We start from the raw sequence: 72,089 nt of genomic DNA, 5'->3' as shown, positions 1-72,089 counted from the left end.
AGCAACTCTATAATCGTTACCTGAATGTCCGTACGTCTATTTAAAACATGTTTGATATAAAAATCCGATTAATCTGATTTTTGGAGTACTGATTCCTATTACAACAAGGTACAATATTATAAGCAAAGCTCTTTATAATCAAGTCCTAAAAGGTAAGTATGTCCTTTAACAGTATTCTGTATTTAAGAAGTTTTGCAATAAATTTATGTATAATTTGGCCAACACTTTTATAATTATATTTTGCATATTCAGTTCTGTCCTACCGTTTAAGAGCTTCGCTTTCATGGATGTTGACATCCTTATTTTTTCAAGAAAAACGTTTTTTTCAGTTTTTTTTATTTTTACTTGAAGTGAAGTTAGTACCTAGCAAATATTTTCACATTTTATTTAATATTCTCTTTTATTTCCGCTCATTATATTCAGGGTAACCGAACTTTTATTCTATTCAAAACGGGTTTAGTTGTGTTACAGGATAATAGATAATCAAGAATGCACATGATGATGAACAAAAATACCTGTAGATTATAATCATTAGTAAAATTTTGGAGTTTAATTTATGGGGTCATTTGTTGAAACTTTCCACCTCACCTCCTTGGTACAAGAAGAAAGTTATTTCTTGAGGGTATATACTGTAAGTTATGCGGATACCCAAAATTTTAAAATCTCTCATTCATTGGCTTAAAGGGTATACTTATCAACAGTGTCTAAACTTTTCCTCTCAAATACTTTTACATAGATGATGTAATTTTGTTTATCATAATGGGAGATGTGCATCAATTTATCGTCCATTGTCTTATACCTTAAGACTTTTGGTTGATTTTTTTCTCTATTATTTGGCGCCCCTGTTAAATGCGCTGCAGAGATAATAAATAAAAATGAGCAAAAATTCATGAAAGAAATAAAATTCTCCTGGGGAAAATTTAATTTGTAGGCACAGAGAATCTGAAATTTACATAATAAACAATTTTACCCGGTTTTAAATAGCGAATATACTCCATAGTTCTATATTTCTGTTTGTCTGTCATTCGGTCTATTGGTCTGAAACATTTTAGAGAAAATGTGATTTTCTCGGCTCCTATTAGAAATAGAAGGTTTAAATTGTTTATTGATAATTTTGACAACTATTAGCATCGATTGCATATACATATGTCTATTGTCACAAAAGACATTTAAAGCTTCTGTGATTTTGAAAATATTTATTTTTTTATGTACATTTAACATCTTCTCGTTAACTCACTTTGTCCGTTTGTCCAACTGTAATTTTTGTGCTAGCTGCTTATGGATGCTGTCATCTTTGTTATGTTTTATTCTAAATTAAATTTGATTATTTATTGAGGTCAAAAGAAAATATTCTCTATAACTCACTTTGTCAGTCTGTCAGTTTATTAAACTACTAGCGGCTTCGCTTGTATCAACCTAATTTATCGTATTTTAGATTAAAAGAAAAATTTAAATTTTTTTTTTGTGGGGGGGATATTTTTCATTTTTTGGGGGGGTTTGGGGTGTCCCACCAACCAAGAAAATAATTACAAACCTTCCCGGGACCTATGAGAAGCTATTTGTAGTTAGCGAGATCCTTCGGTACAAACAAACAAACAGAAAGACAGATAGACATCGTTCTACTTTGTTAGATGGTAGAAATGGCACTTCAGCGGTTTCTCTCACATACCTAACTGCTACAGGAATCATTATGCAAAGTTTGAAATCGATAGAACAATTCTAACATGCCTAAATTAACGAAAAGAGCTAACCGTTACGGACGGACTGGCGGACGGAAGACCCTAATTATGGAAAAGCTTCGTTTGAGACTTATTTTATTTTGGGTTATATTAATGAATTATCATTATTGTCGATTGTCTTATTGCTTAAGATTGCTTGATAATGTAAATGTAGATTACCTATATTTTTTCGCAAATATTAAGAAAATTCAAAATTCCGTTAATATGACAGAATAGTTATTTCTCGTATCGTATTATAAACGGCTTTCCGCGGATATAGAATGTACAATTATAAGATTAAAACTAGTTTTTTTTAGCCCCGTGGTGCCGAAGGCACCGGCTAAAAAAACTAATTTTAATCTTATGATTGTACATTTCTATATTCGTAGAAAACTGGATATAATACGATGCTAGACATAGTTTTTTCGTATTCATGAGAACCGGTTCCTATCCACCGGATTCAAATGAATACGAGAAAAATCGTTAATTTCTTCATTGGATTTAAAACAAGAAACAAATTATCCATAGGACAGCTTTAAATTTGAGAAAAATTAAACAAGATTTTAAATTGTTGGTTTCAACTTTTAAATCAAGATTTTTAAAAAGTACCCAAAGTTGTTAAACCCAGGAATCCTAAGGGATAAGACAAATGACTGATAAATTGATGTAAATCCTTAATGATGATATACAAAGTTACCCCTCTGTAGATTAATATCAGTGATTGAATTATTTGGACACTGAACTTAATGAACCAACAAATCAAAATTAAATAAAAGTCTTCAAAGTTGTTGAGCCAACGAATAAGAAAACGGTATTATAAAACGTTGAGGACTAGTGTAATAAACAGCCCAATGTCCCCTCCCTTCCTGATAATATATGTATACTCCAAAGTCCTCTCACTCCCTGGAAAATGAATCAAAAGGAGTGCCTCATATATTTTCAGGAATATAGTGATAGGACAATGTAAGATAAAATTGTATCTTCTCCCAAATATTATATATACAGAATTCTACCTGTACTGGATAATTATTGGCGGGGAAAATGGATGTAGATAAATTTTAGTCCTATTGTCCTCTCCCCCCCTCCCCGCTTCTTTTCAATTCAAATAATAATATATTCGGTTACATTTCTCAAAATTATATAAATCCTAAAAAATACGTTTTTACATTGAAGTCGATATTATAAAATTAGCAACTATGAAAATAATAAGACAGTTTTATTTGTCAACAAAAAATAATTGATCAAAAGGGATAAAACAATGACCGATAAATTGATGATATACAAAATTAACCTGTTAATAGATTACAATTAGTGGTTAAAACGTTTGGACACACAACTTAACGAACCAACCATTCAAAATTAACTAATATTCCCAAAGTTGTTAGGCCAACAAATAAAAAAACGTTATTATAAAACTTTGTTGACTAGTATAACAAATAGCCCAATGTCCCCTTCCTCCCTGACAAAAAAAAATAGCACATTATTATCATGTCAGCCACGAAAACTTTCCATGTTTTTGGACGTATTGGAGGAACACTTTTTAAAATTCGTTGAAATCTCTCTATTACCTTCTTACTATATGTCAAATGGATATAAGGAAAAGTTAAACAAGCGAAAAAAGTGTCATGTGTGATGTCATAAAAATACGTCTAAATCCATCTCTTTTTTAGGGGTTTCCTTTCCCACTTCTCCTCTCATCCTTTCACACGTATTCTTATGACGTCACACATGATACTTTCCGTATCTCCATTATTATTAACCCTTAACGGTCGGGGGGGGGGGGGGGGGGGCGTTGAACGCCCCCCCATCTGGTTTTTTCTATCTCATTTTCTGTGTGTGAAAGATAAAGAGCCCAAACTGCTTGACTTTTTAAGTATGGGTATGACACATAACTGAGAGTTGGATTTTTTTTAATATCTTCATCTTGGCGGGCACAGGATGCCAGCAAACCTGGCAGGGTCATCCAGGTAAAGAACAAAAAATTGTTTTTGACTTAAACAAAGCATTTCATCTTACCAAAATACTAAAATATCCTCTAGTAGTACATCCTCATATTAAATACAGGTGTTCAAGTCAATTTCAGGTTCCAGGTATGATCCTGCAGGTCCTGATCCTCCAGGTCTCCAGAAATCTTTAAAATGCTCCTGTGGCCGCAAATTTTGACTTAGATACTTCAAATTTTAAACTTAAGCTTTTCTTACATGTTTACATAATGTATTAAAATTTCATAAAGATCCGCCGACGTTTTCTCGCCGTCCGCCGACTGCGGCGGCTGGCAGCTGCCAAGTACAGCTGCGGCCGCTGAAACTTATGTTTTGATATTTCAATTATAAAATTTAAATAAAAATAAACATTTTCTGCAAAAAAAAATTTCTTCTAGCTTTAAAAATAAAAAAATTACAGCCGTTTGACATTTTTAAGTAAAAAAGGACCTAAAAACAAAGGTTGTTAAATAAAAGGGTGAAGGAAGCGGAAATTGACCTTGACTTACTTAAAGTCGGAAATTCACCATAACACAGGGGACACGCCCCCCCCCCCCCCCCCCGACTGATTAAGGTGCGGCAAGGGGCCCGACTGTTAAGGGTTAACAGAGCTACATAAAACAAATAAGAACTCTTAAAAATAGCCTTAAATCAGCAAGGTATCAATACGAACCCTCCTCAAAAATCATTAAATCCGTTTATTTCATTGGTCACACAATCTTTATTAACACATAACACACACATGGGACGAATGCACTGAAAACATTTACATTTTCAACTTAATTGGTTTAACAATTCTTAAGAAGACCTAAATGGATAAGACAATCTACGAAAAATTTATATACAACACCAATGGTGCAAAACAAAATTACCCCATCTGTAGATCAAGATTATTGGTTGAAAAGTTTGGACTCTCTAGTTTGGAACCAACCAAACAAGATTTAATAAAAGTACCCAAAGTTTTTGAGTCATCCTATGAGAGAGCATGTTAAAAAAATTTAAGGTACCAGTGAAAGAAGGTGTATCAACTATTTTTTTTATAGCTAGCCGGTTCTTTTAGTAAGTAGTAGATGTAAAATTTTTCATAGAATTCAGATATGCAATCGGTTTTTTTGTAGACCTCTTATTTTTTAAGTAATTTAAGTTTAAAAAAAAAAAAATTAGGTCGATTTTAAGGTACTAAAATGCAACAAAAAAAAGAAAGAAAATGGTCATTATGAACAAAAATAGTAAGATCTTTAATTTGACACCTTACTTTTTCAATTCTGTCAGGTAATTATTGAAAAAATCGATTTTTTTTAACCCACGAGAATAAAAACTTTGAACTTAATTTTATTATTTCACAAATAAAAAAATATGGGTTCATATATACCTTCAGAATCAGAAAAATATTACGAATCCATTGTAAGCAAAATTGAAAAAAGAAGTTTACAATATAGTATATAAACTACAATAAAAGGAATTATATGAAAATATCATATTATATTGTACAGGCAACGTCTTAATTCTTCAATTGAGTATAAAAATGGGAAGGGGGTAAAGAGGGGGTAAAGAGGGGGTAAAAAAGGGAAGACAATAGTGTTGTCTGAACAAAAAAAATAATTGGCCATTTCTTTAATTTTTTAATTTTTTAATTTTTTTCAATTTTGCTTACAATGGATTCGTAATATTTTTCTGATTCTGAAGGTATATATGAACCCATGTTTTTTATGTCTGTTTGAGAAAATATTTAGGTCTAAAGTTTTTATTATACCGAGGTTAAAAAAATAGATTTTTTCAATAATTACTCAACAGAATTTTAAAAGTAAGGTGTCAAATTAAAGATCTTACTATTTTTGTTCTTACTGGCCATTTTCTTCTTTTATTTTGTTGCGTTTTAGTACCTTAAAACCGACTTAATTATTTTTTTAAAAAACTTAAATTACTTAAAAAATAAGAGGTCTACAAAAAAACCGATTGCATATCTGAATTCTATGAAAAATTTTACATCTACTACTTACTAAAAGAACCGGCTAGCTATAAAAAAAAAAGTTGATACAACTTCTTTACAGTCAAATGTCCCCTCACTCTGTTCTAAATGTCATGTCGGGTGTGAATTCACTTCCCCATATGTAGCACAATATTAAATCATCAGAGCTGCATAATATTACAACAAGAGCTTATACTGACCTTTTCTTTTGTTTAATTTTTATTTAGCATATGGCTATCTATAATACAAAGTAGAATGATGTCTGCCCGTCCGTCTGTCTGTCTATCCGTCCCTTAAGATCTCGGTAATCACTAAACCGATTGGATTATACTCTTCAGGGAATATACCTACTGGTCCTGTGGTGGTTTTAGGCTATTTTCTTGGGGGTGGGACACCCACAACCCCCCAAAATAAAAAGAAATCCCCCAACCATTTTTTGGATGTAATAAAAAACAGGTTATAAAACTTTTGGGAACTTTAAATTTAAAATTGAACCCCCCTACCCAATCAAGATTTAATAAAAGTACCCAAAGTTTTAAAACTAACCAATGAAAGAATATGTTTGTAAAAATGTTTGTACCAAAAATGTTTTATATGTCAACTAGCGGTTTCGCCCTTAGCCTCTAGGAGCTTTGCCCCAAACAAATTTTTTGTATTTTAAATTAAAAAGAAAAGAAAAAATTAGGGGGGGGGGGAATTCTTTTTGTGGGGGGGGCTGTTAGTCGACCCAACTATTTTACTTTTAGTTTTGAAAAGATATTTTTCATTTTTTGGGGGGTTGGGGGTGTCCCAACCCCCTAGAAAATAGTTATAAACCTTCCCGGGACCTATGAGAAGCTATCCTGTAAAGGAGAACCCAATTTAGGTTTAGTGGTCAGCGAGATCCTTCGCTACAAACAAACAGACATTCAGATAGACATCGTTCTACTTTGTTTTATAGATTCTACTTCGTATTATAGATAACCCCTCCATCCTTGCTTTTTTGCGAACATAAAACACTTTGCGGATGTAAGGACACACCCTTATGTCTTTCTTAAAATTTAAGCAGTTTTTGCAGATGGGTGGACGTCAGGAAGGAAAGGGAGGGTGCATTGAACTGTAAATTATAATGGTTTCCACATTTAATCAAACACGTTTCTCATTCGTTGGCTCCAAAACTTAAATGAAATCATAATTAGGTGGTACAAACTATCTGTATCCAACCATTTCAACCAATAATTTCATCTAATGAAGGTTAATTTTGATGTGTATATTAATTTATCGTCCATTGTCTTATCCCTCCAGATTCCTGGTGAAATTTAAAATGGGAAAATTGGATGAGGGGGGGGTGTTAGAAAGGTTTAAAAGGTCAATATTGAAAAAAGCGGGAATAGTTATTTATCGCAACGTATTATAGACTGTTTTCCGCGGATATTTGAATAAGAAAGTGGCTAATAACCGGTTTTAATCCAACGGATATTTATCGGTTTATTTTGTACGGGAAACTTTTATATTCTTAAGTACATTGGTCTGTTTAACAGGAATTGTAATTTTTTGAAAATCAAGACTCTACCAGAAATCTTAATGGATAAGACAATGGACGATAAAATGAAATACAATCCCACTGATGATAAACAAACCCTATCTGTAGATTAAGATTATTGGTTGTAAAGTATATGATAATCTGGTAATCATTTGAAACCGATTGATATCCGGCGGATTAGAACCGGTTCTAATCCATACGAAAAAATTATGTCTAGCAGCGAATTCTACGAATATAAAAATGAACAATCATAAGATTAAAACCAGTTTTTTTAGCCCGTGCCTTGGGCATCTAAGGGCTAAAAAACTGATTGTAATCTTATAGTTGTACATTTATATCCGCGGAAAGCTGTTTATAATACTGAGAGAATACTAATATAATAATGAGAGAAATAACTATTACATATTATCTATAATTGCAGCTAGACAGAAGTAGAAAATAAACAAGGAACAAACAAAACTTTATTTTATTTATATTTACTCAGCTAGACAATTTACATAAAGTACAAATATCCTTTTTATAAACTTATTCCACCTTCTTTTTGTAGTAGCGTACCTTCTCTATAATCTAGAAATTTATTTCTCGTATTCATTCGAATCCGGTGGATAGGAACCGGTTCTCATCCATACGAAAAAACAATGTCTAACACCGAATTATATCTAAATTTCTACGAATATAAAATTGTACAATCATAAGATTATAACCAGTTTTTTGGATCTACTGCAGTTCATGGTAAAATATTGCTGGCAACGAATATTGCTAAAGATCTATGAATTTTAAAGGCTGCTAGCTTCCAAACGGCTGAACGTACAAATCATGCCCGCACACTGTTTTAAGCAGCATAAGAAGGCCTATTTTACGTGTTTTTTCTTCAGCGAAGCTTTCCTTGTGCATCATTGGATCTTAGCTATTCCAGATTATTTGTAGGCCTTCTTATACCGCTTAAAATGGTGTGCGGGTATGATCTGTACGTTCAGCCGTTTGGCAGCTAGCAGCCTTTAAAATTCATAGATTTTTGGCAATATTTGTTACCAGCAATATTTTACCGCGAACTGCAGTAGATCCAGTTTTAGTCTTATAATTATACATTCTATATCCGCGGAAAGCTGTTTATAATACGATGCGAGAAATAACTATTCTTGGATACTAAATATTTAAACTAAACGGAGCTTTTGGTTAACCAAATTTTTACTGTATAATATTTATAGATTTTTAGGGATAAAAAATTGATAATGAATTTTAATTAAATCCCAAATGATTAGGGGTTAGGGGGCTTTAACCCTGCAGGGCCTGTCACTGCAAGGTACTAACAACACGGGGCTCTTTAGTCTTTACTAACCTTTAAATAACCTGATCTAAAATATGATTTTAAAAATCGAAGGAATCCGCCAATCAACATTAATAATTGTATATAAGTCAACTAGCGGCTACGCCTCTAGTGGAATTTAAATGTTTTTTTTTTATTTTAAATATCTAATTTGAGAAATAATTTGTCCATGTTACGATCAGCTGTTAAATTCATGTCTCTACGCAGCGCCACTGCGCTAGCGACACTATGCGGCGGGAATATTTCAATTTTTTCGATTTTATTGCGTTTCTCTTGGGAGGGTTGTGGTACCCTCCCCCTAAATAGTTATAAACCTTTCCAGTTCCTATGAGAAGCTACCCTGTTAAGGAGAACCCGATCGGTTCAGCGGTTAGCAAGATCCTTTGGTACAAACACACAGACAAACAGACATCCTGTTACTTTAGTATAAGGATAATATATATTGTAACATAATTAATTATTCAGTTTTCAGCAAGGACACTCCCCATACTAACGCCCCCTTAAAGAGAGAAAGAGAGAGAGAGCGAGAGAGAGAGAGAGAGAGAGAGAGAGAGAGAGAGAGAGAGAGAGAGAGAGCGAGAGAGTTGTATATATGGTATTTTTAAGGTTTCCTTTCAAAAGATTATATTTCTCTATCTTTCTTTATTTTTCTTTATATTGAACATATCTTATTGAAAATTGGAACAATGTTACAAAAAAATATATATTCAATAGCAGTTATGCCCCTACAGTGCTCTAGGGGCCCTTGAATGAGCCCACTTTCAAGAAAAATTTTAGAAATGATTTTATTTAGGGGGGGGGGGGGGGCGGGGGCAGTAATTTTTTAGGGACATTTCTCTCTTCGGTAAATTTTTTTTTACAAAGAAGGTGTATTAACTTTTTAGCTTTTTATTTAAGATAGCTAGCCGGTGCTTTTAGTAAGTAGTAGATGTAAAATTTTTCATAGAATTAAGATATGTAATCGTTTTTTTTGTAGACCTCTTATTTTTTAAGTAATTTAAGTTTTTAAAAAAAATAATTAAGTCGGATTTAAGGTACTAAAACGCACCAAAATAAAAGCAGAAAATGGCCAGTATAAACAAAAATAGTAAGATCTTTAATTTGACACCTTACTTTTAAAATTCTGTTGAGTAATTATTGAAAAAAAACTATCTCTTTAACCTCGGTTTAATAAAACCTTTAAACCTAAATATTTTCTCAAACAGACATAAAAAATATGGGTTCATATATACCTTTAGAATCAGAAAAATATTACGAATCTATTCTAAGCAAAATTGAAAAAGTTTTATAAAACTATAATAAAAAAAATAAGTTTATTTTAAGAATCATAATTTTCGGCTTTAAAGGGTTGACTTGAACAAAACCTGAACAAAACCTAAACAAATATACATACACTGTAACAGATATTTTTTAAACACAAGAAACAATAATGCATTTTTAACTGCATTGTTTTGAAGTTTATAAACAGACTGAAGCATACTTGTTCATAATTTTTCATTCTTTACATGTTATGTAAGTATCACTATTTTTATTGTAGTATCTATTGTATATATTGTTTGAACATTATCCTTTTTTTTGTCAATTCTATTGGTTAAGTTTTGAGGTGAAGCTTCTTGATTCGTCAATTTTAGAGATTTTTGATTGGCTAGTTTAATAGTTACAATTAAGTGTTGCCTGTAAAAATATAATATTTTAGGCCATTTTTATTTTTTTAAGTTTTTACTTTTTTTCAATTTTGCTTAGAATGGATTCGTAATATTTTTCTGATTCTAAAGGTATATATGAACCCATGTTTTTATGTCTGTTTGAGAAAATATTTAGGTTTAAAGTTTTTATTAAACCGAGGTTAAAAAAATAGATTTTTTCAATAATTACTCAACAGAATTTTAAAAGTAAGGTGTCAAATTAAAGATCTTACTATTTTTATTCATACTGGCCATTTTCTTCTATTATTTTGTTGCGTTTTAGTACCTTAAAACCGACTTAATTATTTTTTAAAAAACTTAAATTACTTAAAAAATAAGAGGTCTACAAAAAAACCGATTGCATATCTGAATTCTATGAAAAATTTTACATCTACTACTTACTAAAGGCACCGGCTAGCTATCTTAGATAAAAAGCAAAAAAGTTAATACACCTTCTTTTAATTTTTGTTTATACGGCAAACACATGGAGTTTAATTTTTACGTATTTAAATTTTTGTGTATACAGCGAACAACCTGGGTTTAATTTTTAGGAATTGAAAATTTTTGTGTATACGGCGAACAACCTGGGTTTAAATTTTACAAATTGAAATTTTTGTGCATACGGCGCACAACCTGGGTTTAATTTTATCACAGAGGCTAGGGGCGAAGCAGGTAAAATTCTATAATGTTTTAACGAGTGTATGGAAACACCTTGTACGTTTATTTTTGTGTTATATAAAGTTTTAGTAAGTGTATTGGAACGCCTCGTAAGTTTATTTTTGTATTATATAATGTTGTAGTGAGTGGGTGGGAACATCATTTACCTCATACGGGCGGAGATGCTGCCCATGAACCTCAAACGGCAGGTTCAACAACCCAGGATAACTAAGGGTAGCCATATGTCTCCTTTTCTGTCCAAACACCCGGGCTATTAGGTTAAGTAACACCCATCAGACAACCAACCCTTTGCACGACCTTTGTCTGAGAAGTCCTAACTGTGAATGGTAATGAGTTGCGCCTGTTTTTTGCCCAAGGTATCCCTCCTACTCTAACTGTCAATGTCGCACACCTGACACAGTAGCAGAAGGAACCATTTTTAACGTCTTTAGGGGAACACTTTATAAGTTTGTTTTTGTATTCTATAAAGTTTTTCTTGTGCAAAGATTAAGAAATACATCCACATACCATCATAAACAACAATGCAAGTAATTTAAGTAGCGCAGCTACTAACTAACTTGGATGTGTCCTTACATATTAGTTATATAATAGATAAGGCATATAGCACCTATATGGAGTAAGGGGACATTTGACTATTAAAGTGTGTTACCTTTTTATATGTTTCATTATTATTTGGCCACAACCTGGTCAAAAATGCTCACAAATCAGACCATTTTCGACCAAAGATACTCAAATGGTTCCTTTACAAGCCCAATAAACATATAAAAAGGTAACACACTTTAATTCTGCTATGATTTTTATAATCTTGATCTCTCATTCGTTGGCCTGTAAACTTTCATGAAATATTAATTGCAGTGTCCAAACTTTGCCACCAATACTTTCAATTATTTTAATTATGTCATTAAGATGGCGTTATGTCTATAATATGTCAGCCATTACCACTTTTCTTTATAGCCATACTAGCGGCTTCGCCCCTAGCCTCTAGGGGCTTTGCCCCAAGAGGTTTGGTCAAACCAATTTTTCGTATTTTAGATTTAAAAGAAAAATTAAAAAACTATTTTTTTTGGGGGGGGGGGATTTTTTTTTTTGGGGGGGGTAGTTGACCCCACTATTTTAATTTTAGTTTTAAAAAGAATTTTTTTTTTTTTTTTGGGGGGGGGGGTATTTTTCATTTTTTTGGGGGGTTGGGGGTGTCCCACCCCCCAAGAAAATAGCTTAAAACCACCACAGGACCAGTAGGTATAATCACTGAAGAGTAGAGCCCAATCGGTTCAGTGGTTACTGAGATCTTAAGCTTCAGACGGACAGACAGACAGACAGACGGACAGACAGACGGACAGACAGACGGACAGACATCAAGCTACTTTGTATTATAGATGGTCGACATAATTAATAAAGTTATTTAAAAATTAACAGTTTGTCGGTAATATGTCAGCCTGTCAACATTTATTCTATCACAAAAGTATGAAGTATTTATTTTATTAGATCATAATTGATATTATGTCAGCTATTACTTCTTTTTATAGCACTAGCGGCTTCACCCCTAGCCTCTAGGGGCTTTGCCCCATGAGGTAGTTTTAAAAAATTAAAAAAAAAATTCTGGTGCTGCGCAATATAGTCTCCCCAGAATTTTTTTTTGGGGTGGGGGAATTTTCATTTTTTTGGGGGGGGGGTTGGGGGTGTCCCACCCCCTAAGAAAATAGCTTAAAACCACCACAGGACCAGTAGGTACAAAAGAAGCCTTTAAGACAAATTTGACGTATATATACAGCAAAATGTAATCGGTCGGCCTTACGAACATACGTTAACTATAGAATAGCCCTAATAAAATAACAAATACTTTACAAAACATTTTATTCATTTTTTTATTCAATTAAGCATTTTTTTTAATAAACACAAAACAACAAAACAAAGTTTTCTACACAGTTAAACTTAAAATTAATTTATTGCTGAATTAAAATTTATTAAAAAGTGAAAAAATTTAAATTTTAAAAATTTGATGAGGTATTTTGATATGAAAGTCTCTTTATTTTAATACTTTTTGTACATTTTCATTACTTTTGTTCATTTTTAATCATAAATAAAGGAGGGCGTAATGAAGATTTGTTTAAGGGGGCGGGAAAAGTTTATTTTTCAGTATGGCTCCAAATCTAACCCACTGGATTAAAACCAGTTAAGACATACTGTAAAATCATGTATAGTGTAGTATGACATATAATTTTCCGCCAAATTAAATAAAAAAACAAAAAATCAATAATAGTTTTGTTAGCCCGGGCCTTCGCCTTCCTTGGGGCAACTAAAACTGGAATTGATCCTGTAATTTGTCATTTTACTGTCCGCGGAAAATTTTCTCTAATACGATGCAATAATTAAATATTACATTTCCAATATAAAAAGTAATGGTGGGCTATTCAGCATCCACCCCCCCCCCCCCACCCCTAAATATTTTTTTCCAGTGGGTGGCAACACCCCCTAAACCCCTCACCCGCACGCCTCTGGATAAATGTCTATTATACTCTAGAGAGTAATAAAAATATATCGAAAATAAATCAAAAAAATTTATTATGATTTTATTTTTCATAAAATACATTTTTTTATACGGATTAAAGTACATTTCTGAAAATTAGCTTCAAAGAGACTGTAAATTAGAAGTAAGAAAAGTACAGAAAAAGATGAAAGTTGACGACATGTCGATAATATATCAACAATTGCCACTTTAATTTATTGTCATATGTCGATAAAATATTAGGCAAGACAAACCCCAAACTGTCCAGTTTTGAGCAAGACGATTCCTGTGACGTCATATAAAAAGGGAAGGGGGGAAGAAAATCTCTTCCCTTTTCTCCCATCATTTTTGAAGAGATTTTCTTCCCCCCTTCCCTTTTTCTTTCCCGAAACGTATATGACGTAACTGGAATCGTCTTGCTAAAAACTGGACAGTTTGGGGTTTGTCTTAGGCAAGACAACTTTTATCTTATTCGTTCCAGCTACATATTTTTCTGGCTTTTTGTAGATAATAAAATTTAAATAAAAACTGTTAAAATTTAAAAATTAAGTTAATTGTTTTATCATTAATCATTATAGACAGCTTTCCGCGGATATTAGGATTAAAAATCATAAGATTAAAACAGGTTTTGTTAGCCCCGTGAGTCTGAAGGCCAAGACTAACAAAACTGGTTTAACTTATAATTTTTATTTTAATAATCGCGGAAATTATCTGTAATACGATTCTATACATTCTATAACTGATAACCGGTTCTAATCCAGCGGATATTAATCGGTATCGAAGCCATACCGGAAAAGCTATTCTACTCTTTTAAGTGAAAAAATAAAATTTTCAACACTTCAGTCTTTTTACAGTTTTTGTTTTGTTTGATTATAAAAATAAGTTTGTACTTTAGAGAGTTGCATTTATTTGTACTGGTTTTAATTATTACATATTATATTGGATATAAAATACGTGGATATTGTTACAGGGAAATATGTTAATTTAGGTTGCTAATAAAATCCAACGAGGGAGGGGAGGGGGTGGGATAAACTCATAAAGGGGTATTGTTATATTAGCCAGCTGGCAGATCCATTTTATCAGGGTATGCGAGAAACTCTCACAATATCCACGTATTCTATATCCATTTATATTATATTTTTGGGTGGCCATTAAAGAGATTTTACTAATACGCTTTAAACATCTTAAAGTAACCTTAAAGCCTAAAAATCGGAGATTTTAATTTGAACTTACAAAATAATGTAAAACTTATTAGTAATGTCTTTTATTGATAGCCAATTATTTCAAATAAGATTGTCTACAAAATAAGAAAGAGTATTAGATCAAATGCTTTGTAAAGGTCAAAGAAACACAAATTTAACTGTTTATTTTATATACTTCTTATTGGTAGACAATCTTTATTAGAAGAGGAAATAAAAATAAATAGTTTAATATTTTCCCAACTGTTTTAATAATATAATATTCAGGGGTCCTAAGGGATAAGACAATGGGCGAAAAATTACTAAATATACCCAACGTTACTTCTTTGGTAGATCAAACGTATGGGTTAAAAAGTTTTGAAGCAACGAAGAAAATTCAAGAATAGTTATTTCTCGCATCGTATTATAAACGGCTTTCCGCGGATATAGAGTGTACAATAAAAGATTAAAACTATAGTTTTTTTTGCCTCGAGGTGCCGAAGGCACCGGCTAAACAAACTGGTTTTAATCTTTTATTGTACACTCTATATCCGCGGAAAGCCCTAAAAAAAACTGGTTTTAATCTTTTATTGTACACTCTTTATCCGCGGAAAGCCGTTTATAATACGATGCTAGACATAGTTTTTTCGTATGGATGAGAACCGGTTCCTATCCAACGGATTCGAATGAATACGAGAAAAGTAACTAAAGTTTTACAGCCATCAAAAACGATTATAAAACTTTGGGCACCAATGTAATTTACAGCCCAATGTCCCCTCCCTCCCTGATAATTCTTGTCTTTTGATATTTTTATTGAAAAGGTACTTGATTCAATAATTGTCAATTATTATTATCATCAAAAGAATCTTTTAATTAAAATCATTAATTGACAACTTTTATATGATTTGATTTGATAAGATATTTCTTTAATTAGAAAAATAATTATGTAGGTAGTAAAAGATATATTTAGTACAAAATGAAGATTAGGGTTGGTCCGGATATCCGGCCGGATACTGGATATTGAAACTATCCAGATACCGGATATCCGGCTGATTTATAATTACGGATATTTGGAAATTTACCAGATATCCAGTCGGATATCGGATATCCGGAATTAGAAATCTGCCGGATATCCGGTATTCGGCCAAAAAAGTATCCGACCCAACCCTAATAAAGATACTCAAGAGCGTCGATACTTACATTTATAGAACGTCTGTGTGTTACAATAAAAAGCTATTTAAATAAGCGCCAAAGCAGTGTTTTCACTTAAAGTACCCTGTTGAGCACGGATACCCCCCCCCCCTTCAAGATTAGGAGAGGGTGTATCTTATCATTTGTTTGTTTATTACTTTAATCAGGTTAGGTTAGGTATTATTGGGTACTAGGTAGACCCGCAGAATTAGGGCACCGCAGAGGTTAGGCATTCTAAAAAAAGTTCCTCTTTTATTCCTAATTTATTTAATATTAAGGGGTTATCAATGTTCAAAAAGAACTTTGCAAGAAAGCACCACCAAGGCGAATTTTACACCATCAAAAGTACGCTGCGCTTTTTCGATCATAATTTTTGTGTTTTGTTTTGTGCAAATAAGTTTATCCTTGATTAAATAATAGAATGTGCCCTCACAACAACAAACATTAATTATATGTCGTTTATTAAACATCACAAATCTTTTTTTTTAAGGATTTTTTCCAGAGAAAGAGGACAATGGGCTGTTTATTACACTAGTCCCGAAATTTTAAATGTTTTCTTATTCGTTGGCTAATTAACTTTTGAGACTTTGGATTGGTTGATCAATAAATTGAATGTTCAAACGTTTCAACCACTAATTTTCTTCTAGAGTAGGGGTAATTTTATTTATCATCATTGGGGATGAAAATCAATTTATCGGCCATTTTGTCTTCATTTACTTTTAATTTAGTTTAAAATCTGCTAAATTGTGGAACAACCAAAACATCAAAAATAAACCTTATTTTTGTATCTAGAGATTTTTAGGTAAATATTTTGTTCATATGATATAATGCACTACATTTCTTATAAAACAGCCTAAAACCATATCAAAACAATTGTAAGTATTGGGGGATGACAGGGATGTAAATCAATTTACAATTTACATCCCCAAGGATGATTGACAAAATAAACCCATCAACAAATTAAAATTATTAGTTAAAAAGTTTGGACACTTCTAGTTTAATTTAAAAAGTACCCAAAGTCTTTATGTTAGCGAAAGGTATCGTGGCCAAAAAACTTTTTGTACCAGTGTAATTTACTTCCCATTTTCCTCTTCCACCCTGACTTTAGCAAGTAACAAACACACACACACACATACACATACAAGCATATTTTGATTTTATTTTGAAGAAGATTAAATGAAAATATTTGTCTTATATCCTTTTTTTCTACTATACCTTGTATATAAAAACGTAAAATGTAAAATTATTTTGATCCTCCGCGTAGTACATTTCGAAATTATCAAACTTTGATATAAAGACACTACCTGCTAAATGGCCCAAACAATTATCATTGAAATATTCAGGGACTAGGGGTAATCATGGATCTAAAGGGATAGGACAAAAGCCGATAAATTGATGTACATGCCCAATGATGATAAAATTATCCTTTCTGAAGTTTACTATTATTGGTTAAAACATTTAGGCACTCAACTTAATAAACCAATCAAAATTCAATAAAAGTCCCCCAAATTTTTTCACCCAACAAATAAGAAAGTGCTATTATGGAACTTTGGGGACTATCGCAATAAACAGTCCAATCTCTCCCCTCCCCCTCCCCCAGGGTCTTATTTATTATCTGTTGTTGTAAGATGGCAGTTTAAAGTAAACAGCATATAAATTTGTTCGTGACGGGCGGACATTCAACTACTGTGATTGTTACGATTTTATGTTAAACAAAATAAATTTTAAGTTTTGTATTTTAATTAACCTTAGGTACTGTTAATGTCTAAGTAGAAGAAGGACAAACTTTTTATTTGGTTAGTGCTTATGCAAAAAATATGTGTGTAACAGCGATTACAAGTATGGCGTGGACAACAGCAAATCTTGATCCCGAGCCGTAGGCAGCCTAAAATAATAAAGATTACTTTAAAAACGAGGTATTTCCATAATGTGGTCCAGTAAATTTTGGCTTGATGATTCCTACAATAGTTAGATATGTTTTAAAAAGCATTACATCCCTGCAATTGTTACCAGTGAGTCTAAGGTCCATTTTAAACATGTTAATTTTGAACTTTTTTGCAATTTTTTTATATGATATGATTATCTTATATGTTGATTTTTAACATAATGATTCCTAGAATTACAAGGTACAATTTTAATAACAAAGTATCTCTATAATCAAGTCCTTAAATATTATCCTGTAATTTACATTCATTTTTGTTAATACATTTATTAAGTTCTGACACTTCAGAAGTGCTTATTTTTTGTCCTATCATCCGACTTTGGAGCTTTGATTTTATGGATTTTGTCATTCTTGTTTTTATGAACAGAGACGGAGAGTAAATTATAATCAAGTATAATACAGAAAAAGTCATACAAGTATTTTGATTGTAAATGAGTAAATTAAAAATGCATTAAGAAGAAAAAGAGAGAGTATAATGCAGATAAATAATGAGTTGAAAGTTTGCAATCTTATAGAGCAAATTCTTTCTTCCTAAACAAATAATCAACAGGAAAATTAGACAATAAAGATTGTGGAAAGAGAATATCAATTTCTAAAAATTTACAGAGCAAGGAGCCCTTTTTTCATTAACATTAGATGATTCACATCTCAAATAGAAAACTTTGCATCAAGGAATCGCAGCAATTGATTTTGTTTGTATCATGGAAAGAAAACAAAGTAGCGGGATTTGTAGTATTTTCATAGTAACTTTTTATAGGTTATTTAAGGTCAGGTAAATGTTAATGATTGCCCTGCAGGGGCTAGAAATAGGAGAAAGGCTACTGTGAAAATATGACAAAACCAACCTCATTTTCTTTCCATAATCTATTTATTAGCTAATCTGAGGTCAATAAATGCAAAACAATGAAACAAAACAGTCAAAAATTGCTCAACTAACATCACAACCTGACCTTATGGTTCTATCTAACCTGATAATCCTTAAATTGCACCTGACATTGTCTAAAAGTGTTAACATTCCTTACCTCTGGAATGGGCATCCTAGTCTTGACAAGCTCCAAGTCTTCACTGATTTCTCCATGGGCATTGGAAGCCTTGCAGGTGTACATACCAAAGTTTTCTGCATGAATACTGTAGATCTAGAAAAATATGCTACAATTAGGTAGCTATAAGGAGTTAAGTCATATTGAGGGTAGATAAGTGGTATTGTTATATTATAGCCAACAGGGAAAAACATTTTATCAAAGTATGCAATAATCTGACATATCCAGAATTCTATATCCATTCTTCTCATAAAAGGATCATTTAAGATTACAATTTTAACCCTTTTGAATTTTTTAAGGATATTTACATTGGGATAAAAAGACAATAAAGGTTTTTAGACCTCATCATAATCAAAATATGTTACCTCATTAATTTAACTCTGATAGCAAAGAATTTCTTTTAATTTCCATGAAAAGTTAAAAAAATTCTATTATGGCTTTAAAAATGATTAATATCTATGGTTTTAATCTTTTAATGTTTCATTTTAATATCCACGGAAAGCCTTCTATAATACGCTGCGATAAATAATTATTATTACCTTCAAAGTCGAAACAGTCAATGATTTTGTTTTGGCAAAATGGTTGATTACAAAATCTCCGCCCGTTGTCATTTCTGTTTCGTCCTATAAACAAATCAATAAAAGTTGGAGAGCTGAATTATTTTTAGTTAAGCACAGACTTTCCATAAAAATGTCTGAAGTTGTTATAAATAATATTTTTATCATTACAATGATTATCTTTACATAAACTCAAGGATCTAAAGGAATAAGACAATGGTTGATAAATTATTATACATCCTCCAATGATGATACACAAAACTTCCCCATCTGTACGTTAGAATTAGTGGTTAAAACATTTGAACACTCAACTTAATGAAACAACCAATCAAAATTCTCTAAAGTTCTAAAGTTGTTTAGCCAACTAATATGAAACATTATTATAAAACTTTAGGGACAAGTGTGATAAACAGCCCATTGTCCCCTCTCTTTAATAAAAGCTACTCATAAGGAAAGTTGCATGATTCACTAAAAAAATAAACTTACCTTGAACCAAGAAATGGCTGGTGTAGGATAAGCCTCAATATTACAAGTTAAGGTCACACCATACCTGTATTGTTAATCAAACTTTACATTTACAAAACGTGTCAAGAATTTTATAAATTCTGGTTCTTTCCCCTGTAAAGGTAGGTAATTTGTTTTACAAAAAAACCCTCTTTTTTAGCATTTTTAAAAATAAGTTTGAACATTATAATTGTAAAAGATTTTGTTGATTATTTGTTGCTTACATTACTCAGCTTCTATTTAAGATAGATGGCTACAATTTAAAAATAAGTATTTAAGTCCTTCAGTCATTTGGTAAAGCAAAAAAAAAGAACTATTGCATTTTTAGATGGGAAAAGTGTTTTTCTATGATTCTAATTAAGATAAGCTGAAGTTTTTTCGTGCAGATTCCTTTGACTGATGAGCATTACTGTAAAACTTACTTTGAGTGTCTGTCTGTCAATTATGTAATAAAGAGGGGATATGATTTCTGTAGTTAAAATAAAATTTTCCTAGTGGTTGTATGAACACCACAAATTTATGATAAGTTTAAATAGTTCAATACTATAACATATATAGAATATTGTAACACTGAAAATCAAAGCAGAATTTTAACTGCTGTAACACTGACACTCGGAAACCTAATCAAATATATAGTGCTTGCATTTGTATTCTAAATTCAAATAAAATTTTTAAATATTACATCAAATTTTTCTGTACACAATATTGTACTTGAATTATTAGACATTACCATAATTGCACTTTGCACTTTTATTCTACATGGGTAGGTCATAACAATTTTATCTAATTGCTTAGGGTTGTGTCTTTCTAAAAGAAAAGTTGAGTTAAAAAAGAAGACAGTTTATAATTTTAAAGGATTTTGTTATTTTTGTAAAGGAGGGCCTTTTTCTATTTTTTCAAATAGGTAAAATTTTAACAAAAAATGGCTGGGACCTGCCCCTTATCAATAGAAAAATCTATAGTAAACTATATTTCAGAAAATCATTGTATCCTGCAACATAATAAAAAATACAAATCAATTATTTTAAAACATGTTACAGGATATTATATTTGTGTTTTAGTCATCATCAAATTAAATAATTTTTGTATTTTTTATCAGGTACTAAAATTATTTGAACTTTGTGTTGACTTAGTTAACAATGCTATTACATTATTAAGTAAACCAATTTTGATATTAACAAAATTATGCAATACTATGTATTTTTCTACCTTATTCAATTCATAGGGGGTTAAAGACATCCACAACCAACTTATCCCAGGTTTAGAATTAAGTAAATAATATCCAGTTTTTCCTTGCTATTCAATATTTCTCAATAAACTTGATGTGATTCAGCCTTACCTTCTTCCCATAACATAATTTCATCCTGTTTATTATCTTCCCTCCACTCTTTCCCTCTCTGCTCTTTGAGTAAGATAATAATTATTTGTCCCATTTTGTATTATAGACAGATTTCTGTGAAAAATGAAAGGTTATAAGATTAAAACCAATTTTGTTAGCCCCAAGGGCCAAAGGTTTATAAAAATGTTGTTCATTTTATTATTTTTTTTTTCATATTTATTGAAAATTGTCTCTAATACAATGCTTTACATATTTTCAGTATGACTGAGAACTTGTTCTAATCCAGTGGATATCAATTGGTTTCAAAGCCTTACTGAAAACTCTCTTTCATTCCTCTACCTTTCCCATTTCAACTTAAGACTATCCTAATCTTGAAAGGGAAGAGAATTAATCTGACATTATCCTAATCTCATGTACTCTGTGGTGGTGTGTGCAAATTTTATAGGTCCTCCCTCTCTGTGTTTTGCAATACAATGAAACAAGCATGTAAATATAGAACATATAAACACTGCTTCACACATACATATAGATAGAATGATAGCATATCGTCAACTTAAGCCAGGTTCTTTGCATTTAGACAAAGGAAGAGCAGTAAAATAGCTTAAAATAATACAAAGCCTCAGATTAAAGAATATAGTAGTATTTAGTTATCCTTAAACCTATGTGAAGCTTCCTAACGTGGAAAACTTAATATGTTAAGTGGTTAGCAAGATCTAAGAGGACAAAAAGTTTTTATATCGTAACAAGCCATTTAAGATTCATTGAATAATGAGAAATTTTAAAACATATACAAAATTATATTGATATTTAAAGAAAGTATAAGTCATAAAACATTTACATAAAATGTATGGTTTACAAGACACAAAATGGAGCAAAACAAAAGAAATTAGATGAAAGGCAGAGGTTCTGTAAATATTATAATAACACTAATTTCATTTTTAAATATCATTCAAGGCAAGTTTGTTTTGATTGTAAAAACATGAGCTTAATGTACATAATGTAAAACCTAACTTATTGTAGTCTATGAGGAAGTAAATGAAATAAATTATAATACTCATTTACTTTACAATTGCTTCAACTAGATCCTATTACCATGACACAAACAATTATACAATACACAATATATATATACAGTTGAGAGCATGTAGTGGCGTGCACAGGGTTTGTAAGACAGGCAATAAAAGGGGTGTTTTTTAAGGTTAGGGGGGTGTAACAATATATAAAATTAACATACTCAAAAGTTAAAAAGTGACATTTTACGGATAAATTGAAACAAGAAGCCAGCATTTTTTTTTTCACAGGCCCTTGTCAAGGGGGTTGTAAAGGGGTGTAGGGGATCGGAATCCTGTTGGGTTGTATTCACCCCCTTTAATTTTGCCAGGGGGATAGATCCACCCCACTCTGATATAGCAAATTTCTGACTTTCCTATTACTAAATTCAAGTATATGGATGTGAAGAGTCTACATAATATACTCCCCCTCCTTAGGAAATGAAGCTTATAGTCTGTTAAACCACAGAACTGGAAAAGTTTGTTTCATAGCCCTGACATAGACATAATTCAACTAGCTTATACAAATTTAAATGGCTAGGGGCGCAAGCAAACAAACCCTTTTAAAAAAAGAAATACTGCCAACCACAAAACTGATAAAGATAAATTGTATATTTTTATATAATATTATATACTTTCTATATGCATTCAATATGGATATATTGTATGTTCACTCTAAAAAATCTCTGAAATATATTTTCTATCTTATATTGAGTCTTATTTTAGGGATTCTTTTTGAAACTATCCAAATTTTTTTTCATGGGTGAACTGTCCACAGAACCAATATGAACCTCCTTTAATATGAAGCTTCTTATAGATCACGAGAAAAAATTTTTATCTATTTTTTTGGGAGTTTACATCCACCCTCTCAAGATAAAAAGCCTCTTTAGAAAGTTACCCCATCTATAAAGTGAAAAGCTAGTATTAAATAATTGAAAGTAATAGATTATAGTTTGAAAATTTTTGAATTTACAAGAATTAACAAAAATCAACACATAATATTTTTGTTCAGTTTTTTTACAGTGTGTATTTCCCATTGTCCAATAATCCCTTAATATTCAAATAGATTTATTCAACGGATAAAGAGATGGACAGAGTATAAGATCTAAACATAATATATCTTCATAACATAGAGATTTGTAGAGGAGAAAGTAATTCTAAACAAGGATGACAACAACCATAAAAGCAAAACTCTAAAATTCAAAAGGAAGGACGAAGGAATAATAACTTTTGTAAAGTGTAAGAACTTAATAAGCAGAACATTAATTGTAAGTAAAATTGCACATGGACTCTCTGGAAATGATTATAGAGTTTCTATGCTTTTTAAATCGTACCTTACTGTTATAGGAATTATACAAAGTTTGATATCGACAAGACAATTCCAACATGTCTAAATTACAGAAAAGCATCGCTTTTAACTATTGTATATAGAGATTATCTGAAGCTACATTCATTTTTCTATTGTTTCATTTAGATGTGTATTTTTTAATTAAAAAGTTGGTTGGTAAAGTAAGTCTCTATTTTTTTTCTATAATTTTGTCTTTGGGTTCAAAGCAAACAAATTTTAAATTATAGGCCAAAATTATAAAATGCTGTTTTGAAAATTAAGTTCAAATCACCCCTCCTTCCCTGTTCTGAACTAAAAGCATGTGTTTCAAGCTGATTGTAGTGTTTGCAATTACAATAATCCTAATCAAGCAATAATAACTTAATTTGTTAAAACACACTAAAATAATGAAAATAATCGATATTTGGTTCACTAATGTTTTTTTTTTACAAAACTCAATATAGATCTCCAACCACAAACATATGTCAGAGGTTGAAGGAGAGGGTCTTCCCAAATACCCCCTCCCCCTCAATAAATATCACGACGTATGGAGATTAAATTAGTTATGAACAACTTACATATTAAAGAGTAGCTTCGCTACTTTATATAGGATACAGCTAAATACTGACAAAGGAACGACAGTTGCCTTTTTGACAATTTATTTTTATGTAAAGTTTTCCTTAGTGCTTGTTGGATTCTTGGCCGGGGCACTGAAATCTGGGGTGCGAACCTAACCTAAAGAGATATCATTTATAAAAAATACACAACTTATATTTTTCAGGGTTTTTAAAGATAACACTCTAATTTTATCAATTGTTGAAATTCTAAGTAATTTGAAAACAACAGTTTTGGTGGTTTCAGTCATCTGATCTATGTATTGCTTATTTCGAATGATGTACGGCCAAATCCTACAGTTTAGATTAGCCTAGGAGTTATAGTTGCTTAATTCTGAGGTACATATTCTTTCAAACCTGTGAGAGGCTAAAGAAACCCATTCGTCACATAGAGGTTTTTTTTAAATTGAATTTAAAAAAGCTTAATTATTTATGTTGCTTTAAAATCCAATCAACCTAATAACGAAATATGTCAGTAGACGCTAAATCCTATTAAAGTTTCCAGCCTAGCCTAGGAGTTTGGATTTCCTTAGCCTTATAATATTATTAAGACTTAGGAAACCTTTACTACCAGGCCAACCGAAAAAAAACTTATTAAGATATGGCCCAATAGAATATCTTTTCACGAAGTATCTTTAAAAGATAAACAGATTAATATTGTACTACAGCTGTTTTGATAAATTCACATTAAAATTTTTGGAAACTAACATAGCTCACCTTCAAGTCATATAGTTTTGATACAGGTTCTCCAACATTGTTACTGCCAGTACACATATAATGGCCGGCATCCTCTTTTCTAGCCTTCGCCACTCTAAACATTATTTGTACTTATTAATAAATTTATCAGGGATCCATAAGTATACAGCGATCTAAGTAATTAGGCAATGGCCATTATACAAATTAAAATTATTGATTGAAACGTTTGGACACCCAATCAAAATTTACTAAAGTCCCCACAGTTGATAAGCCAACGTATAAGAAACCGTTATCATAAAACTTTGGGGGCTAATGTAATGAACAGCCCAATGTCTCCTCCTTCACTGCTAGGTATAAGACAATGGCGGAGAAAATTTATGTTCGTAAAAATTGCCCCTTTTGTAAAAATTATTTGTGGAAAAGTTTAAACATTCAACTAAGTACAACCCAATCAAGATTTAATAAAAAGTTCCTAAAGGACAGATCAACGGTCAAAGTAAGTTGTATACTATATGCTCATTGGAATGGGGAATCTTCACGCAAAAACATGAACCATCTATCTTTAACGAGAGCGGAGAAATCAATTTTACCAAAAAAACATTTCTAAAGGACACACAGACAAATGGAAATTTTGCATTATACAACTAGTAGCCTCGCTGCAGTAAAACTTTTTCTGGCGGGAAATGTCAATGTTGTAATAGTTATTTATCGCATCGTATTATAAACAGCTTTCAATGGATATTAAATTATAATATCATAAGATTAAACCAGTTCTGTTAGATCTAAGATGACGAAGGCTAGGGCTAATACTATGATTGTACATTTTATATTTGTAGAAAAATGGATATAATGCGACAACATACATGATTTTTTAGTATGGCTTAGAACCGGTTCTAATCCACCGGATATTAATCGGTTTTAGACACCAACCTGAGAGATTCTCCAACATGAGATCTTTGGGGAGATGTGAAATGGGGGGAAAATGTAAAAGTAAAAAAATAGCAAAAAAAAACATAAAAAAGCAGTCAGACCGAATAGGATGTTTAATAGTTAATTATGCTCCACAATGATGTGAATGTTGACAAGAAGTTTCATCATTCTATCTTAAATAGCAGTCGAGAAAATTAGTACCTGAGGGATTCTCCAACATGAGATGTTTGAGTTGTTCCAGGTAGGGGTCTTCCATCCTTTCTCTTCCACTCAACTCTTAAAAAATAATCCAATCTAGAGCGATTTTTTTTTAGCTGGGGGGGGGGGATGAATATCACCCCTCCCTCAAAAATTAGATTCTACTCCCTTTCCCCCATTAAATAACTTCAAAAACTTCAAAACTTGAAAGGGGAGTAAACTAATTTTATTTCCTCCCAAATTTTAATTCCTACCCACCCCCCCTTAAATTTAAATTTTAACCCCCCCCCCCCACTCCCTCCCCTTTAAATAAGCATGAATATCTAGGCTATATATCTTTTCGTGTAAAATCCATTTGAACTACCAAATGTATCCCTTAAAAAAAACAGTTAAACACTTTGGTTAAGTCTAAAATACACAAATTGTCATTATTAGATTTATTTTGAGTTTTTATTTCTAAGTAAAGTTTTTCCATAATTTTTGTTCGGCTGTACAAAACATCTTACGACAGATTAAAAACGCGAATATTTAAATCATATGTTATGGTTCGCTAAACCATTTTTACAGAAATCTACCAAACCAAATACCTGGGTCTTGGAAAGCCTTCAACAGGGCAGGTAAGGGCCAGGCCCTCCCCCTCAATAACAACTTGATCCTCGGGGTCTTCAGATACAATTTTAGCTGGCAGTCGAACCTAATTACATTTTAAATATTTTTTCTTCAAAATATTGAATACTTAAACAGAGCAATCTATAGGTAACAGGTATCTTTAGAGATTAGACAATGGAAATGAAGAGTTGAACATCTACAATGATGATATACAAATCTATCTAACTATCTTTCTATCTAGCTGTCTGTCTGATTGTTTGTCTGTCTGTCTGTCTGTCTATCTGTCTGTCTGTCTGTCTGTCTGTCTGTCTGTCTGTCTGTCTGTCTGTCTGTCTGTCTGTCTGTCTGTCTGTCTGTCTATCTATCTATCTATCTATCTATCTATCTATCTATCTATCTATCTATCTATCTATCTATCTATCTATCTATCTATCTATCTATCTATCTATCTATCTATCTATCTATCTATCTATCTATCTATCTATCTATCTATCTATCTATCTATCTATCTATCTATCTATCTATCTATCTATCTATCTATCTATCTATCTATCTATCTATCTATCTATCTATCTATCTATCTATCTATCTATCTATCTATCTATCTATCTATCTATCTATCTATCTATCTATCTATCTATCTATCTATCTATCTATCTATCTATCTATCTATCTATCTATCTATATCTATCTATCTACCTATCTAACTTTACCTGTAGGGTAACTTCTTTAGTAATTTTATTGTTGATACCAACTATAACTTGGCATTGATACTTGGCGGCGTCGATATCCTTGAAAATAAAAACACATATTAATTTCGGTACAAGGATGCAAAGGTAGGGGATATTGGTACCCAAAGTTTTATAAACACGTTGTCTAAAAAACTTTGGGAACTTTCCATGAATTTTGCATTGTTGATTCAAATTCATAGGCGTATAAAGTTTAATATATAATTTTAATCTACAGAAAGAGTAATTTTATCTTATTTATCATAATATTTTGGGGATGTTTATCAATTTATCGTCCATTGTCTTCTCCCTTAAGATCTGTGGACTCTTGCCGTATAAGTAAATAAACAAGGATGACAAAATCCATAAAAGCGAAGCTCTGAAACGGTAGGACAAACGAAAATTAACACTTGTACATTGTCAGAACTGAATACTCAGAATATAAATATATAAAAGTCGATATAAAATTTAAAGTAAATTTGTTGAAAAACAGAAAATGTTAATGGACATAAAAGTTTTTTATGTCTTGATTATAGAGATTCTTCGCTTATAATATTGTACTTTGTTGTCCTAGGAATCAAGTCATACGTACGGACCGACCCTAATTATAGGAAAGCTTTGCTTTTAATAATTACTTATATATTCATAAGAAATGGGATGTAATAATTATTTCCGGAACTTAAGTACAATTACAATATGGATATAGAATATACGTGGATATATTGTTAGGGGAAAAATTTGTCCTCAATTTATTTTACTGACATAGACCTCATTTATTGGTCAGTTTGTTCATCCAGTGGGGAATGGGGTAGAGTGGGTGGGGGTCTTTTTTTTAAGGCAGCTGCGAGTTTTAATTTATTAGAGTACATGATAATATTGTGCAACATCCAAGTAATAATATATCGAGTACATTTACACACATTAGACGGGAGGGACAGGGCATTGTCTTGAAAAACTATACTGGCACCCAAGGTGTTATTAACCATTCGTTTAATACTTAAATTAAAACTTAAGTGGTTTAAACTATCAGTGTCCAAACTTTTCTACAAATGATATTCATCTACAGAAGGGGTAATTTTGTTTATTATAATTGGATGTGTTAAACAATTTATTTATTAAGATCTATCAAATCTACCGTCTTTAAGTTCTCCATTTCAGCTCAGCTTTACATAGGTCCCGGGTAAGTTTTAAGCTATTTTATCATTAAATCTAAGTCTTGGTATGTTTAATTCATGTACCAGCATTCCTCGCCCTAAAAAAAAGATCCCCTAGATGCTAGGGGTGCAGACGATAATATTTATATAAAAAAAAAATGCAGTCGAAATCGTATTATCAATGTTTTACATAATAATTAATGTCAAAAGAACGTATTAGAGGGGTGCTAAAACAGGGGAAGAAAAACGCATTAATAAATTAAGGATAGGACAATGTAAGATAAACTGTGATTGTAAATACCCATCCGCGACCGTGGCTTAACACGTAGCGCATCTGCATCCGCTCGTCCTCGGCTCAACACAAGCTAAGCTCATAGCTAAGGACGTTAAAAAGGGTTCCTACTGTGGCTATCTGATTAACATTAATGGTTAGAGTATAGGGAATGCTTTAGCCCAAACAGGAGCAACTCATTACCATACACAGTTAGGGCTTCCAGACAAGAGTCGTGTAGTTAAATAGTTGGTTGTCTGTTGAGTGTTACTTGATCCACTACTCCAGGTGTATGAAAGAGTTGGTTGTCTGTTGAGTGTTACTTGATCCACTACTCCAAGTGTATGGAAAATTAGGAAATTAATTTGTTGATAGATCCAAGTAAGTTTTTTTTTGTCTTTAACTTATAATTACAATAACTACTGAACTGATTGGGTTGTCCTTGTTAGAGAAGCTTCACAAAGATTCCGTGATGGTTTTAGGCTATATACTTTATATTAAAGCCTCTAAATGGTAGAAGAGCAGTCGCTAGTCCTTTTATATAAAGTAGTAAGTTTTTTTTTTGTAGCGAAGCATTTCAATAACCCTTAAACCGAAATTGGTTTACTTTACAGTGAAGCCTTTTGTAGGTCCAGGGAAGGTTTATAAATATTTTGGAGAAGGGTACCTCCACCCTCAAAAGAGAAATCATCCCTAGAAAAAATGACACCCCCCCCCCTCAAAAAAAAAGAAATTACATATCCCATTTTAAAACTAAAATTAAAAATGAAATTAAAAATGAAGGGTCGACTTTCCCCACCCCCAATTCTCTCAAATGTCCCTAGAGGCCTCTAGGGGCGTAGCCTATAGTATTAAATAAAGTGTGAGTATGTCTAATTAATCTTAATAAATATAATATCATCTCAGCATATATCATATATCAAAGATAAGCTAAACTAGAAAATAAATAGAAATTGATATGTTAGTTTTTAAAGTTTGTTTGTCCAATAGTCTGATTTTAGAGCTTTGCAATTATGGATGTTGCAATCCTTATCAAATTAGAGAATGATGATAGTTAATTATCGCATGTATTATAGACAGATTTCCACGGATACTAAAATGAAATATCAAAACCAGAATTGTTAGCCCCGAGCGACCAAAGGCCCGGTCTCATCTCATGATTTTTATTGTTAGTTTTCGTGGAAAATTGTCTGTAATACGTTGCTATACATGATTTTTTTGTATGGCTTAGAACTGGTTCTATTAAATCTTTTCCATGAAAAAAAGGAAATGTTGGAATCTGTCTGTGTTCAATTTTCATCTGGCAAAAGATGATTATGTATTTTTTTTTATAACCAGCGGCTACGCCCCTAGAGGCATCTAGGGAAACTAGGTCTTGGGCCGGGGAAGACAGCCTCACAGAAAAAGATATTTTTTAATACATATTTAAAAGTTTAAGGTTCCATGACAAAAAAGTTACTGGCTTTTTAAAAGGTTTTCAAGGGGTCTCACAACTTTTAAACTTATAAAAGACTTTGAAAATGTAGACCTTTCCATAGATTTCAAGATTTCCATAGGCCGGCCTGTGTCTTTGGCGTTTTATCAAAAAATTATATGCGACAATATTTGACCAAAAAATCTATAAATAAAATAACCTATGTGAGGCTTCCTTAAACAGGAGAACAGCTTAAAAAGTTCAGGCTTATGAAATCTTAAGCTACAAAATACAAGGTCCTTGTATCCATTCGTTTTTTAATAAAACGTCAAATAAGTATGACGTCACATATCCTATGATTTATTGAGAAGCTTTGTTTTATTAAAAACTTTTTTTCTCTACCACATCTTAAGATAATGTTTAAAATGATTAAACTTCTACATGAATCCAGGGATCTAGAGTGATAAGACAATGGTCGATAAATTGATGTACATTCCAAATGATGATACCCAAAGTTACATTCTTTGTAGGGTTGAATTAGTAGTTAAAACATTAGGCCACTAAAATTAATAATAAATCAATCAAAATTAAATAAAAGCCCCAAAAATGTCAAGACAACGAATAAGAAAACGTTTTTTTATAAAACTTTGGGGACTAGTGTAATTAACAGTCCCCTTCCTCCTTGCGGCATGAATGTACTCTACTCTGCATGTGAGCTTATTTTTTAAAACAAACAAGACCGCAAACGGTCATAACACGGAGGTATGGAAAGTGTCATGGGTGACGTCATAAAAAGGAAGGATGATAGAAGAAGTGGGAAAGGAAATCCCTAAAAAGAGATTAATTTAGACGTATTTTTATGACGTCACATATGACACATTCCGTATTCCACGAAAAGATGATATTGAATTATGTTAAAATTGGTTGAATAAACCTATACCATTATATATCATTCGTATGTAATGATATAAACAATCCCAAAGCTTCCCTAAAAAGTGCAATTAATTGAAACCAGCATTTCTCTAGAGAGGGCGGTAGTATCCTATACCCTAATATATCATTCGTATGTAATGATATAAACAAAGCTTCCCTAAAAAGTGCAATTAATTGAAACCAGCATTTCTCTAGAGAGGGCGGTAGTATCCTCCCCCAAAATAATTATAAACCCTCCCTGGACCTATGAGAAGCTTCACTGTAATGGAGAACTATATCAGTTCGGGAGAATATTGAATTATGTTAAAATTGGTTGAATAAACCTATACCATTATATATCATTCGTATGTAATGATATAAACAATCCCAAAGCTTCCCTAAAAAGTGCAATTAATTGAAACCAGCATTTCTCTAGAGAGGGCGGTAGTATCCTATACCCTAATATATCATTCGTATGTAATGATATAAACAAAGCTTCCCTAAAAAGTGCAATTAATTGAAACCAGCATTTCTCTAGAGAGGGCGGTAGTATCCTCCCCCAAAATAATTATAAACCCTCCCTGGACCTATGAGAAGCTTCACTGTAATGGAGAACTATATCAGTTCGGGAGATCCTTGTGTACACACAGACAAACATCCTGTAACTTTTATATAAGGATTCTTAAGAATTTCATAATCAACCATAAAACAACATAATATATTTCTATACATTGTGTCTAATCCTACTAGGATTTATCATCCAAAGAATCAAGCTTATAGGATAGTTATACCATGTAAAATGGTATCAAAATAGCTACAAAAAAGTTTGAAATCGATTGGACGCTTCTAACACTGCTAAATCAACAATAAGATCTATTCGTTATACCAGACTGAAACTAATTGTAGAAAAGCTTTGCTTTTAAAAAAGAAAAGAAAAGAAAAAAGAATTTCTGAAGAGTGGGGTGGGTGGAGGGGGGTAATAATTTTGATGAAAATTTCCAGGTGTAATTTGTCATTCTAACACTCTGCTCAGAGAGAGAAAGGGAGGGGACATTGGGCTGTTCATTACACTAGTCCCCAAAGTTTTATAATAAAGTTTCTTATTCGTTGTCTTAACAATGTTTGGGGACTTTTTTTGAATTTTGATTGGTGATAATTAAGTTGATTGATCAAATTTTTCAACCACTATTTGTAATCTATAGAATGGTTAATTTTGTGTAAATTCATTGGGGATGTACATCAATTTATCGGCCATTGTCTTATCCCTTAAGAGCCCTGTGTATGTGTACACATAATTCACTAAGAGAGGGATACAAATTCTTGTAAACTAGCGGTTATGTCCCTAGAAGCCTCTAGGGTCACTTAAGTTAGTTAGGAGAGTTGAACCCCAATACTCAATTTTAGTTTTGAATAACAAAAAGATTCATTAGGAGCGGGGGGTATCCTCCCCAACTCGTTATAAACCTTTCCTGGGCCTATGAGAAGCTACATTGTAAAGGAGAACCATATCTGTTCAGCGGGTAAAGAAATACATCAGTTTAGAGAGACAGAGAGACATCCAGTTACTGTTATATAATGAGAGACGTTCTCACATTTGTTGGCTCAAACTTTTTTTGAATACTAAAATACAAATCTATAATACAAAGTAGAATGATGTCTGTCCGTCCGTCCGTCCGTCTGCCCCTTAAAATCTCGGTAACCACTGAACCGTTTGGATTTTACTCTTCAGGGTATATACCTAATAGTCCTGTGGTGGTTTTATGCTATTTTCTTGGGGGAGGAGGGACATCCCCAACCCTTCCCCCAAAAATAGTTTTCTTGGGAAACTATTTCCAAATAAATGGCAGCCCCAGAAATACTATTTTAAACTTTTTTAAAATTACCTCTTGGGACAAAGCCCCTAGAGGCTAGCCGCTAGTTGCTATACAAACTAGCTATGTCCAAACTATATTACAAATAACTATAATGTACATCAATATATTGTAAAACCCAGGGAATAATAAAAGTAAGGTTGAAATATTTTTCTGAATACCTTTCTTAGTCCCTGCCAATTTTTCCATTCTTTCTTATTTTTGCTATGATATTATATATAATGCATCTTTTATCACATAAATTTTAACCAATTTTGCAAAGCGAAGCATTTTTAAATTTACAATATGGTCGACCATCCGTTTATTACGTGAGTCCATAACGGATGGCTCTAACTGTCAATTTATCGTTAAATCTTGTATGATGATTCATGTAGTAATACGGTTCAATATTGAAAGCCTAGCAACAAATGTTTTTAAAAGCGAAGCTTTTCTATAATTAGGGTCGGTCCGTCCGTCCGTCCGAGATAGTTAGCTTTTATTCGTTAATTTAGGCATATCAATTTCAAACTTTGCATGGTGATTTCTGTAGTAGCTAGGTACGATTTAGAAAGCGTAGCAACTCTATAATCGTTACCAGTATGTCCGTACGTCCATTTTAGGCATGTTACTTTTTAACTTGTTTTTTTAGCCGGTGCCTTCGGCACCACGGGGCTAAAAAAACGAGTTTTAATCTTATAATTGTACATTCTATATCCGCGGAAAGCCGTTTATAATACGATACGAGAAATAACTATTCCAGTATAGCTTCGAAATCGATTAATATCCGTTAGATTAGAACCAGTCTTCAGCCATACTGAAAAATCATGTACAGCATCGAATTACAGACAATTTTCCACGAATATTATAATAAAAATCTTAAAATTAATACCAGTTTTGTTAGCCCAGGCCTTCACGCCAACGAGGGCAACAAAAATTATTTTAATCATATAATCTATCATTTCAAAATCCACTTAAAGTTGTCTATAATGCGATGCAATAAATAACAATTTCTTCCCATAAATTGAACGTTCCTTTTAAGCTTTTCCCAAAAAGTTATTTGTCTTAATTTATGAAAATAGAAAGACTTATATTTTGATTAAAGTCATAATTCTATAGAGATGACCAACACCAGAATACAATTTTCTGTACATCCATCATTTAACATTGGGGACAATGGGCTGTTTATTACACTCGTTCCCAAAGTTTTCTTATTCGATAGCTTAACAACTTTTAGGACTCTAGTTAATTTTGATTGGTTGGATCATTAAGTTGAGTGTTCAAATGTCTTAACCACTAATTTTATAATAGATGAACGGTAATTTTGTGGACCATCATTGGGGATGTACATCAATTTGTCGACATTTTGTCATGTCCCTTTAGATTCCTGAATATTTGAACATTTGTCTAATCTAAGACCCTTTCTTTCTCCAAAATATTCACAATGATCTAAAGGGATAAGACAATGGACAATCCATAATGTACAGCCCAACTTCTGTAGATTAAATTGTTTGGTTTTTGTGGATGTTGTCAACCTTTTTTAATAGCGAAGCTAATTTATAATTCACTATGTCATTCCTTCCGTCCACCAGTCCGTAACACTATGGAGGAAAAGTGATCATTTCAGCTATTATTCAAGATAGACAGCTGATTTTTTGTGAAGATTCAATATAATAATGAGTATCCTTATGTAGTTTACTTTGTTTGTCCGTCTGTCAGTCATACAACAAAATATGAATGTATATTTGATGATTCTTGATTTTAACAAATGCTCTCTAAATGTCCTTGTCCGTATTCCATCCATGACTTTGAGTGCTTCGCTACTTATGGATGTTGTCATCCTTTTTATCCAGAGAGAGAGGGGACAATGGTCTGTTTATTACACTAATCCCCAAAGTCCTATAATAATTGTGTTGACAACTTTGGGGACTTTCATTGGTTTGTCAATAAAGTTGGGTGTTCAAACGTATTAACCATTTATTTTAATAAACAGAAGGGTTAATTTTGTGTATCATCATTGGGGATGTAAATCAATTTATCAGCCATTGTTTTATCCCTTTAGATCCCTGTTTTTTTTAAGATTCCTATTTGTAATTTTAGTAGGTATTAATGAGAGAGTTAACCTTGGAATTATATCAATTTGTCTGCAGAGGTGTGTCATAGTTACCGCATGGCTACTGATTAAGAATTTTATAATTATCCGGACTCGGCATCACTCAACCTTAGTCACCAACAGCCCCTGCCCACTGAGCCATTTAGCTGTCTATATTGCCCTAGCAAAATGGGGATAGATGTCATTGCTTTTGGCCTACCTATTCTGTTGACGTTAGGAAATACCCTATACCCCATCTCTTTTCTAGGGGGTTTCTTTCCCCCTTCCCTTTCTCTTTCCCTCTATTATGACGTCAATAGAATAGGTAGGCCAAAAGCTGTGACATCTATACCCACTTTCCTAGGGCACTAAACACAGCTACCTCAGCCGCAGCTATTATTTAGTGGCGACTTCACTCCTCTGTATATTACGACAAAAGAAAAATTGAACATGTGTAACCGACTAAATTTTAATGGTTTTTCGGTGGAAGTAATTTCACAATATTTGTATAAAGGTTACGTAATTGTTTAAAAGGTATTTGCAAAAAAAATGGAAAATCATCTAAGGGATAAGACAATGGACGATTAATTAAAGAAACCTGTAAATTAAAATTATTGGTGGAAAAGTTTGGACACTCCTAGTTTTACTATCCTTTTAAGATTTCACATAAGCTCCACAAGTTGTAAGCCAACGAATAAAGGAACGTATTCATAAAACGCTGGGGAGGTTTAAAAGTTGAAAATAAGGGGAGAGGGGTCGGGAATCTAAAGGGATAAGACATTGACCGATAAATTGATGTAAATTCCCAATGATGATAAACTAAATAACAACTTCTGTAGATTTAAATTAGTGGTTGAAACGTTAAGACACTCAACTTAATGAACCAAAAAGAAAACGTTATTATACAACTTTGAGGACTAGTGTAATAAACAGCCCATTGTCCCCACTTTCTCTGAAAAGGGGGGTGGGCGGTTACTGGTCCAATCGTAAGTTCGTGGGATTAAACCAAGAATCATTACAAAAGTTGAATAGTTTTCCTTTAACTTTAATTCATTAATCTCTGAGACTAAAGAATTAAACATTATCCAATAATATATACCTATAATTAAGGATTTTTCTGAACATAAAGATCTCGGAAATTGCCGACACGAAGTAGTTGTAAGCTTTATATTTGTCTTGTCATGGTTTTAGGCTATTTTTCTGTCCTACTCCGCCTTAATAATATATAGTAGTTAGGATTTTTCTGAACATAAAAATCTCGGAAATTGCTGACCCAAAGTGGTTGTTTCTTTAAGAAAGCTTTATATTTGTCATAGAATGGTTTTAGGCTATTTTACTATTGCTATCCCCTAGAGGCCAGGAGCAACTAGTAGTTTGATAACAGAGAATAGTGTTACAATGTCAGTTTGACTGTCTGTCTGTCTGTCCGTCTTTAAGTCCTTCTGTCTATTTGTCCATCCTTCCATAAGTCTGAATGAATAATATTTAGATAATAAACAGGAAGGGAGGGGTCATTAGTCTTTAAATTATGCTGATACTCCTAGTTTTAGCAAGGATGACAACATCCATAAAAGCGAAGCTCTGAAACAGTATGACAGACGAACATTAACTCTTGTAGAGTGCCGGAGCTGAATATACAAAATATGAATATATAAATTTTGACAAAATTATTCGTAAATTTGCTGAAAAACTTCTTAACTACAGAATTCTGTGTAAGGACATACTGACATTTTTAGGACTTGATTATAGAGATGCTTCGCTCAAAATATTGTACCTTATTGTAACAGGAATCAGTAATTTAAAAATCAGATCAATCGGATGATTTTATCACAAAAAAAATTTTTGTTAAAAAATCAACATGATTAAAATGGACGTACGGACATTCTGGTAACGATTATAGGGTTGCTACGCTTTCTAAATCGTACCTAACTACTACAGGAATCACCATGCAAAGTTTGAAATCGATAGGACAATTCTAACATGCCTAAATTAACGAAAAAAAGCAATCCGTTACGGACTGACGGACGGACAGACTGAGGGACGGACTGACCGACCCTAAATATAGAAAAGCTTCGCTTTTAAAAACATGCAATCTCACTCGTTAGCTTACAATTTTTTTGATACTGTTATTAAAATTAGATTGGTAGGTTAAAATTTATTTTGTAATTTTGTTTTTCATTTTTGGGGATTTACAGATTTATCGTATAATTCCTTTACCTTTAGATCAATGCAATGGTTTGAACTATTTGGGTTTCTTTTTGTCATTGAAGCTTCTTACTGGTCCAAAGAAGTTCATTATCTATTTTTTTATTTTAGAGGGAGTAGTTTCTCTCCCCCACCCCTACCCCTCCACGAATCTAATTATTTTGATTTTCATAACTAAATCTCAGGGCAAACCTTCTAGCTGGTAAATAATAAATGTAAAAAGTATACTTATTTCCAGAGAAACATCTTTATATAATTAATAAATCTATTCTTGGGGCTAGAAAAGTTTAAGCCTCTAAAGATACAGGGATCTCAAGGGATTAGACAATGGATGATAAAAATCTATGTACAATGTACAGTACATTCCCGATTATGATACACAAAGTAACCCCGTTTGTAGATTAAAATTATGGGTTGGTAGTTTAAAAACTGCTGTTTTCAAGCAACAAAATGAATCTAAATAAAGTTTTGAAGAATTGAACATGAGAACATAATTATTTAACTTTGATTACTATTAAAGTTTAGAGTCTACAGTCCCCTCCCTCCCTGCTTAATTTGTACAAAAAAAGCAAAAGTATTTCTTTTCTTTGATTATATTATCCCCACCTTCCTAAATTTATGTTATATTACTTTTATAGAAAAAAAGAACCTTATATAAGAATGTTTTCTTATTATTCTTATGTAAAGCCCCCATCCTACTACCAGTATAGTACCCACCCATAGTTTAAAATCAAACATAGAAAATTATAGCATAGAATTAGACAAATTCTCATCTTTATCAAGAAGTAAGAGGATCTCTTTCTGTGTGTCTGTTTGTCTTTCTGTAACGAAGTATATCGCTAACCGCTGAACCGATATGGTTCTGCTTTACAGTGTAGCTTCTCGAAGGTAATGTGAAGGTTTATGGCTATTTTTGGGGAGGGTACTACTAGTCTCCAAACCAACAGAATCGGCCCTTAAAAGCTACCTAACCCTTCATCTACCTACATAGGTATCTAAGATGTAAACAAAAACCATTTTTCTTTTAAATTCACCTTTTAAAGTTTTTTTTGCATTGAAAAGAGATTATTAAAGCAGGGATCTAAAGGGATAAGACAATGGCCGATAAATGATGTCAATTGTACATCCCCAATGATGATACATAAATTTATCCCTTCTGTTGATTACAATCAGTGGTTGAAACGTTTAAACACTTGACTCAATAAACAAACTAATCAAAACTAAATTATAGTCCCAAAGTTGGTGAGCCACTGAATAACTTTTTTAAAATGAAATTTTATTATAAAACTTTGGGGACTAGTGTAATGAACAGCCCAACGCCCCCTTACTCCCTGGGGATAAGACAATTGACTAGAAATGGATGTGCACATAGTACAAAACATTAAAATCAGTGGTTGAAAAGTTTAAACATACTATTACCTTTATCTCAGTGATGGAGAGCGAGTAAGAAGACGTAGAAGCTTCATATCTATAAAATAAAAACATTGTAAGACTAATGAGGAACTGAATGATTACCACAATGATAATAAACTAATTTACCCCTTCTTTTAATAAAAATAAAGATTTGAACCAATTTTCAAGATTTTTAAAAAAGCACTCATATTAGTTTTGCTACAATTTCATTAAACTTAGGGGATAACACAATGGACGATAAATTTATATTGGTACATCCCCAATGATTATCAACAAAATTACCTCAACATTAAATATATTGGTTGAAAATTCGGGCAAAACAAGTTCAAAACCTATTTAATAAAACTCATAAAAGTACCAACGTTTTTGAGCTAACGAATTGAAGAACTTTGATTACAAGTGTAATTTTTACAGTCCAATATCACCTCCCTCCCTTTACATTTTATAAATACTAGCGGCTACGCCCCTAGAGGCCTCTAGTGGCACTTTAAATGTTTTTTTTTCAAAATAATACTTAACATTTCTATACTGCGTTCAAGTCTCTACGTCGAAAAAAAATTCGATTTTTTTTATTTCTCTTGGAAGGGTGGTGATACCCTCCCCCAAAATAGTTATAAACCTTCCCGGGACCTATTAGAAGCTACCCTGTTAAGGAAAATCCGATCGGTTCAGCGGTTAGCAAGATCCTTCGGTACAGACAAACAGACAGACAGACAAACAAACAGACATCCTGTTACTTTATTATAAGGATACTTACACTAATTTGATCCTGTCATCCCTGACTGCCAGAGTTTTGCCTGTAGATAGGGGCAGGTACTCCTGGTCTGGTCCTCTGTCTCCCCTAGATAGATAGATATATAGATATGGGCAGGTACTCCCGGTTTGGCCCTCTGTCTCCCCTAGATAGATAGATATAGAGATAGGGGCAGGTACTCCTGGTCTGGTCCTCTGTCTCCCCTAGATAGATATATATAGAGATATGGGCAGGTACTCCTGGTCTGGCCCTCTGTCTCCCCTAGATAGATAGATATAGAGATATGGGCAGGTACTCCTGGTCTGGCCCTCTGTCTCCCCTAGATAGATAGATATAGAGATATGGGCAGGTACTCCTGGTCTGGCCCTCTGTCTCCCCTAGATAGATAGATATAGAGATATGGGCAGGTACTCCTGGTCCGGCCCTCTGTCTCCCCTAGATAGATAGATATAGAGATATGGGCAGGTACTCCTGGTCTGGCCCTCTGTCTCCCCTAGATAGATAGATAGATATAGAGATATGGGCAGGTACTCCTGGTCTGGCCCTCTGTCTCCCCTAGATAGATAGATATAGAGATAGGGGCAGGTACTCCTGGTCTGGTCCTCTGTCTCCCCTAGATAGATAGATATAGAGATATGGGCAGGTACTCCTGGTCTGGCCCTCTTTCTCCCCTAGATAGATAGATATAGAGATATGGGCAGGTACTCCTGGTCTGGCCCTCTGTCTCCCCTAGATAGATAGATAGATATAGAGATATGGGCAGGTACTCCTGGTCTGGCCCTCTGTCTCCCCTAGATAGACAGATATAGAGATATGGGCAGGTACTCCTGGTCTGGCCCTCTGTCTCCCCTAGATAGATATATATAGAGATATGGGCAGGTACTCCTGGTCTGGTCCTCTGTCTCCCCTAGATAGACAGATATAGAGATATGGGCAGGTACTCCTGGTCTGGTCCTCTGTCTCCCCTAGATAGATATATATAGAGATATGGGCAGGTACTCCTGGTCTGGCCCTCTGTCTCCCCTAGATAGATAGATATAGAGATAGGGGCAGGTACTCCTGGTCTGGTCCTCTGTCTCCCCTAGATAGATAGATATAGAGATAGATAGATAGATAGATTAGATAGATAGATAGATAGATAGATAGATAGATAGATAGATAGATAGATAAATAGATAGATAGATAGATAGATAGATAGATAGATAGATAGATAGATAGATAGATAGATAGATAGAAAGATAGATAGATATATAGATAAATAGATAGATAGATATATAGATAAATAAATAGATAGATAGATAGATAGATAGATAGATAGATAGATAGATAGATAGATAGATAGATAGATAGATAGATAGATAGATAGATAGATAGATAGATAGATAGATAGATAGATAGATAGATAGATAGATAGATAGATAGATAGATAGATAGATAGATAGATAGATAGATAGATAGATAGATAGATAGATAGATAGATAGATAGATAGATAGATAGATAGATAGATAGATAGATAGATAGATAGATAGATAGATAGATAGATAGATAGATAGATAGATAGATAGATAGATAGATAGATAGATAGATAGATAGATAGATAGATAGATAGATAGATAGATAGATAGATCGATAGATAGATAGATAGATAGATAGATAGGTAGATAGATAGATAGATAGATAGATAGATAGATAGATAGATAGATAGATAGATAGATAGATAGATAGATAGATAGATAGATAGATAGATAGATAGATAGATAGATAGATAGATAGATAGATAGACAGATAGATAGATATATAGATAAATAGATAGATAGATATATAGATAAATAAATAGATAGATAGATAGATAGATAGATAGATAGATAGATAGATAGATAGATAGATAGATAGATAGATAGATAGATAGATAGATAGATAGATAGATAGATAGATAGATAGATAGATAGATCGATAGATAGATCGATAGATAGATAGATAGATAGATAGGTAGATAGATAGATAGATAGATAGATAGATAGATAGATAGATAGATAGATAGATAGATAGATAGATAGATAGATAGATAGATAGATAGATAGATAGATAGATAGATAGATAGATAGATAGATAGATAGATAGATGGGCCGACAGATAGATAGATTTGTACCTTATTTTGATCCAGTTAATAGGATATTCCTTTCCATTTTCAACTCTACACTCCAACTGAACTGATTCACCTAAACAACAAAAACAAAATACAAACAGGATGACTGTATGTCTCTTTCCAACGTATTATCATGCTAACCCATGGACTGATATGGGTTTTTTTACAATTGCATCAGGAACAGTGTAAAACTGTTAGGGGGAAGGGTCACTTTAGCCCTATAAGAGGACTCGACACTAGAAAAATTAACCCAACCATAAAGGACTCTTTAGACTAAAATTAAAATTGAACCTAACCCACCATTAAAACATCATTAGAAAGAAAAATTGGTAAACATTCTACATTTTTTAAAGAACAAAAGAAGGACAACCGAAAAGTTTAATTGTCTGTTTTTCCTCAAAGACAAACAGACAGACCAAACACACAACATGTCTATAGCTACGCTGTACGTGTTTTAAGCTTTATGTTGTAGATTTTCCTTAACTCGAGGACAATGGAAAATTGGTTTAAATTCAATTGTAAAAGAAAACTTAGAATGAATAGCTTTAGTACCAAAGCTACTCTATAAGATTCCAAATACCCAGAGAGAAAAAAGAGAGAGGGGACAATGGGCTGTTTATTACACTAGTCCTCAAAGTTTTAATAATAATTCTTTCTTATTCGCTTACTTAATAACTTTGGGGACTTTCAATGAAATTTTATTGGTTGCTTTATTAAGAATGTCCAAACGTTTCAACCACTAATTGTAATCTACAGAAGGAGGAGTCATATTGAATATTAACATTTGGAATGTACATTTATTTATCGGCCATTGTCTTGTCCCTTCAGAAACCACCCATTTGAAGCTGCTATTTGAAGCTACTTTTAAAAGGAGAACTGAATTTTCAATAATTATAATTGGTCTGTCTATACATACGTGCGACTTTTTGTTACAAATGTTAATTTAGGCACATTAGAGTTGTCCTATCGATTTTAAAATTTGTATGATGATTCCTGTTACAGCTATGTATTCTATAATTAATACCATAAAGTCTATTTAAAACAAAATGATTTTTTAGCATTTTGACCACAATTTTTATTCCACACAATTATCTTATTTATCTATTTTCTATTTCTAGAGTGATAAGGCATTATGTTAAGAGTGAAACACCTTATAATCAAGTCTTAAAATGTAAGTATGTCTACTCATCATGTAATTCAAGAATCTAAACGGATTTTTCTGGATCTTGGATTTATTGAGCTTCGCTTGTATGGATGTTGTCTTCCTTGTTTTTTTTTGTTTTGTCAAAAGTTTTTTCATGTTTAAATTCTTTATACAAACTGTAAATGACATTTTCTTTTGCTTTACAACGAGTTTAACTTTGCAGACGTCGATACACAGAAAAATAAGAAATAGAATCATTTAAACGATTTTCTAAAGCGAATGCAGAAAATGTTAGAGAGGGAGGGGACATTGGACTGTAAATTATACGAGTACCCAAACTTTTTAACCATGTTCTCGAATTCGGTTGTTTCAAAACTTCTATTAAATCTGGAATTGTTAGATCAAACTGAAAGTGTCTAAACTTTTAAACCATTAGTTTTGATCTTCTAAATGGGTAATTTGATTAATGCTAATCATCCATTGTTTCTCTGATCTTTTAGGGTTGCGTATTTTTTTGTGTATGCTTCGCGCATTTATTGCAAACCTCTGAATTCAAGATTTTTCTCTGACATGTTGTTTCTATATCCTTATAATCTCTGAATTATTATCAGGAATAAAATGAAAATGAACAATAAATTTATGCAAACCCACAATTCTGGAAAAAAAAACACTTTTTGTATAGTAAAATTTATGGTTAAATGGTTTTTTTTCGCATCGTATTATAGACAGTTTTTCGTGGATAATAAAATTTTAAATTATAAGATGAATACCAGTTTTGTTAGCCAGAGAGGCTGGTATTAATTTACGATTTTTTTATATTTGTCGAAAATTGTATAAAATACGATGCCATACATGATATTTCAGTATGTCTGAGAACTGATTCTAATTCCAGCGGATATTAAATGGTTTCGAAGCAGTACTGAAAAAAGGTTTTATAATGCTAGTTTGTTTATAACATTCAAGATTTGATAAAAATCCATAAACCTTTTAGGCCAACGAATTAGAGAATGTTTTGATAACAGTGTAATTTACAGTCCAATGTCCCCTCCCTCCCAGAATTATTATAGAATGAAAGAAACACAAAACTAAAATGTGTATTCACTTCCCAACATTTATCAAAATTATGAAAAAATCAACAACAAAAAAATTATTATCACAGCACAAATCAGCACCTTCTATTATTTATTAAAAGTGAAGCTTTTCTAAAATTAAATTTAGTCCATATGTCCTTCCATAATAAAATAGCTTGGGTCGTTAATTCAGACATGTTAGAATTGTCCTATCATTTTCATAATTTGCATGATGATTTCTGTCCAGTCTGTTTCTAAATAACTATATGTTCTTTTCACTTTATGTTTGTCATTTGTTCGTTTTCGTCTAATTTGATGACCTTTGCTTTTATGGATGTTGTCATGCTTGTTTTATGGTGTATTTTTTGGTGGATGTTAGCTTAAATTCTATGAATGTTGTCATCCTTATTGTAAAGTTATTTTTTGGATAACCAGTTCCTTTATCCCTAGCTCATAGGGGAAAACAGGAAAGTTGAAGAAAATAGTCTAAAACCAACCCTAATATATTTACGATTCTAAGCAAGTACAACTCAAACGGATTAGCAATTTCTGAGACCTTAAGCTTCAGACAGAAAAAAATTACTACTTTTTATCTGTATTATCTATAATACAAAGTAGCTTGATAAAAAAAAAGAAAATTTCCCCCTCATTTTCTTTTTTTTTTCTTCTTTTTTTTTTGATGATGTATAATTATAATAATATGATGATGATGAGGATCCTAATTTTTTTTTTTTTGATAATGCATATGATGAAGATGAAGAACCACCACATGTACTACATTTTTTTTAAAATTATCTCTTGGGGCAAAGCCCCTAGAGGCTAGGGGCGAAGCCGCTAGTTACTTTATATTATGGGAAATAAAATACTACACGTAATTGAATGCACACTCTGAACCAAACTTAAGCGTTAAATTTATTTGAAATTTGATTTTAAAAGTTTTTATTCTATTTTTCCATTGAATTATAGACAAGAAACTCTTTAAACAAACTTTGTTATTACTTTTCAACTACGAGTAGACAGGGTTAATGCCATTGTTTGTGGCGTAGCCAGCTTGTTAGGAGCGAAGCTACTCTGTACGTCCTTCTGAACGTCTTAATATGTTAGCAAAATTACTGTAACTTACACGTTTATTTATCCTTTTTATAAAAGTAACAAGCTGTTGTTTTAGTCTATCTGTCTGTATAACTCGAAGGATTTTGCTGACGACTGAACCAATATGGTTTTCCTTTCCAAAGTAGCTTTTCATAGGTCCTGGAACAATTTATAACTATTTTGGTTGTTGGTAAGATAGAAGAAAATAACCCCTCAAAAAAGAAGATTTTTCACTTTTCTTTTTAAAACTAAAATTTAAAAAAAAATCAACTTTCTCCAACCACCCACATCTCAAGTGTCCCAAGAGGCCTCTAGAGGCGTAGCAGCTAGTGAATCTTTAAAAATATAGAACTAAGTATTTTTATTTTTCATCTGCCAAACAAACCTTCTCTATAGTTCTCTTTTTACAGAGGGGTCTTCAGGGATAAGACAATAGACCATTAATTGATGTCGAGTCCCAAATATGATAAACAAAATTGTGCCTTCTAAAGATTATGATAATTTAGGTGATAGGACGAGGGGGGGGGGGTTAAAGGGGAGATTACCTCCCCCCCTAAATAAAAATCATCCCTACCTTGGGGGTGCTACGACATCCCAACCATTTAGGAGGGGATATTTACCCCCACCAAACAATTTATGAGGGGGGGGGGTAAATAACCCCACCAAAAAAAATATCCCTTAAAAAAATTTCGGCGCGCTTCGCGCGCTTTTTTACTTCTACTATCAAGATTTTTTACCACCATCCAAAATCAAGACTATGTATATAGTTCCACCAGCTTAAAACAGTTCTAAACATAAAAATACATGTTATAAATAAAAAAAAAGCTTGGACGCCCTTGTTTAGGTGCAAAGTGCCCAACGTCTATAAGCAAATGTATGATATAACGTTTTTAGAACACCTTGGGGACTAGTATCATTTACTGTCCAAAGATCCTTTCCTTCCAAAACAAAATTTATAAATTGAAGCATAACTTAAAAGGAAAAATTAAGTTTGAACATTAATACCCAATAGGTAAACTGTTTTCTGTTTGAAATATTTTCAAAATTTTAATTAACTTTAAAGTTGAACTCTTATAAAAGTTTTTTTTAATAAACAATCTTTCAATGCTATAAATTTGATCCTTATTTGGCATGATTATTCCTGTAGCAGATTTAGAAGGCATGACAACTCTGTAATCATTTCCAGGAAGCCCATTTGTTTATTTTTAACATATTCTTGATTAGATATCGATTTCTGTGACGACTAGGTAAGTGACCCTTACGAAGCAATCTGTAATATATAAGCGTTTTTGTTCGTCACTCTGATTTGGTGAGCTTCGCATTTATGGATGCTGTCATCCTTGTTTAATATAATTTTACTGTTTCTTTTTCAAAAAACATGATATTTAGAAAAACCTAGGGTTTTCAAAAAGGTAAAGTTTTTATAGTTTAAAGGGGAAATACTATTAAAAATAAAATTCAGCGGTAAATTCGATATCTAAGTTATTCTTAAGTCAGAAAATCAACTTTAAAAAATCCAATGTATCTTAAAGGGAAGGGCAATTGACTATAAATCAATATGCATTACTTTTGTTGATAAACAAAATTGCCCCTTCAATAGATTAAAATTCTCGGTTTAAAAGATTAGATAAATAATTTAATCTACCAATTAATATTTCATATATAGTAATATCTAAAGTTTTCTGCCAACGAATGAGAAAAAGTGTTAGTAAAACATTGGGAGAATCATTATAAATTATAGTCCAATGTCCCCTCCCTCCCTTTAAAAAACCTAAGGCTTTAAATTTGATTTGTGACGTGGGCAAAACATAACATCCCAAAACTTTACCTAATACTAACTGTCATAGATTATATTCTTTAAAATCAATAAAATTATCTAAAATAGCCTAAAACTTACCAATATCCTTAACAATTTCAGGTCCACTAATGAAGGAAATCTTGGGATTAATTCCAAATGCCGCCTGTAGACAGCAAAGGACTACTAGAAACCTTAAATTTATCATTTTTCACTGAAAACTCACTTATTTATAAGACACTGATTTGTTTTGAATTTATCCTTAGTCTGTTTTAGTGTGTTCATATACCCAAACATTACTCAACCACCCCCCGGTTGGGAATATATGGTTTTGGGGTGGCGTAATAATAAAATTGTTTTGTAGATTCATAAAAATTTAAATAAGATTTGGTATTTTGTTATACAAAAATGTAATCAAAAGAAATGTTTTTTAAATCTACAAAATAAAAATCCGCCAAAATAAAATCCCTAAAAGTTTACCCTAAGGGGAATTTGTATTAGAAAGGCATAAAAAGGGGAGAACCATGTAAGGATTATAAGAAGTGTAAATAATAAAGTGGGGAAATTTTGAGGGGGGGGGGTGAATAGGGTAAGGAGTAAAGGACAAATGGTTGGATATTAGAGTTACAATAGAACAATCAATAACAGAAAAATATAACCAATAATTTTTATTCCAGTATGGCTTCGAAACCGATTAATATGGATTATAACCAGTTCTCAGCCGTACTGAAAAATCATGTATAGCATCGTATTACAGACAATATTCACGAATACTAAAAGAAATCATAAAAACTGAGCCTGTTCCAGAAATCCGTCAATGTAATAAGAAATTACAAATGATTAGTCAAGTAAGATTTGTCTTTTGTATGGGCATATTTAATATGAGAGGAAAGCAAGTATATAGTGTGTACTACAATCGGAGGGAGAGGGAAATGGCAATAAATTTGTTTTTAACATCAACCCAATCTAAATTGTGACCTACAAAAGGCATGATTTCAAATATAATAATTAATAAAAAAAAATTTTATTCGTTGTCTTATCCCCTCTTTCCTGGTACTACGCTTTTATAGTTGACAGCCAAAGTTTTTAAAACAAGTATAAAACATCTAATAGCCGCTTTTTAATAGCGAAGCTTTTCTATAATTAGGGCCGGTCCATAACGGATAGCTTTATCGATTTCAAACTTTGCATGATGATTCCAATAACAGTTGGGTACGATTTAGGCAGCGTAGCAACTCCATAATCGTTACCAGAAAGTCCGTAATGTCCATTTAAATCATGCTGATTTTTTAACTTTTTTGGCAACAACTTTTGTATGATATAATTATCCTGTTCATCTGATTTTTATAAAAATGACTCCTAGGACAACAAGGTACAATATTATAAGTAAGGCATCTCGAAAATTAAATCCTAATAATGAAAGTAGTTCGGTCTAGCGGTTAGAGAGATCTTGAGCTACAAGCAGACATACACATAAACATTCTGTTACTTTTAAATAATAGAATACTTCTTTTTATAAACATTGAGTATTTAAGTGCGTGGAAGAGATTAGGGTCTTATTCAGGATTCTTAAGGGATAAGACATTGGACAATACATTAATAAACAACCCAAATGATGGCAAACAATATTTTGTAGATTAAAACTATTGGTAGAAAAGTTGGACACCAATTTCTTGTATATTTTTATCTCAATGAAGATTTACAAAGTCAAAAGTTTTTAATGCAATGAATGAGAGATCGCGTTTACACTTTGGGGAACAAGTTTTTTTGAAGTCCAATGTCCCCCAACTCCCTGGGGACCTAGTAATAGTGTCTAACTTTTTATCTTTGTGGCGTAACAAAAATCCATCTCTTTTTTAGGGGTTTCCTTTCCCACCTCCCCTCTCATCCTTCGATTTTTGTTACGTCACAAAGATAAAAAGTTAGACACTATTACTAGGTTCCTCCCTGGTTTTAAACAAAGATACAAGAATAGATCAATGGGGAATTAATTAATATTCCCCCAATTAGGACAATACCCAGGAATCTAAAGGGATAGGACAATGGCCGATAGATTGATGTACTCCCCAAAGATTAATCACAAATTTTACAACTTCTGTAGATTAAAATTAGTGGTTGAAACGTAGGAACACTCAACTTAATGAATCAACAAATTAGAAATAACTAAAGCTCCCAAAATTGTTAAGCCAACGAATAAGAAAACATTATTATAAAACTTTGGGGACAAGTGTAATAAATAGCCAATTGTCCCCTCTCTCTGGACAATACCACTTTAATGATACAAAAGTTGTAAGGTTTTTTGTATGTCCGCCAAGATCTCGATTACCACTGAACCAATTAAGCTCTCAATTTTAAGGATGCTTAACATAGGCCCCGGAATGGTTTAATGCTATTATATTCATATCTAGGTCTTGAGACGTTTTAAATTATTTTAATGCCCTCCCTCTAATAATCTAAATGGATATAGAATTAGGTTTTTATTGTAACAAATTATCTCTAAAATGGCTGGACTAAAACAGTTACCTCTATGTTATAAATTTTTTTTTGGTTTTAGGCTATTTTTGGTTAATTAACCATTTAATTTTTGACAACACACTAACTAATTAAAGATTGATATAAAACTTTAATTTTCCACAGGGCTAAATGGCATAAAGACTTGGTGCGCAGCAGATTTTGATTATTTTAAACTTATCTAACACAACTAAGGACGGCCAAGCTTTTTATTTCAGGGTGACTACAAAACCTCAATAAGTGAGGTAATTGATGTCAGACAAAGGATGGTAAAACTTCACGCAACAAAATTTCCTCCCCCAAAAAATTATTTTTTTTTTTGGGGGGGGGGCATCCTTTAGCCCCTCACCCCCTGGACATCCTTGACTATTTTGAAAATTTTGGCACATGCTTATCAAATTTTATTTAGCAGAGAAAATATAAATTTCAACTCATAAATATATATTGTGTTTATTTAAGTAGAAATAAAATATTTATCTTTATATAAAAGTAGCAGAATGTTTCTCTGTTTGTATATGTCAGAAAAATAACTCGCTAACCACTGAACCGATATGGTTATCCTTTACATTGAAGCTTCTTATAGGTCAAGGGAAGGTTTATACTACCCTCCAAAGAAAAATCTCCTTTCAATTTTTTAATGTTAAAATTTAAATTAAAAGTGGAAAGTTGCAGGGAGTAAGGGAGGGGACAATGGGCAATTAATTCAATTTAAGAGTTTTTGAAGAAAGGCCATGAAATCCAGAATAATCCAGAAAATTTGGTGGAAATTGTAAAGTGATTGTTAAATAAATCTAGAAAACCATAAACTAAGAAAAAGTTCCAAGAAAAAAGCAATCATTTGAAAATTAGATGAACAGTACTACAGACTGACATAACCATTCTGTAATTAATTACTAGAAAAATCTCCCTGGAAAGAGGGAAAGAGAAAAGATATTTGGGGGCAAGTGATGTGAACACGGAAAAAAGGAGCAGGCAGGCGTGTAGGGTAACTGCTAGCTGGTTGGGCAAGAATATGACCCACACGCCTTCCTGCCCCTTTTTATCCTGTTTATTTCTCCACCTCCCTTCTCCATTTCCCTTTCTCGTCTACTTTAAAAAAGGAGGTGGGGGAGAAGGGAGTGAAATAGAGTATGGGAGGGGGGCCGTGTATTTATATTTAAACTACTTTCTGTCTGCAAAACTATATATATTCAAAACTAACACAGTGAGTAGCGGCATTTCTTGCGCAAGTACCCAAACTCAGTCAGAAACTGCTAAATTCTTGCACATTCCCTTTAAGCCAGTACCCAAAGTCAAAGACTCCTAAAGATTGAATTTTCGATCCATTGTCCCCTCCCTTACTCCCTGGGAAAGTTGACTTTATCCCATCTCCCCCCCCCCCCCAACATAGGTTCCGAGGTGAAAGATTTTGCTAACCCCTGAACCAGTTAGGTTCTCCATTTATAGGTCTGCGATTATCTTAATTAATGATTTTTCTATTGTGTGTGTGTAGTCACATAACGGCATTCGTATTTTAGTCTATATATATATATGTGTGTGTGTGTTTGTGTGTGTGTGTGTGTGTGTATGTGTGTGTGATAATTCACGTGAATATTACATACACATTTTTATGCCATATATGCCATAAACGCAAGGATCTAAAGGTATGAGACAATGGCCAATAAATTGACGTACATTCCAAATAATGATACACAAAACTAACCCTTCTGTAGATTAGAATTTGTGGTTGATGGAGATGCGATCCTCAATTTTCAAATTCTTTGAACGTACATATGAGACTTTTACAGAAATGCTTCGCATCCACAACTATCTATCTATGCTTGATATAAAATCAACACTTTATAGATCATATTATGAACCTTTGATTGACACGTGCCCTGCAATTAACTAGTAGCACTCAGGGGCAAGACACAATTACTTTAGCTAGGCCCAAGGCATTATTTGTATCAATTTATGCATTCATAGGCCTGTCTCTACCTATATGACACCATATACAGGTAACGACAGCCTATTCATGGTAATCTGTATGTGATTTGCTAATAGTATATGTTTATTAAAGATATTATGTTTATAGTTAATGTAATCATATAAACAACCAGTACATATATGTATGCCTACAACCATGCCTGATTTACGTCACATATTAACACACAGATATTTAATTGCACAGACAAACACTAAAATCCTGGTCCAGAGCTAATGTTATAGCATGTACCTCTTGAATTTATTCAGTTATTTACTAACTCTCCTACCATCAACTTCTCTTTCTGGCTTTAAAAGGTAATGACTTAGTTGTTTGGCATGCATTGTAGTTTAAATTTAGGCCCCTTAGTACTTAGCATGAATTGAGCTCAGGCCTTATGTTAGAACTCTAACACTTAGCACAATTCACTGCTTGGGACTTAGGGCATATTTCTGTCCTACTCTACTTATAATTTTAACACTTATCCTGTAAATATTTCAATACTTAACTTATGCAGTTGTGATATAAATACACTTTATAAAAACGTTTTCCCTCCTTAATCCTTAATATACTTATATGATTCTGATCGAATATCAAAACCAACCATTTATTCTTAGGTTAAAGCAACATAATACTTCGCGTGGGTCTTTTGTTGAGCTTCCACCAGCTCAACCAAATTCGTATTATACTTGTGGGAATAGAGGGTTAAGCATTCTAAGCAAGCGAACCGACGATGAGAATGTCTATGTGTATTGCATTAAAATTAGGTTTTAGTAGTACTCATAGAAGAGCGGTCTCCATACCTAATTATGGACAAACGCCCCATTCGCACACACATTGAAACGTGTGGACATTAAACTTAATGAACCAACCAATCATAATGCCAAGGAATAGGAAAACGTTATTTTAAAACTTTTGGAACTAGTGTAATAAACAGCCCAATGTCCCCTCCCTCCCTGCATAAAACGCATGGACAATTAATTCATGTTAAACAAAATTACCCCTTCTGTAGATTACAATTAATATTGAAACGTTTGGACACTCAACTTAATGAACCAACCAATCAAAAGTCAATGAAAGCTCCAAAAGTTGTTAAGTCAACCAATAAGAAAACGTTACTGTAAAACTTTGGAGACTGATTTTATAAAATAAAAAGCCCAATGTCCCCTCCCTCGGTGGACTTTTCTAGTTATAGAGTAGCTTTGTAAGTGAAAATTTAAATCTAAATTACTGTACTAGACAAAACAAGAAAAGATTTAAATAGTACATTTTTTTATGCAAGCTTTATAATTACTTCTTAATAGATTTATTATTCTAGATAGTCAATCAGACACAATAAATTGTCAAAACTAAAGAGAAATTTCCATTAATAATATCAATATACAGTAGGGGCAATTTTGTTTATTATAATTGGGGATGTAGATCAATTTATCTCCACTGTCTTATCCCTTAAGATCCTTATACGATATACCAATGACAAAATTTCTTTATGTATATACTTGCGGATGCGCCCCTAGCATCTAGGGGCTTTGTATTCGTAGGAAAAAAAATCTTAAAACAACCCTACGGCTTAAATCTAAAAAAAAATGTATAAAAACATCCAAAGAAACCATGTGAAGCCTCCCTAAAATGGAGAACCTAACAGGTTCAGTAGTTATCGAAATCTTAAGCTACAGACAAAAAAAACTTTACTACTTTATATCATAAGATAGGACTAGCTGCTAATACAGTGAAGAGCCAAACCCCACCCCACCCCCCCGGGCCCAAATTTTATCCCCGTTTATACCATTACAGTGTGAAATGTAAAGGGGGGGGGGGGGGGTAAAATTTGCAGTGTGCTTCGCGCTCCCAATTTGGAAAATCCTGCGTACGCGTTTGAAGTTTGAAATATTGATCTTTGCATGGCATTTGACAGGCTTCCTTATCAAACAATCCTTTATAATTTTATAATCATCCACATTATTTTATAAAGCCAGCGGTCTATGCAATGCCGGGATCTAAAGGGATAAGACAATGACCAATAAATTGAATTACATCCCTAATGATAATACACAAAATTACCCCTTATTTAGGTTACAATTATTAGTTGAAAAATGAACCAACCAAACAATATTCAATAAAAGTTTACCAAAGTTGATAATCTAACGAATAAGGAAACCTTATTATAAAACATTGGGGCCTTGGGTAATGATCAAACCAATGTCCCCTCCCTTCCTGCCGCGATCTATACCAGAGTTTTTGTACTATTTCTCTAATATTAACTTCTCGTCCAGCTTCTAAGGGCTTGGTAACAGGGTGACTCGTTTCATTTTTTTAAGTGTTTAAATAAAATCCAATTTTTTGGTAGATTTTTGGAAGAGGAGTCAAAGGGTTACATTTTGTTGTTATTTAATTTTGCATATGATTTTCCTATTATTTTTTTTATTTTATTTTTTAAATATATGTAATATTAAAGTACATTTGTAATCTAAAATCAAAATATCTAGTTCTCCAATAGAGTGTAGCTTCACATAGGTTCCAGGGTGGTTTTAGTCTATTTTCTTTTTTTGAGTCTTGGGATGCTATTAGACTATTTTCTGCACTTCCCTATCCTTCAAATACAGAGCCTGTAGATGCCACGGGCGCAGACGCTAGACCCAATACAAGAAGACAGGTTTTATTTTGGTTTTAGGCTATTTTATTGTCCTCCCTCCACTAGATTATAGGGGTGCTTCCGCTAGTTTTATACAAATGTACATCCTTGTTAGTTACTATTTTGTTTTCTAATGTTATAGATATATGTCTCTTATTCACACTTCTCTGCAATTTAAACTGAATAAAAATGATCATTATAAAAAAAGAAATATTATCTATTATACTAAGTAGAACAATGTCTGTCCGTTTGTCTGTCCGTAGCTTATGATCTTGGTAACTGCTGAACTGGTTGATATCTTATTCTTTAGGGAATATTTAGCTAGTGGTCCTATGGTAGTTTTAAGCTATTTTCTAGAGGGTGGGACATTCCCAACTCCCCAAAAAAGGAAAAATGACCAATACAATTTTTTAAAACATGTATTTAGTATTCTCCTTTATAAAAGCGAAGCTTTTCTATAATTAGGATCAGTCCGTATGTCTGTCCGTACGTACGTAACGGATAGCTTTTTTCGTTAATTTAGGCATGTTAAAAAATGTCCAATCGATTTAAAATTTGCATGATGATTTCTGTAATAGTTAGGTACAATTTAGAAAGCGTAGAAACTCTATAATCATTAACAGAATGTCCGTACGTCCATTTTAAACATGTTGATTTTTATAATTTTTAACAACAAATATTTATGTGATAGTCGATTGATCTTATTTTTCAATACTGATTCCTATGACAACAAAGTACAATGCGAAGCATCTCTATAATCAAGTCTAAAAATAGGTATATCCTTAAACATTATCCTGTATTTAAGCAGTTTTTCAAGAAATTTACTTACAATTTTGTGTCGACTTTTGTACATTTATATTCTAATTATTAAGTTCTAACACTCTACAAGTGGTAATGTTAGTTTGTCCTACCTTTTTAGAGCTTCGCCTTTATGGATGTTGTTTTATACATGTTAAAAATACTGAAAAACGTCCAAAAGATGTGTGCATAATATATATGTAATTATAGAGTACGAACTAATTAACAAATCACTAATTAACATAACACGAATAAACATTTTCTTTACACTACAGTACACATAAACAGATAATTTTGTAATCTATAATACAAAGTAGAATGATGTCTGTCCGTCCGTCTGTCTGTCCGTCTGTCCGTCCCTTAAGATCTTGAAAATCCCCTTCATTTTTTTGCTGAAGATTTCCATGGTCCTTTTACAAATTTCGCCTCACCTCTTCGGGCAAAGCCCCTAGAGGCTAGGGGCGAAGGCGCTAGTAACATTATAAAATATATATATTTTTTTTGCTGAAGATTTCCTTGGTCCTTTACGAATTTCGCCAATAATTTATTTTTGATCACGTCTTCGGGCAAAGCCCCTAGAGGCTAGGGGCGAAGGCGCTAGTAACATTATAAAATATTAGGGGATATTTTTTATAAGGGCAATTTCTCTTAGTAACCCTCCCTGCCATTTATTTAAAAATATGCTGAAAGCAAATGTTTGTTAAGTTTTACTGACTGAATAGGATGATATATGTAATAACCAATGACGGCTGCGGATTGCTAAAATTTGACGGCTGATTAAGCCCTTATTATAGACAGCTTTCCGCGGTTATTATAATGAAACATTCTAAGGTTAAAACCATTTATATTCTCCCAGAGGGGCACATTTTTTGTTGAAAAAGTTTTAATAATTTTTTATTTAACATGTTTTTATTCTAAACAAGAATGTCAACAATATATCTATCTATTTATTTTAAGTGCAAAATTTCTATCCTTTTTAATATTACTTTTTAGTCAGAACAAGGATGACAACATTTATAAAAGCGAAGCTCTGAAACGGTTGGACAAACGGACATTAACACTTGTATAGTGTCAGAACTGAATAATCAGAATATAAATAAGTAAGAGACAAAGCAAAATTGTGAGTAAATTTGTTGTAAAACTTCTTGATATAGGATAATGTTATGGACAAACTTATATTTTAGTACTTGATTATAGAGTTGCTTTGCGAACCCAGTAAAAGTGTCGAACTATGACGTCAGAAAAAATTAACAATTAACCAATGAGAGACCGCTATATATTTTACCATTGATCAATTACAGTGAATACTGGCTTCTCATTGGTTAATTGTTATTTTTTTCTGACGTCATAGTTTGACACTTTTACGAGGTTCTTGCTTTGCTTATGATATTGTACTTTGTTGTCCCAGGAACTAGTATACCAAAAAATCAGAACGATCGGATAATTAGATCACATTAAAATTTTTGTTAAAAAAGTAAAAAATCAATATGTTTTAAATAAACGTACGGACATTCTAGTAATGATTATAGAGTTGCTCTACTTTTTTAATCGTACCTAACTACTACAGAAATCACCATGCAAAGTTTGAAATCGATAGGACAATTAAAACATGCCTAAATTAACAAAAAAAGCTATCTGTCTCGGACAAATGGACCGACCCTAATTATAGAAAAGCCCCCCTTTTAATAAGAATGTCAAAATATATCTATCTATCTATCTATTATTGCAAAATATATAACCTTTTTAAAAATACATGATTCTTAGTCTAAACAAGGATGACAACATTCATCAAAACTAAGATCACCAGAAACAACATTATTACAAGCAATTGAACCTAGTAAAAGTGTCTGACTCTGATTATGACGTAAAAAATTAACCAATGAGAGGCCACTATAAATTTTACCATTGGTCAATTACATCTCATTGGCTATTTTTTTACGTCATAATCAGAGTCACCAGGCACTTTTATTAAGTTCTAAGCCATTGCATATATGTAAAGATAAAGGCTTTATAGGAATTTTATCTTATCGTACCAGGAATAACCAAGTAAGAATAAAAAAAAATAAAATATCTCTATCATTTTAAATTCTAATAGTTTTTACGATTCCAAGTTTTACATTATCGTTCCAGGAATCTTTATCCAAATTTCTAATACGACTTAAACTTATCTAAATTTTCGATTAGAGCTTTTTGTAATGGACGATTGACAGACAGACAGATGGACAGACACACCATAATTGAGGAAACCTCAAACTCTATTGTTCAATAGCGTGACTGTTTTAAAATTAAAATTTATTCTTTACTTTTTAATATTTTAAGCAATGAGATTTAATACATGTATAACATATGTACTTCCTTAAATATTACGTTTTGCCATTTTAATATTTTTTCTCGTATTCATTCGAATCCGGTGGATAGGAACCGGTTCTCATACATACGAAAAAACTATGTCTAGCATCGTATTATATCCAGCTTTCTACGAATATAAGAATGTACAATCATAAGATTAAAACCAGTTTTTTAGCCCGTGTCTTCGGCACCTCGGGGCTAAAAAACTGGTTTTAATCTTATCATTGTACATTTTATGTCCGCGGAAAGCCGTTTATAATACGATGAAAGAAATAACTATTCGTCCATTTTTTTATTTAACTGAAGCTAATTCAATAAAGATTTATGTTTTTAAAGAAGGTGTCCTAACTTGTGTGGTTTTTAAAAAATAGCTAGTCGGTGTTTTTAGTAAGTAGTAGATGCAAAATGATCCATAGAAATTGATATGCAATCGTTTTTTTTTTGTAGACCTCTTATCATTGAAGTAATTTAAGTTTTTTTTAAAAGTAAGTTGGTTTTAAGGTACTAAAACGCAACAAAACAAGGATGACAACATCCACAAAAGCAAAGCTCTGAAACAGTATGACAGACGAACATTAACTCTTGTAGAGTGCTAGAACTGTATTTACAAAATATGAATATATAAGTTTTGACAAAATTATACGTAAATTTGTTGAAAAATTTCTTAAATACAGAATTCTGTTTAAGGACATACTGACATTTTTAGGACTTGATTATAGAGATGCTTTGCTCAAATATTGTATCTTATTGTAATAGGAATCAGTATTCCAAAAATCAGATCAATCGGATGATTTAATCACATACAAAATTGTTGTTAAAAAAGTAAAAAAATGAACATGTTTAAAATGGACGTACGGACATTCTGGTAACGATTATAAAGTTGCTACGCTTTCTAAATCGTACCTTACTACTACAGGAATCATCATGCAAAGTTTGTAATCGATAGGACAATTCTAAAATGCCTGAATTAACGAAAAAAGCTATCCGTTACGGACTGACGGACGGACGGACTGGCCGACCCTAATTATAAAAGAGCTTCGCTTTTAAAAAGACGAAAATTGCCATTATGAACAAATTATTTAGATATTTAATTTGACACCTTACTTTTCGAATTCTGTTGAGTAACTATTGAAAAAATCTATTTTGTTGAACCCCGTTGAATCAATACTTTGAACTTTGGGAGCTCATATACTTATCTATCTATCTATTTATCTATCTATCTTTCTATCTATCTATCTATCTATCTATCTATCTATCTATCTATCTATCTATCTATCTATCTATCTATCTATCTATCTATCTATCTATCTATCTATCTATCTATCTATCTATCTATCTATCTATCTATCTATCTATCTATCTATCTATCTATCTATCTATCTATCTATCTATCTATCTATCTATCTATCTATCTATCTATCTATCTATCTATCTATCTATCTATCTATCTATCTATCTATCTATCTATCTATCTATCTATCTATCTATCTATGTAAGGTATATGGTGTGATTAATGATATAATATTGTCCATTGTCCATTTACTCTGAGGAAACAATATCACCCTTTTCTTTACCAGGGAAATTAAGGAATAGGACAATTGATAATAAATTGATATACATCCCCCATTGAGGATAAAGATGATTACCTATTCTGTAGATTAAGATTATTGGTTGAAAAGTCTGAACATTACAAGTATTGAACTAACACACCAAAATTTTGTATAAGTAACCAAAGTTTTTGCGCATACAGATAAGATAACGTGGTTAAATAACTTTGGGTACCAGTGTAATAACCAGCAAGTCGTCTAGGAGGTGATAGTTTCGAATCTGGTCCAAATTTTGTCTTATTTAAAAACTCCAAAAGTTTTACTGCTGTTATGTCAGATTCGCGACCTTTAAAGTAAGAGTAGGGAAAATGCTTTGGTCGCGGCGCGCAACTAATTACCATGCAATATGTTAAGACTTCCAGAAAAAGATCTTGCAATCTAAGGGTTGGTTTTCTGCAATAATTTGGATGTTGGAGCTTTGTGACATACTTTAAAGGTATTAATTAGTATTATTTTATATCTATATATATTGTCAAAAAAACACCCATAGTTGAAAAAAATATTCTATTCTATGCTTTTGATGAATTTTGAATGGTTGGATGATTTTAATTAACAGTAGTTTTGTATTTCATCATTGAGGATGTATATCAAATTTATAGTTCAATTACCTTATCCCTTTATCCTATCCATGTGTTTAATTCTTTCAGGAAATTACCTTATCCCTTTATCCTATCCATGTGCGCAATTCTTTCAGGAAATTATCTTATCCCTTTATCCTATCCATGTGTGTAATTCTTTCAGGAAATTATCTTATCCCTTTATCCTATCCATGTGTGTAATTCTTTCAGGAAATTATATTATCCCTTTATCCTATCCATGTGCGTAATTCTTTCAGGAAATTATCTTATCCCTTTATCCTATCCATGTGTGTAATTCTTTCAGGAAATTATCTTATCCCTTTATCCTATCCATGTGCGTAGCTCTTTCAGGAAATTATCTTATCCCTTTATCCTATCTATGTGCGTAATTCTTTCAGGAAATTACCTTATCCCTTTATCCTATCCATGTGTGTAATTCTTTCAGGAAATTATCTTATCCCTTTATCCTATCCATGTGTGATTCTTTCAGGAAATTATCTTATCCCTTTATCCTATCCATGTGTGATTCTTTCAGGAAATTATCTTATCCCTTTATCCTATCCATGTGTGATTCTTTCAGGAAATTATCTTATCCCTTTATCCTATCCATGTGTGTAATTCTTTCAGGAAATTATCTTATCCCTTTATCCTATCCATGTGTGTAATTCTTTCAGGAAATTATCTTATCCCTTTATCCTATCCATGTGTGTAATTCTTTCAGGAAATTACCTTATCCCTTTATCCTATCCATGTGTGTAATTCTTTCAGGAAATTACCTTATCCCTTTATCCTATCCATGTGTGTAATTCTTTCAGGAAATTACCTTATCCCTTTATCCTATCTATGTGCGTAATTCTTTCAGGAAATTACCTTATCCCTTTATCCTATCCATGTATGTAATTCTTTCAGGAAATTACCTTATCCCTTTATCCTATCCATGTATGTAATTCTTTCAGGAATTACCTTATCCCTTTATCCTATCCATGTGTGTAATTCTTTCAGGAAATTATCATATCCCTTTATCCTACCCATGTGCGTAATTCTTTCAGGAAATTACCTTATCCCTTTATCCTATCCATGTGTGTAATTCTTTCAGGAAATTATCTTATCCCTTTATCCTATCCATGTGTGTAATTTTTTCAGGAAATTATCTTATCCCTTTATCCTATCCATGTGTGTAATTCTTTCAGGAAATTACCTTATCCCTTTATCCTATCCATGTGTGTAATTCTTTCAGGAAATTATATTATCCCTTTATCATATCCATGTATGTAATTCTTTCAGGAAATTATCTTATCCCTTTATCCTATCCATGTATGTAATTCTTTCAGGAAATTATCTTATCCCTTTATCCTATCCATGTACGTAATTCTTTCAGGAAATTACCTTATCCCTTTATCCTATCCATGTGCATAATTCTTTCAGGAAATTACCTTATCCCTTTATCCTATCCATGTGCGTAATTCTTTCAGGAAATTATCTTATCCCTTTATCCTATCCATGTGTGTAATTCTTTTAGGAAATCATCTTATCCCTTTATCCTATCCATGTGCGTAATTCTTTCAGGAAATTACCTTATCCCTTTATCCTATCCATGTGTGTAATTCTTTCAGGAAATTACCTTATCCCTTTATCCTATCCATGTATGTAATTCTTTCAGGAAATTACCTTATCCCTTTATCCTATCCATGTATGTAATTCTTTCAGGAAATTACCTTATCCCTTTATCCTATCCATGTATGTAATTCTTTCAGGAATTACCTTATCCCTTTATCCTATCCATGTGTGTAATTCTTTCAGGAAATTATCATATCCCTTTATCCTACCCATGTGCGTAATTCTTTCAGGAAATTACCTTATCCCTTTATCCTATCCATGTGTGTAATTCTTTCAGGAAATTATCTTATCCCTTTATCCTATCCATGTGTGTAATTTTTTCAGGAAATTATCTTATCCCTTTATCCTATCCATGTGTGTAATTCTTTCAGGAAATTACCTTATCCCTTTATCCTATCCATGTATGTAATTCTTTCAGGAAATTATCTTATCCCTTTATCCTATCCATGTGCGTAATTCTTTCAGGAAATGGTTTTGCTTATAATTATGTCACTTTCATATAAGCTTTTTGTGTGTGTTTGTGTGTTTTTTTTGGGGGGGGAGGCAAAAATTATTTTCCTCCCTGCTTAAAAAAAAATATTTCCCCCTAAACTTTAATAGGAGGGTAGTGGTATAACCATAAATTACACCAACATCGAACAAACATTGATACATGTAAAGGCATTGGTTAGGGGGGTGTAGAATGGTGTCAACACCACCTTGAAATTGAAATGAGAAAGCCAGTCTTTTCCTTTTTTTACCCTATAATGGTTCAACCCCCCCCCCCCCCTGGTGACTATCTGTGTACGACACTGGATATATACATATATGGTCTAGTGGATACATTTGCAAATTAGGTCAGAGGTTCGAATCTGGGCTAATATTACCAGGCATATCTTAAGGGATAAGACAATGGACGATTTTGGTCACCAAAAATATTTCTTAAGTTTTATATTTCTTATTCGAGGCTTGAAAACCCTGAATACTTTATTTAGTCTATATTGGTTAGTTCATACTATTGTAGTATTAAAATTTTTATACAAATAATCTACAAACGAGGTAATTTTGTTTATCATCAATGGAAATGGATAGGATTAATCCATGTTTTGTTGACACAGGCATTCTTACCCCCTCTCCCCCCCCCCCCCCGGGGCTAACAAAACTGGAATTGATCCAATAATTTGAACTATATGTCATAATTTTACTAAACACGGAAAACTGCTATACGATACAATAATAGTTATTGAATTACAGACAGCTTTCCGCAGATATTAAAATTGTCTGTAATTCGATGATATTCATGATTTTTCAGTATGGCTGAGGACTGGTTCTAATCCAGCGGATATTAATCGGTATCGAAGCCATACTGGAAATAATAGTCTGTTTTATTTTAGAAAAATCTTTTAATTTTTCATGAATATATCCACTGCACTGGCGTACTCCCCCATTAACCCAAAGTCAAGGGATTAAAGTGGGTATTTCACAGACATCTAGAGAGGTGTTATTTCAATGTCAAGGAGGATATACCACCCTTATAGGTATTGTTCCCCTTTATAATCAACTTTCGGCTTCGCCTCTGGCCTCTAGGGGCTTTGACCCAAGAGGATTGACCAACCTAGTTTTTCGTATTTTAGATTTAAAAGAAATTTTTTTTTTTATTTTTTTTTTGGGGGGGGGGGAAATTTTTTTTTTTGTGGGGGGCTTAGTCGACCCCACTATTTAAATTTGGTTTTAAAAAGAAAATATTTTTTGGGGGGAGGGGGAAAGGGTATTTTTCATTTTTGGGGGAGTTGTTTGTCCCACCCCCCAAGAAAATAGTTATAAACATTCCCGGGGCCTCTGAGATGCTACCCTGTAAAGGAGTACCCGATCGGTTCAGCGGTTAGCGAGATCCTTAGGTACAAACAGACAAACAGACATCCTGTTATTTTATTATTAGGATATACTGAATTTACGCGCTAATGCTTTCCAAAGGCACACCCACGTAGCTGTTTTAGTAGGATGTATCAGTATTTGTATTTTGTCACGGGGTTAAATACACCCCCTTCTGCACGCCTCTAAATATATATTCCTGTATGCCTTTACTAAATATAACATATATTCCGTATAAGCAGTGTAGAAATCCTTTCATATGTTTATTAAATTATTCTAAAATATGCTACCAGAATATTTAAGTGATCAACATAGTATACCCTGTTAAAAAATTTTCGTTTTGTATCGATAATTCGCCCTTCTATATATCAAATTATTGGTTGAAAAGTTTGGATATTGCTCGCTTGTACCAACCAATCCAGATTTAGTAAAGGTAACAATAGTTTTTGTATAAGCGTGTTTATCAGGGAGTAAGGGAGGGGACAATGGGCAATTAATTCAATTTAGGAGTATTTGCTGAAAAGGGAGAGTTGATACAATACAGAAAACTATAAAATAAGAAGAAAGCTTCAAGAAAAAAGCATTCATTTGAAAATTATATTACCAGCACATCAGACTGACATAACCATTCTGTAATTAATAACTAGAAAAATCTCCCTGGAACCCATTCAACCCATAGCCCCATAACCCGAAACTTAATTGGATTCTTTGATTGTTTATTAAACAAATATCACAATAAAGTTTTAATCTATGAAATGATATTTTCTGGAGAGAAAAAAAATGTTAAAACCAGCCACATCATAACAAATTAAGTTTATTGATACTTGTCTGCAATCTTTAAAACTAACAAACGAGTTAGCGGCATTTTGTGCGCTAGTACTCAAAGTCAGTCAGAAACTGATAAATTCTTACACATTCCTTTTAAGCCAGTACACAAAGTCTGAAACTCCAAAATAGAATATTCGATCCATTGTCCCCTCCCTTACTCCCTGGTGTTTATCAAACTTTCGGATAAAGGAAGCCTGCTAGAAATACACCCAAGAGAAATTGCACCCCGAATAAATGACCTTCACAATTTTGTTTCTTTTTCAAACTAAAATTGAAAATGGGGAAGTGTCGACATTCACCCCCCCTTCCCCCCATAAAAAGAGTGTTTCTAGAGCGTAGCTGCTAATTTTTAATAGGGTTATTTGAAATGTACAGTACGTTTAACAATTAAGGATAAAGATTACATTCATGAATAGCATAGCTTTTTATCCTAACATATATAAAGAAGTAAGGTTTTTTGTCTGAAGCTTACGATCTCAATAACTACTGAACTGATTGTGTTATACATTAAAGGGAAGCTTTACACAAGTCCTGGGATGGTCATAGGCTATTCAACAGATCTATAGAATAGATGTATATACAGGCAACTACCTCCCTTTCTTTTTCAATGACCTTTTTCGTCTTGTTATAAATTTTTTTCTGCTACTTGGCTGTGTTAATATAAGCGACACCATTGGTTGATTTTTAATGACCCAATAGAAAGGTTGCACAAGGTTGATGCAATGGAGAGATACAGTTATTTAACCCTTTCTCCCTCTAGTGTTTTACTCTAATGGCTATTCTATCTTTAGATCTTAAGTCTTGGGATGGTTCTAGGCTATTTTCTTACCTATAATTCATACTATATGCTATCAGTTATGGACGAACAAACCCTGATTGTAAATTTGAAACGTGACATCAAAACTGTACTATAATAAGCACATTGAATTACAATATTTAAATAGATTAGATATGCAGTATTTGAATTTAAAGTAGTATTTTATTTTAATTTTATTTCTCATTAAAAGCTTTTTTACATTTAGTGTCGGACCGTCTGTCGTTTCAAGAAAATTCATTTTAAATTTATGGGAAAGTGGGGTAAAATTTACATGGATAGTAATACATGTAATCAAATCTACCTGAATTTTAAAAACTAATGACGCCAAATGGATTTCACAGTCAACCCCCTCACCACCCCCTCTCCCCCTCAACACCTGCTCTTGGGGAGTTACGATCTTTTAGAGATAATTAAGAATGAAAGAAGAAATATTTGTGCACTATTATGCATCTTTATTAATTTTCTCACAGGAGAGGATAATTCATTCTTGAAAATAATCTATAATACAAAGTAGAACGATGTCTGTGTATCTGTGTGTCTGTTTGTCTGTGTGTCTGTACCGAAGGATCTCGCTAACCGCTGAACCGATCAGGTTCTCCTTAACAGGGTAGCTTCTCATAGGTCCCGGGAAGGTTTATAAGTATTTTCTTGGGGGTGGGACACCCCCACACCCCCCCCCCCAAAAAATGAAAAATCCCCCCCCAAAAAAAATTATATTTTTTACTTTTTCTTTTAAAATCTAAAATAATAAATTGGGTTATTAAATTCGACTCTCTCCTCAAGTGCCCCTAGAGGCCTCTAGAGGCGTAGCCGCTAGTTTTATATAAAAGAAAGAGACGATTATGCCAAAAAGCACGGGGAAAAAACAAGTAGATTGATATGTCAGTCTGCCTCTTTAAGGAATATCCTACAGGTCGTTTGATGCTTTTGAACCAATTTCTTGGGGGTGTGGACCGTCGAACCCAACCCCCCTACCAGGGGCGTCCAAGCTTTTTTTTTGGGGGGGGTAAAAATTTTTTAAGGGGGGGGTAATTCGGTTTTGGGGGGGGTAAAATGGCGCGCAAAGTGCGCCGCGAATTTTTTTTACCCCCCCCAAAATTTTTACCCCGGGGGTAAAATTTACTTGGGGGGGGGGGGGGTAATTACCCCCCCTGAAATCTGTTGGCAGGGGTAAAATTTGTTTACCCCCCCCAAAATTTACCCCCGGGGTAAAATTTTTTGGGGGGGGTAATTAAAATTTTATTAAAAATTTAGTATTAAAAATGCGCGCGAAGCGCGCAAAAATTTTTTTTGTTAGAGATTTTTTATTTTGGAGGGGGTATTTACCCCCCAAAATTATTTGGGGGGGGGTAAATACCCCCTCCTAAATGGTTGGGGGTAAATTTTAAATGGGGGGGGGGGGGTAAAATAAAAAAATTTTCGGAGGTGCCTACGGCACTCCCAAATTCGTTTGGGGGGGGGGGTAATCGCCCCATTACCCCCCCCCCTTGGACGTCTATGCCCCCTACCCCATAACCCTTTTTTCTGTTACATATGTTTGCTATATTTCGTTCCCTTATAGTTTATCATTTCCAATAACTTTGATACTAATGCATGTAAACGTCCTAGGTTATAATCCCTATCCTCTGTCCTGGATTATTAATTCGAAGAAAAAATGTCATTCACACATATCCCCTCCCCCTCCCTTACCCCCGCAGTTTTCCAGGAAATATGTTGGACTCATTTAGTTGTGTGGCGAAAAACATTTTTTCCGGAAGAAAAACACTATAACCCATCTTTCTGATGATGACAACATCTACAACCAGAGATAAGACAATGAAAGATAGATTTGTGTAAATTGTCAATAATGATAAACAAAATTACCTAGAATGAACAGAAGAACAGGAGAATGTAAATCTGTTTTAAGATGGTGTAAATCCAAATCTAAAGCATAGATTAAATGAACCAACGAAATATGAAAAACTTTCAGGGGATAAGAATACAATCTATTAATTGTAGTTTATTTTCCTCAAATATTCCGGTGATATGAAAATCGTTGTTATTGCCAGGGCTCGCCATCCGCCTGTAAGTTTTACAAATTTAAAAATTAGCCAGAAGTCTAAACCTGACCCAATTATCACAAGCTGTCTTTTAAAAAAAAATGGTTAATTTTGATAAAATCTTGATTTGTTAATCAAAACTACTAGTGTCCAAATCTTTTAACCATTAATTTTAATTAGTAAAGAGTGAAGGATAGAATAGTTATTTCTCGCATCGTATTATAAACAGCTTTCCGCGGATATAAAAATGTATAATTATAAGATTAAAACCATTTTTTTAGCCCCGAGTTGCCGAAGGCCCCTGCCAAAAAAACTGGTTTTAATCTTATGATCGAACATTTTTATATTCGTAGAAAACTGGATATAATACGATGCTAGACATTTGGATCTTTCGTATGGATGAGAACCGGTTTAATCCACCGGATTAGATTCGGTTTCGAATGAATACGAGAATAGTTATTTCTCGCATCGTACTATAAACAGCTTTCCGCGGATATAGAATGTACAATTATAAGATTAAAACCAGTTTTTTTAGCCCCGAGGTGCCAAAGGCACCGGCTAAAAAAACTGGTTTTAATCTAATGATTGTACATTTTTATATTCGTAGAAAACTGGATATAATACGATGCTAGACATAGTTTTTTCGTATGGATGATAACCGGTTCCTATCCACCGGATTCGAATGAATACGAGAATAGTTATTTCTCGCATCGTATTATAAACGGCTTTCCGCGGATATAGAATGTACACAGCACCCAAAGTTTTATAATAACGTTTTCTTATTCGTTGGCGTAACAACTTTGGAGACTTTAGTAAATTTTTATTGGTTCGTGCATTAAGTTGAGTGTTCAAACATTTCAATTCAACCACTAATTTTAATCTACAGAAGGGGTAATTTTGTGTATTATCATCATTAATGGGGATGTGTACATCAATTCATCGGTCATTGTCTTATCCCTTAAAATTCCTGGTTGATATAAACACGCAGAGAGAAAATAATGAAAAAGAGGGAATCAAAACAAAATCCACGAACTTGGATTGTCGGAGACTTGGTTAGACACTTCTCCGAGCTCCGTTAACAGTCACTCCGCTGTCTCCGATGGTTTTTACACGAGTAAATGTTGCCAGATTGATTTGTAGATAATACTAAAAACGTTAAAAATGGTACCTTCTGCTGTTATGTTAGACATATGACAATAAAGGGAAACAATTAAAAAAAAACAATAATATACAAAGACAAAGATATAAAAATCAAACGTTTGTTTGATTTTTAAACCCAATTCTCTGATTTAAAAATACTATCCTATTATATGAAATAAGTTTTTTTGTCTGTCAAGATTTCGATAACCTCTAAACAGGATGGTTTTAGGCTATTAATTTTTAAAAGTAAATGCATTTTGTTGACCAATTCTTGAATGGCCAAAAAGTTAGAGGTAACCAAAGGGTGGCAACACTTTTACCCCCCTCTGGATTTCATTCCTTTTTCTTAACACCCCTTCTTTCTCTCTTTCTCCGTCTCTCTCTCTCTCTCTCTCTCTCTCTCTCTCTGTGTGTGTGAGTGTTTCTCCCCCTGTCTTTCAGTTTTTAGTGGCATTTGTGATCCTGTGTTGTTTACGTCTTACTAATTGAAAAACTTTAAAATTGATGTAAAATTTTTAAAATGTTTTAAGGTAAAAGTGAAAAAAAACGTGTTCATCAAATAAAACTAAAAAAGTGAATTATAGATTTGATCTCAAAAAACGCGCGGCTAGAGCTAACTACACAGTAAGAACACACTTCCTTGTAGAAAATATATTTCGCTTTATTCAAGCCTTCTCAATTTTATAAAATAATAACCATATTTGCAAAAATTCTTAAGAAAACAACAAGCTTCATACTAGTTAAAATTAATATAAGTTTAACAAAAAACAAGTTAAAAATATTAAGTACTTTGAAAAAAGGAATTTTTTAAAACAAAATAAAATCCAAATCTTTTTACTTTGAAATATGGTGTACCTAATTGTTTGAGATTTGATGTAAAAAATCCACAAATATCATCAAAATTTACATTTAGGTGAAAATGGATATTTTTTATTATGCATTAAAAATGCAAAAAAAGGTGCAAAAAGATTATTTTTTGTTATTTTACAATAAGCTCAATGACTTTTTAAGTTTTTAGCTCGGTGTTAAAGTTTTACTATAAAATAAACTTTTTAAGGTTATCTAGAAAATTTGATTATTTTTGTAAGCTTGTCATGAAATTTGAATTCTAACATTTTTACCTTGACAATGGTTAAAAAAAACAAGAATAACGACATTCAAAAAAAAGGTCAACGAACAGACGGACAAACGAACATTGACAAACATAGACAAACTGCATTTAAAGTAGTAAGATTTTTTTCCCTGTGGGTTAAGATTGCGATAACTACTGAAGTTTATTTCAAAGAAGCTTCACAAAGGTCCTTGGATGGCTTTAGGCCATTTTATTTCTAAATTTAAGACTTAGGATGGTTTTAGACTGTTTTTCTACTTTTCCCTACCCCTTAGAATAAAGAACTGCTAGACGCTTGTGGAGCAGCCGCTATTAAGAACATTAAAGAAGCAGATTATTTTGAAATCTGAGCAAAAAAAATGATGATGTAAATATGCAATTAAATACCCCAAATCAAAGATATTTTGTGTAGAAGTACTAACATAATGCCACGCTTATTACATTGTACCTAATCTTACCAGATTTCATCAGATACAAAAGTTATTGAAGAACAAGACTGCATAACAAAGTCCTCTTATTCGTTGTCTTAAAAACTTTGGATACCTTTAGTAAATCTTCATTGGATTGTAATAGACTTTAGTACCCAAGCTTTTTCACCAATAATTTTAATCTACAAAAGGGTCAAATTTATTTATCCTAATTGGGGGTATGCATCAATTTATAATCCAACGTTTTATCTCTTAAGATTCGTGGTTTTCCAGGACAAATGTTTTAATATATTATTGAAAGAAAAAATATGTTTATTACTTCTAAAATAATGGTTTTAAAACATTTCTAAAATCTTAAACATAAATAATCGTATGCCTAATTTTAAAATTAAACATCATTATAAAAATCTTTGAAATCTGCAACAGAAAAAAGAGATTTCCTGCAATAAAATAAGTATTGCATAGATATAGTGAGGATGACTAGGCCTTTTAAATCACGGTTTGCGCGTTTAAATTATTATTATTTAATAGTTATTTCTCGTATCGTATTATAAACGGTTTTTCGCGGATATAGAATGTACAATTATAAGATTAAAACTAGTTTTTTTAGCCCCGTGGTGCCGAAGGCACCGGCAAAAAAAACTAGTTTTAATCTTATGATTGTACATTTCTATATTCGTAGAAAACTGGATATAATACGATGCTAGACATAGTTTTTTCGTATGGATGAGAACCGGTTCCTATCCACCGATACGAGAAAAGTTATTTATCGCATTGTATTATAAAACAATTATTGACAGCTTTCCGCGGATATCAAAATAAGAATTATAAGATTTAAACCATTTTTTTATCCCTGAGGAGCCGAAGGCCTGGACTAACAAAACTAGAAGTTATTATGATTATTATTTGAATATTTTTTGAAAATTGTCTGTAATATGATGGCATACATGATATTTTAATATGGCTTAGAAACATTGCTAATCCAACAGATATTAATTGGTTTCAAAGCTATATTGGAAAAATTCTTTGGAAAACTTGGAAAAAGAGGCAAAATAATATGTCTAAGAATTTTAATATTTTACTAAACTATGCCAAAGAAATGGATATAACATACGTGGATATTATGACAGGGGAAATTTTGTCGTCAATTTAGTCTGCTATTTTAGTCCTCATTTATTGGTCAGTACATTGCTCCAGTAGGAGGGGAGGTAATGGGTTAAAAGTGGCGGATTGGGAATATCGTTATATTAGCCAGCTGTGAAAACCATATTATTAGGACAGGCGAAAATATGGTGCACCATCCAAGTAGTTACATATCATTTGTAAACAATTTAAAAACTTTTTGGTCTTTATACGTGAATGGTTGCTTAAACTGTATAAAAGATTACTTTTTTATGAAGGATAGGATTAAGGAGGGAGGGGACATTGGACTTATACGGTTGGTACCCAAAGTTTTATAATTATGTTCTCCGTTTCCATGGCTTAAAAAAAGTCGGGTACTATTTATTAAATCTTGATTAGAACAGACTGGCATTGTCCAAACTATCCAACAACTAATTTTGTTTATTATCATTGGAGAAGTACAAAAATCTATCATATCACTTATCGTATTTATTACAAAGGTGCTTTTTTCTTTATTTTTTATCATTCCTTAGCGTAAAAAGTTTGGGCACTTTCGTTTCAAACTATCCGTGTCCAAACTATTCAACCACTATTTCAGGAGATGTACAACAATCTATCTTTCATTATCTTATCCCTTAAGATCCCTGATTATAATAAAAAGTAGAATGATGTCTGTCCTTCCGTCCGTCTGTCCCTCGGTAACCACTGAACCGATTGGATTCTACTCTTCAGGGAATATATCTACTGGTCCTGTGATGGTTTTAAGCTATTTTGGGGGAGTTGGCACACCCCCAGCCCACCCCCCTCCCCAAAAAAATAAAAAAATACTCTCAATTTTTTTTAGGCAGTTAATTTAAAATTAGTGGTTGCAGCACCAGAGGTACTTGATTTTTTAAAAATTACCTCTTGGGCAAAGCCCCCAGAGGCTAGGGGCGAAGCCGCTAGTACCTTATAAGTATTTAATACAAAAGTGCTATTTTCTTTATTGTAAAAAAAGATCCAATAAAAAGATAGAAAAAGCAGTAATGTGCTAACCTCAAGGAGGGAGGGGACATTAACAGACCGTTATTAACAAACTTTTGGGTACTTTTCATAAGTTTTTATAAGTAGGTTCAAACTTGAATAATTTTCTACATAAGGGATATTTTTGTTTAAATAATTGGGGGTGAAAAATATTGTTCAATCTCTTGCCTTATCCCTTAAGATTCCTGGAAAAAGCTAACCTTCATTTTTAATGAGTTGTAGTTCTATAACAATTATGTTTTCCCGACTCTGCTTTTTAATATTTTTACAAAATGGCTTCGATACCGATTAATTATACGCTGGATTAGAACCGGTGCTAAGCGATACTGAAAAATCATGTATAGCATCGTACTGTAGACAATTTTCAACGAATAATAAAATATAAAATGTATAATATTAATACCAGAGGTGGATTCTTAACAAAAATTTGCCCCACTAATCGGATAGTGGGGAAAAATTGTTCTCGAGAAAAATCCTCCAAAATCATATAAAAAATCTACAAAAATTAAATAAATTCATAGAAGGGTTATTAACATAAGATTTTATTTAATTTTTGTAGAGTTTTAATGTGATTTTGGAGGATTTTTCTTGAAAACAATTTTGCCCCACTAACCGAATAGTGGGACAATTTTTTTTAAGAATCCACCTCAGTTTTGTTAACCTTGGCTTTCGGCCCCTGTGGGCTAACAAAACTGGAATTAATCGTATATTTTACATTATACACTATCCGCGAAAAGCTGTTTATAATACGATGCGATAAAAATTATTTCCTTGTTAATCTATTATGGCTGTTAACAACATAACCAATGGAGAATGGATTGAAAAAGATCCCCAAAGTTTTAATAGTTATTTCTCGCATCGTATTATAAACAGCTTTCCGCGGATATAAAAATGTACAATTATAAGATTAAGACCAGTTTTTTTAGCTCCGAGGTGCCAAAGGCACTGGCTAAAAAAACTGGTTTTAATCTTATGATTGTACATTTTTATATTCGTAGAAAGCTGGATATAATACGATGCTAGATATAGTTTTTTTTGTATGGATGAGAACCGGTTCTTATCCACCGGATTCGAAT

At 32.6% G+C, this 72,089-nt stretch overlaps 1 protein-coding gene across 1 annotated transcript; it reads right to left on the bottom strand.

Moving 5' to 3' along the window:
* Positions 1-17,542: 17,542 nt before the first annotated feature.
* Positions 17,543-46,895, bottom strand: LOC145305233 (lachesin-like). The gene is made up of 13 exons (XM_080146827.1): positions 46,702-46,895; positions 41,502-41,571; positions 39,355-39,438; positions 38,604-38,652; positions 27,275-27,352; positions 26,540-26,646; positions 25,956-26,030; positions 24,846-24,939; positions 24,196-24,249; positions 19,782-19,847; positions 19,278-19,361; positions 18,721-18,834; positions 17,543-17,641 (listed from the first exon to the last, which is right to left on the bottom strand). Exons 1-13 carry the CDS (start codon positions 46,805-46,807, stop codon positions 17,561-17,563), a joined length of 1,062 nt encoding a protein of 353 aa, XP_080002953.1. The 5' UTR covers positions 46,808-46,895; the 3' UTR covers positions 17,543-17,560.
* Between the last annotated feature and the right edge of the window lie 25,194 nt (positions 46,896-72,089).

This window comes from Acartia tonsa, chromosome 14, assembly GCF_053477335.1.
Source record: "Acartia tonsa isolate MP-2025a chromosome 14, ASM5347733v1, whole genome shotgun sequence".
NCBI lineage: Eukaryota > Metazoa > Arthropoda > Copepoda > Calanoida > Acartiidae > Acartia > Acartia tonsa.
Note: the sequence above shows the minus strand (reverse complement) of the source record. Positions and strands in the feature narration are given on the sequence as shown.

Coding starts and splice junctions, on each gene's coding strand:
- LOC145305233 (XM_080146827.1), bottom strand. CDS start 46,807: ATGATAAATTTAAGGTTTCTAGTAGTCCTTTGCTGTCTACAGGCGGCA. Junction 19,848..24,195: donor CAAGAATCCAACAAGCACTA/AGGAAAACTTTA, acceptor GATTAACAATAC/AGGTATGGTGTGACCTTAAC. Junction 19,362..19,781: donor CAGCCATTTCTTGGTTCAAG/GTAAGTTTATTT, acceptor ATTTGTTTATAG/GACGAAACAGAAATGACAAC.